Raw genomic sequence first — 60,948 nt, 5'->3', positions numbered from 1 at the left:
GCACCAGGGAAGGTTCTGGGGATTCTTGGGAATCTCCTTGATTGAGAGAGAATTCTAGGACCGGCTTGAAATTTTTAGCTAGCTTCCCCAGATGCCCTTCGACTCAGGGCTCTCCAAGGTGTGCAAGCCGCCACCACTACTCCGGCTTTGCGCAAAAAAAAAAAAAAAAAAAAAAGGGCGAGGAGTGCGCAGCGGTGGAGGGCAACCTTCACCTTGCGCACTCGAACACTCTCCGCATCCCTTCTTCTGGCCAGCAGGGCTGGGCTGGAGGTTGAGGAGTCCTAGGGCATTAGGCAGTGAGGATTTGCGTCCTCTCTTTCCGCTGTCGGGACGTACAGACCCCTCTCCAAAGTGAATTCCTGTGCTTTTGCTGGCTGAGGCGCAGGCTGTGACAGCTCAGCGCGCACTGGCGGTATTTGTCCATCAGCTCTTCTAGCGGGGGAGCAGAGTTTGTTCCTGAAGACCCCTTCCAGCCACCACCTCTAAAGCCTCCAGGACCAACGTGCCCATAGACTCTTTGAGGCCCAGGCTTGTCTGGAGGCTGAGGGGGTCCAGAAGACAGGCTACAGCCTGACGCCTGGAGACCACAGGCGGATTGGAAAAGAAGGAAGGCTGCGGACCAACCTTCTGCTTTCTTGTCTGTGGGGGGGATCTTAGCAGTGTCTGGGGGCTCCTTGAGAAAGGAGCGGGAGGGAGGGGGCCACAGGAGGCTGAATAGCTAATGGCTTGCTAGAGGAGGGGGCGTCTTTCTCTCGCCTACAACTCTGCACTGAAAGAGGGGAAGACAAAAATCTGGCGAGCGAGCTGCCCTAGCCGAGACTGGCCACTTCAAACAGCCCTTCAAACAAAAGGAGACGATGGAAAGAAAGCCCCACCTGTCTCCAGTGTTTGCTAAAATAATAATAAATAGATTTCGTTTAATAAATAATTACAAGAGATTGTGGAGTGGAGTGCTTTGGAAAACATCTCCTGTGGGAGGCCCGCAGCCAGCCATCACCTGCTCCCAAGGCGGGCGACTTTATTGTTAAGCCACCCCCCAACTAATTCGCCTCTGATAAACTCTCACTCGTTTTCACAATGACTGTTTACTCATAGTTAGCACAATATTACCTTTGCCGTGATAAACCCAGAGCCGGGAGACCTGGCCCCTGGCCCCTGGGCACACCTGTCCCAGAAGCTGACACATGGATTTGGCACCAAGCAGGCCTCCCCCCCGGGGACCGTGTACATTGGCCCAATTGCCACCCATTTATAACAGGTTGGCTGCAAGGCCTATCTGGATCCTATTTGTCTTCTTTTATTGAAAACATATGGTCTCCAGGGGCTTACCAGCTCCATATTTCATCTGCCGGGAGCTGGGGCGCTTCCGTAGGTTGGTGCTGCTTGGCGCACTGCTCCCCACTTAACGGCTGCTCCTGTGCCAGCTGAGGGGACAGGCGGGGGTGGGGTGAGGAGAGATAAGGCAGGATCCTCATTCACTTTGAGAAAGACGCCTTTTCCTCAGAGACTCCCCCTTCTGGGACTCGGGGACCTTGTGCGCTCTCGAGTGGGAGGCTGGTTCTTTTTCTTGGGTAGGTGAGAGGGCGCCATATGCTACCCCCAAGGGCGCACAAGGAAGCTATGGCTCAGGGAGTCCTTGAACAAAGAGAGGAGAGGGCCCGGGACCTTAGGAGAGCCTGAGGTCTTTATTTCCAGGTCCCCCTCCCTGCCCAGGACCGCCCCCCCGCATCCGAAGCTGGAGCACAGTCCCTGGAAACAAAGTGTCCACATTGTCCCGGCTGCTGACCGAGACAGTGAATGAGTGAAAAGGTGCATTGCGCACGAAGACACCTGTTGAAGCAGCGCCTCTTCTCAGCGCCTCTCTCTGCTCTGCCCTCTGTCAGGAGGAAGTGGGGGTGGGTGGGAGGGGGGAGAGATACAGTGATTTGTGGTGACATATGTTGAGCAGATCGGTGTGTACTCTTCACAGGGACACAGGCACCCTTGCTCCCATACACGCCCCTCGAGAAAGAGCAGCTGCTCTCCTCACCTTCTCCCCACATAATACCTGGGCCAGGCTCTTTGGTGTTGCCTTTTGAGACTCCGGCTTTCTCTTACCGCCTCTTCTTTCCGCCCCCACCCTCCACCCAATCTTGGCAGCTTTGCTGTAGGACTTTATTGTCAAATTTAACAGATGCACGTTTGTTTTCAGCTCCCGGCCTCAAACACACACATACGCTCACCCACAGAAAATGCGACTGAGGACACAGATGCAGAGCGCAACAGGTCCATGTGCCCCACTCCGCCCCCATTCAGAGCTGGGGAAACAAACAGGGGCTGGGAGGCTACCTCCAGATGCCTCCAACTTGGCGGCTGCCCTCTTGGCGCGAGGCGCGCATCGCGCGTCTGGGAGCCAGGAGAGCGCATGGCTGTGGACGCAGAGCGCGGATCGGAGGGTGATAGGAAAAGGGCCCCTGGGAGCAGCAGAGAGGGACACAAGCTCTGGACCAGCCGAATGGGCACTGCCTGACATCTGGCTCTTGCTTGACCTCTGGGCTCCTAAACGCCCCCGTGACAAAGACGCCTGGATCCTCCTGGGATTCCCGGAAGTGGGCATCCACCTGGGGCGCACTAGGGGTAGGCCCATACCTGGAGGAGTCCATTTAGCACAACATCTCCTGCCCACTTCTCTCCTTGGAGGATCAGGTGCAAGTTCCTGGATCTGGGCTTGGCTAACAGCATGTGATGGGAGGAGAAATGGATGGGGGATAACGGGCCTGGTTCTGCCACTGTCACTGTGCCACCTTGAGCAAATTGTTTCACCTGGACCTCTCTCCCATCTGTTAAAGGAGAAAGCTATGGAGGAAATACTTCGTAATTTTCTTTTCAAGTTCTGCAAAATTTGGAAGTCATGGATACCAATGGGCCTTAGGGTGTGAGTGAGGGAGACAGAGAGTGCAACTCCTCCCCTCCTCTGTCTCCCAGATCTGAGTTTCACCAGCAGCTGAGGGGCAGGGGACAGTGGTAGTGGGGAAAGATAGGCACTGGGGGTTTAAATAGCCATCTCTGTCCCCTCCATCTTTTGACTCTTGGCACACAGGTAACCTCTGGGCTACTGTGACACTCAGTGACAGCTCAGGCATCCCTGCTGACCCTAGGCTTTCAGAGTTTCGTTTCCTCCCGTGCGGGGTTGGAGCTGGGCAGCTGGGTGGTGGGTACATGGCCTGTGGGCCCCTTCTTCTCTCCAGGCCTGTTTCTGGAGAAAAATATATCCCTCCCACCCTCACTGTGAGCTTGGATGAGCTCTGTTCATTCCGAAAGAAAGCCTCCCTCAAGCTGACATAAATTAAGCTGCTTTATTTTCTGTGTATTTTTGACTGGATGTGGTCCTGATATTTCTGAGATCCACTGGCCCAGGCAGGGGGTTTCTCCTTTGGGATGAGTTAGAGCTTTTCTGGCAGGGGAGCCTGGTAGTCGCTGTGTTCTCTAGTCCTGATGCCCTCTTCCCACCCACCCCCAGCCCCTTGGGGATTTTGTCTAGGCAACAGCAGTAAGAACCAAAGGATGTCTGAAACTGCTATGAGTTGGGGGTAAGGGCAGGAGGAATCTAGCCACCTCACTTCATTAAGTCACCACTGATGGTATGTTCATGCCCCCACCCCAGTTATCAGATTGGGAAGTCAGGAAGGGAGCTGGGTAGAAGTTGGGGAGAGTCAAGAATTAATTCTAGATGAACTCTATGGAGAAGCAATGAAATCGAATGCTATGCGCTTTTCCACACAGTGTTTAATAACACTGCTGTCCACATAGAACCTTGAAGGAGGCTGATCACCCCCTCGCACAACCTGTGGGAGAGCCAGTAAGGGATTTTTTTAAAGTAATCTTTTTATTGAGTATGCTATTACAATTTTCCCAATTTCCCCCCTTTATCCCTCCTCTGCTCTGCCCCCCAACCCTCCAGCATTCCCCCCTCTTAGTTCATGTCCATGGGTTGTACATACAAGTTCTTTGAGTCCTCTGTTTCCTATACCATTTTTATCTCTCCCTGTCTATTTTATGCCTACTAATTATGCTTCTTCTTCCCTGTACCTTTTCCTCCCTGTTCTTCCCTTCCCCCTCCCCCTGAAATCAGTCCGTGTGATGTCCATTTCTGTGATTCTGTGCCTCTTCTAGTTGTTTGCTTAGTTTTTGTTTTTTGTTGTTTTTCTTTTCTTTTAGGCTCATTTATTGATAGTTGTGAGTTTGTTGTCATTTTATTGTTCATATTTTTATCTTCTTTTTCTTAGATAAGTCCCTTTAATAGTTCATATAATAATGGCTTGGTAATGATGAACTTGTTTAACTTGACCTTATCAGGGAAGCACTTGATCTGGCCTTCCATTTTAAATGAAAGCTTTGCTGGATAGAGTAATCTTGGAATGTAGGTCCTTGCCTTTCATGACTTTGAATACTTGTTTCCAAACCCTTCTTGCCTGCAAGGTTTCTTTTGAGAAATAAGCTGATAGCTTTATAGGAACTTTTTTGTAGGTAACTGTCTCCTTTTCTCTTGCTGCTTTTAAGATTCTCTCTTTATCTTTAATCTTGAGTAACTTAATGATGATGTTCCTTTGTGTGTTCCTCTTTGAGTCCAGCTTCTTTGGGACTCTCTGAGCTTCCTGAACTTCCTGGAAGTCTATTTCCTTTGCCAGCCTGGGGAAGTTCTCCTTCATTATTTGTTCAAATAAGTTTTCCATTTCTTGCTCTTCCTCTTCTCCTTCTGTCACCCATATAATTTGGATATTGGAATGCTCAGGTTGTCCCAGAGGTTTGTAAGTTTCTCTTCACTTTTTTGAGTTCTTGTTTCTTCATTCTGTTCCAGTTGGATGTTTATTTTTTCCTTTTGTTTCAAATCACTGCTTTGAGTCCTAGTGTCCTTTCTGTCACTGTTGGTTCCCTGAATATTTTGCTTTATTTCATTTTGGGTATCTTTCATTCGTTTTTTCATTTTTCAAACAAGCTCAATCAGTTCTGTGAGCACTTTGACTACCAGGGCTTTAAATTCTCCATCAGATAGGTTGGCTATCTCCTCATTGCTTAGGTCTCTGTCTGAAGTTTTGCTCTATTCTTTCATTTGGGCCACGTTTCTTTGTCTTGGCACACCTGATAAGTTGTAAGGGGGCGGGGCCTTAGGTATTCACCCTGGCAGGGCAACCCTCTTTGATGTGCGGTGGCACTGCCTGTCTTGTTGTAGTTTTTTTCTTTTTCTTTAATTCCTTGGTTGTCGGAGTTCCATGCAGTTTCTGGTGCTTCTGGTTGTTTATTGATTTTAGATTGGTTGTTATCTTCCTTTTGGTTGTGCAAGGAAGTGAAGGGTTTCTACCTATGCTTCCATCTTGGCCAAAACCAGGACTCTGGCAAAGGTGAGGGCAGAGTGGGCTGGAGAAGCCTGAAGAGAGACTGGGGATAGAAGCTTTTGGGAGAGAACTCTGGATTTTTTCTTATTCCCATCTTACACATGAGCAGTCTGAAGCCCAAGTTCACAGAACCAAGACGGGAACTCCACTTCCCTTAGATCCAGCTAGCTGGTAGAAAAATCTTTATTTTGTCCCCTTCCTGCCCTGCTACCCACTGCCCACACTTCAGATCTTCATCCTATTACCCTCTGGGGACCCTTAGAGGTGGGCAGGTCTCAGCCAGGGCTTTGGGGGCCTAGGAGTTGAAGTTTGGGAGCAAAAAGTAATGGAAACTTTCTCTTGTCTTTTTTATCCTATGGCTTCCATGAGCCTCCGCTAGCTCCTTGTCAGTGATGTGGGATTAGGTCCAGGCTCACACAACCTTGAAAGTGAGTGTCTCCTTGAATATTTCCCCACACTTGGTTCCCAAGGCCCCTACACTGGCCTCACTCCAGCCCGAGCCCCAGCCCCACTGTGAGTGCACTAAACTTCATATTTTCTCTTTCTTAGAAGTTAAAATAGGTGGTCCCAATTGTTTAGATTATGTGGCACTATCAAACAACTATTTTAAGCACACCTTCAAAATACATTAGCTATTCATTACTCTTCATGTGTTATGTACAATATAAACAAATGCAAAATGTGATTTATTATAGATGTCTTTCTGTACCAGGCAGCATAAGTAGTGGAAAAGAGAATGGAATTTTGGGTCAGACAGTCTGAGTTCCAATTTGGACTTCTGTACCTAGTAGCTGTGTAACTTCTCAGGCATTTCCACTTTATTACCAATAAAATAGGAATAATAATAAAGTACCCACCTCATGGGTACTTTAAATGATCTAACTTTCGTAAAGTGATCTGCATGTAGTAAGTGCTCAATTCTTTATGAAAACTACTTGATACATACCTTATAGAACATATCTTCAAAGAAATTTGCACCCAGGAAATAATAATAAATAGAAGTTCCAATATGTGGTTCTTCTTGTGCTCCACCCTCCAGGCAACCCACTTTGAAACCTGCTATCTTAAGCAACCACCATAATAGTACCATCAACGTTATGACAGAGGTTCATATTTGACCAGCACTTTCTCACTCATTATTATTTCTCCTCAAACTGATGAGGTAGCATGGTCAGAGATCAGCACCCCATTTTACACATAAAGAAACCAAGGCTTTAGAGAGATGATGTAACTCACCTAAAGGCTCCCAATTTGTGTCATTGAGTGGGAATAAGAATCTAGGTGGTCTGACCCCATCTATGCCTCATCCGTCCTGGCTTGCTGTTATAATCTGGGCCCCACTTGTGAGCTGTTGTAAAAACAACCCAGTTAGACCTTTGCTGAACAACTACAAAGAAGGGGGTGTGGGCTAATCGATGAGGCCAGATGGTGTTGTGTGCCTAGGGCTCATTCACCCCTGTCCACCAGAAACCATAGCAAGCTTGGAAGCTCCCTGGCATGTTACCTTACTTGGTGGGTGGGGTACATTTTACAGATGCAAGTGTAGAAGAGCACTTTTACACAGAAGGCCAAGTCTGCACAGGAAGCTACAAATCAAATTCCTGTCAATGCAATTGCCCAGACACCAAGATGGCCCAAGTCATTTGGGCACACCTTACCTCTGTTCCATAAATGTTTATGAAGGGTCATTATGAGAGGGTGGTGGCCAGCTGTTCCCCACAGTCACAGAGATTAGACCCAGGGGAAGTGGCTTGAATTGGAAAAGCAGGGATTTAGCCTATTGGTGACCCCATCTTTTCTAACAGATAAACATGGTGAGTGGCCTCTTCAGGTAAGATACAGTCGTCTCTGTAGAAGATTCAGAGAATCTGTAAGATTCAGCCTGCTTAGAGGTAGGGGATGAACTGGTTGAATCCAGGAGACCCCTCTCTTCCCATGACTTCATTGCCATGAATAGTTAGGATGTCTATTCTGTTGTATAGAATACACTTGGAAAGTCACTTCAGAAGCCTTTCAAGATTATGAGTGGAATTTGTTACTACAGTTCTTAACCTGAGTGGGTTGGGATTAACACTAGTTCTCTTTTGAGGAATTACAGCCCAATGGCACAAATGCATGATGTGCTAAGTGTGAGAAATAAAATAATCAGAGGGTTAGGGCTGGGGAAGACCTTCACTAGCATGTGGTTCCCAACACTTAATTGACAAATGTTTGGGAACTGAGGCTCGTAAGGAAAATATATCTTGTCCAAGGTCACACGGCAAGTGTGGCCATGTCAGAACACAAGTCACTTTTCACTATCCCATGAACAAGTCCCTGAGCCCTTGCTCTATGTTGCTTTCATTTGTTAGCTGTCATTCTCCACCTGGTACATGGAGGTTCCTTGTTCTGTGTCTCCCTCAAAAGAGGATGAGCTCCTTGATAACAGGTGCTGCGTCATGTTGAGAATTTAGCAAGGACATTGTAAATGGTGAGTCTCCAATAGAGATCAGCTTGATGGGCTCATACAGGTGGAGGTTATATGAGACTTGGGCATTCAGGCAGCCAGCAAGAGTTTGGAAGGACATAGAATAAATGAGAGGCTGATCAGACCCATATGGCTGCTATAAACTCTGTTGCAGGTGATGGAGCCAAGTCTGTGGGGATGATAGAAATGGAGAAGGAGAAGTGCATCCTTCCCTTGAAGGGCACAACCTGGAAGATGTATGTATTATTTTTGCTCATGTTGCCATTGGCTAGCACTTAATCACATGGCTTCATTTAGCTGCAAGGGGGGCTGAGAAATGTAGTCTGAAGTTTAGATGACCATATGCTCAGCTATAAATTGGAAATCTGTTACCAACAGTCTTTGCCACACTGAATCATTGGAAAATAAGAACTTTTCACCCTTGGACTACAGTAACAATCCTCATTGTAGGTTCCACCACCAACCCTCACCCCAGCCTAGGGCTCTCGAGGATTGCGAAACCCAGGAGGTATAGATGCATCTTTCTGAGGAGATTCTGAGTTTTATTAGGTCATTTAAGGGGTCCATTAACCCCCTTTCCCAAATAATAAGAATTAGCTTTATGAAGATTGTTGAACAATTTTGGGCAAGTCATGTAGTCTCTTTGGATTTTTTTTTGAGATTTTTTTCTCTTCTAAAGAAATTGTGACAAAACAAAACGTAGCCCTCTCAGTCATTTAGCACACACTTAGTGAGGTCTGAAGAGGACCAGGCACTGGGATAAATCCAGTCCTTGCCTCAGAAGCACAGAGTGTAGTGGTGATACAGGCATCTAAACCAGGAATTACAAAATCCTCTGGGCTTTCTATCCCAGAATAGGCCCTCTGGTAGCCCAGGAGTCTGTAAATTTAGCAAATGCAATAGCACCTTTGACATGAAGCCAGAGTTGGGGGCAGGCCATAAGATGATACGCTTACATTGATGAGGTCACTGCAGGCAAAGATGGAAGAGCCAAGGCTGGTGGAGAGAGTCCTGGGTCCTGGCTTCTAACTCCTGCTCAGTGGACCTGTAGACTGCTCCCCTATTAGGTGAAATTATTGCCTATGCATCTATGAAGAGGCAGTGTAGAGAGTGATCAAGAGAAGACTCTGGAGTCAGCCAGGTAGGTTTGAATCCAGGCTATATGCATGGATCTTATTTTTTGTGTGATGTTGAAAAAATTACTTAATTTTTCTGGCCTTAGTTATTTTGTCTATAAAATGGAGGCAATAATGGTACTCACTTTTAGGGTTGTTCTTGGATTAAGTGAGTTAATTGGTCTCTAGCATTTAGGATAACACCCAGCTTATAGCAAGGGCAGTGCTTTATTGAGGGTTACTGTGTGCTGGCCACTGGGTTAGTGATAGTTTGTACAGGGAGCAAAACAATATGGTCCCTTAAGGAGCTGACAACCAGTCTACTTGGGGAGACAGATAATAACAAAGTAATCATCTGAATAGATGATGAAGAACCCTGGTGAGAGCTATGAGTGACACACTTTAGGGAGCAATGCAAGATTGGATCAGGGAAGGTGTTCTAGAGAGAGAAAATCTGAAGTGGGAGGGAATATGGCACATTTGATACAGTGAAAAAGCCCTGGGGAGGAAGCCTTGAGAACAAGAGAGAGGTTTGAGATGAAACTAGAGGGCTGGCAGGCTCCATTTGGTAAGAGTGGGCCCCATAGAGCTTTGTGGGTATTTACCCTGAGAGCAATAGGAAGTCACTGAGTGGTTTTGAATTAGGGACTCACCTATTTATAACGCACATTTATGAAAAGATCAGTGTGTATGTGAAAAGCAGATTGGCATAAACAGAGGAGAAACCAAGCCAAGCCTAGTTAAGCCCCATTCAGGAGAGAGAAGACTGGGCTTGACCAGGAACAGGGCATGGCAAGAAATGGGTGGATTTAGCTAATAGACAGAGTGGGCAGGGTCTGGCGATAGATTGAGAATGGGGCGTTAGAGAAGGGGTGACAGAAATAATGGTGATGGTTGTGAGGGTGATCTGGCTGCAACATCTGTCACCCCATTGATCACTAGGGTTGATTTGGCTGATCTGGCTGGCTAGGCAGGTGTCCCCTTCCTCCCTCACTGATCCACGCATATCCCTCCTGAAGCTGCACCCTCTGTTGAAGAGGTTGACCTTCCCAACTAGAGGAGGGGGCTGGCCTTCAGTCAAGGGTATACAAGGAGTTGCGCTCCCCTGACAGAACTGCCAAACAACCTCTCAAGAAATGATGGTGGTGCCTTTCAGTGAGATGGAGTTCACTGGAAGACATGTCATGTTTGATGCCTTGGAGATGTCCAAACAGAGATGTTTAGTGGACCATCAGCCACACAAGTCTTGGTGGAAGTCTGTGCTAGAGACGCTCATTTGTGGGTCATGTGAGTGTAGCCAGTGTTTGGGTATGGAGAATATAGTTTAGGGAAAGAACATGGGATGAGAAGGGCCTAGGAATGAGTCTCAGGAACTCCAACTTTTACACTTGCTCTTAGCCAAAAGGATGAGAAACGATGAAGAACTCCTACTTTTAAAGGGAGGTGAGAGGAGGAGGAGCTAAGGAGATTGAGAGTGAGTGTCTAGTGAGGGAAGAGGACTACCAGGAGGGTGTGCCATCCAGAGGTCAAGGGAAGGATCTCCTAATTCTGCCTAAGACACCATGTATGAACCATGTTGGCGGAGAGTTGAATGTTTAGTATAAGTATAAGAAAGCATTGTGTGTGAATGTGTTCTACCAACAGCAGAGGGCTCTGCAAACCTATGAGACTCAGATTACTACCCACCTGAGGTGGGTGGTGAGAACTCAAGGGTGCAGGGCAGGGACACACTATGGAATTCATCCCTGATCCTGTTTGTTTGTTTTAATTCTCACCTAAGGATATGTTTTTACTGATTTTAGAGAGAGAAACATTGATGTGGGAAAAAAAAAACATCAATCAATTCCCTCTCATGTGGGACATGACTAAGGAGTGAACCTGCAACCCAGGCGTGTGCCCTGACTGGGAATCAAACCCATAACTTTTTTTTGGTGTACAGACAACTCTCCAATCAACTGAGCCACCCAATCAGGGCCCTGATCTTATTTTTTTTAGTTAGTTTTTGTGGGTCCATATTTTATACCCAGTCTATGCTATAAGGACATTAAAGAAAGGCTGGAGAAAAAGGATAGGGTAATCATGGGGAAAGACTAGGAGAAAGCAGAAGGTGATGATCCTGAAGTGTTAAAATATGCACTTTTCCCCAAAGCTGTGTTTTGGGGTCAGGGGGAGAAGCTGTTTCCACTTCTCCAGAGGCCTGTCTGGCACTTCAGCTCCAACATGGATTTCCTGTCTTAGGATGCCCATTATGCATTATGTAAGACTGAGGGGCTCATGTCATAGCAAAGGAGGTGAGGAAGTAGACTAAGGATTACAGGAACCATTGGTCATCTCATAGGTAGCATCTTTGAGAAAGTGCTGGCCTAACAGAGCCTTGGAATGTACTGCTGAAGGCACTGTTGAGTTAGCAAGAGTGGGACAGCACACAGCACACATCCTAAATCAACCCTCTGCATGGTGTCGTGTACTCAGTACATTTGAACACATATTCCACTCAAGAGAGTGGAAGCAGGAGTAGCTCTACTTTCTGTTGTTCTCAATGATCCTCTTCAGGAATTTAGTGTTCTGTCCTCACCACTGTGGGTATATGAACCCTACAAACCCAAAGGAATAATTTTGTCAGGACATGAGTAAGAGCGCAATTGAATGACAAATTAAGGCTATACATGAGTCCCCTGGAAGCAGGAAGATAAGTCACCATCTTGGCAGGAGGAATTGATCTCAATCCCAAGACAGGACATAGGATGGTTGTTACACAGTGGAGCAAGGAGTAATTGGTTTGCTACCCAGGTGATCTACTTGGGTGCACTTGGATCTCTCTTGACAAAATTTGGTTATAAAGGGACTAATATAGCAGCCACAGCCTGCGTAGGGCATGATGATGAGGTTCAGACCTCTCAATGATGAGGGTCAGGCCATGCCATCAAGTAAGTCACTCAGACTAGTAGAGATGCTATCTCTGGATGAAGGCACTCTAGGTAAAAGGAGGGAGATTCTGTGTACAAGTTATGGCCCAAGATCAGTTGTACCAGCAGGTATTGTTTTATTCTAGCTAATGCCTTTATTTTCTGAGTTCTTGCCCAGAAAATTAAAACCACTCAGACTTCTGGGGAAGTTGCTGTCAGAAAGTATACAAAGAAGTGAATGTGATAGAGGATTGGATAAGAAAAAAAGATGTGGTACATATACACAATGGAATACTAGTGAGCCATAAGAAAAGACGAAATACTTCCAGTCAAGATGGAGGCACAGGTAGATCCACTTTGCCTCCTTGCACAACTAAAAGAAGGACAACAACAAATTTAAAAACAAAAACAACCAGAACTGCCAGAAAAATCAAACTGTATGGGAGTCTGACAACCAAGGAGTTAAAGAAGAAATATTTATCCAGACTGGTAGGAGGGGCAGAGATGGGCAGCTGAGGTGGAGAAGATACACAGCAAGGTGGCTGGAGGATCAGGTGGGTGAGGCAGCAGCTGGCAGTTCCACATTTGCGTGCAGATAAATGGGGAGGAACAACTGGGGAGCCAGACAGACTGTGCAACCCAGGGTACCACTGTGGGAAAAGAAAAGCCTCAAAACCTCTGGCTGTAAAAATCTGGAGATTGCAGTGGCAGGAGAAACTCCCAGCCTCACAGGAGAGTTTGTTGGAGAGACCCATATGGTCATAAAATGTACATAAACCCACCCACCCAGGAATCAGCACCAGAAAGGCCCAATTTGCTGGTAGGAGGTGGGGGAAGTGACTGAAAGCTGGCCAAGAGCAGAACAAGCAGCACTGTTCCCTCTCAGACCGCTACTGCCATTTGAGAACATGTATGGACCTTGAGAATATAGTGCTAAGTGAGATAAGTCAGTGAGAAAAAGCTAAGAATCCTATTACGTCACTCGTATGTGAGATATAAAATGGAAACACATGGACAGACAGCAAGTGGTGGTTGTCAGAGGAGAGGGCGTGGCGGGGGGAGTTGAGATGGGTTTAATATGTGATGATAGAAGATGGTTTGACTTTAGGTTCTGGGCACACAATCAAATATACAGGTCTAGTATCATAGAAATTTATACTGGAAACTTATATGATCTTATTAACCAATACCATCCCAATAAATTTAATTAAAAATAAATAAAAACATTAAATATCACTTAAAAAAGGAAGTGAATCTGAGATCTGAGCAGCACAGGAGGGGGACTGCGGTGGATGCTGTGATGCTTCCTTCAGCTCCCTCCTCAGCAATGAAGGACTTACTCCCCTAGATGCAGGAGTACCTTCAGCTGTCAGCCCTTTGCAGAAATTGCCTCAGCTTAATAAAGTTACCTTACCCAAGGGCATGTCTCCTTTTTGGAGCAGACTGCATCTTATGACTGATCATCGTGGGATATAGAAGTCCATTCCCATCACCCCAACTTAGCATGACCTCAGGGGCCATGCCAGTTTCACAGCTCCCTTGGGTAGACTGCGGCCTCTGTCGAGACCAAGCATCAGCCTAACTTCCTCATCTTCCTAGTCATGCTTTCTTCCTTTCCTTTCTCATCCACAGGTGTTGGTTTTAAGAGGATTACCTCATAAATTTCCTGCATAGTAACCTTCATCTCAGAGTCTGCTTCCTTGACTTGAGACATTGAGTTACAGATTTAGTGATTTGGAGATAATAACAGATCCACTGAGCTTTTAGAATTGAAAGGGATCATAAGGATTATCTCATAATAACTCAGCCACCTCATCTTATAAACAAAGACCCACCAAGGTTCAAGACAAGACTGAGACAAGCCCAAAGCTGGAGGTTGGAGCTAACAACACCCAGCCTTCTGCTTGGGCCAGGCTGTCTGAAGGTTGTCTTCCTACTCTGACCTATCATAATAAAGGAGCCAATGACTCCTTTGAAGTCTTGGTTTAACCCAGAGGCCAGCCAAGGACAGTCTGCCACCTGTTTATGTTTTAAAAAAGTTTTATTCAAACACAACTATGCTCATTTATTTAGGTGCTACAGTGTTTATGGCCTACAGTGCCTAAAATATTTACTAATTGGCCCTTTACCAAAAAGTCTGCTGACCACTCTTTTAACAAGTGAATCAGTCAAGGTTCAGTTAGAACACAAAGTACTGTAGGTACTTCAACTGAAGGAATTTATATAAGGAATTGGTCAAGCGGGTGTTGCAAACAAAAAAATATCTGAAGGTGAAAAAGCAAAAAGGTTATACCAAGGGACACAGACCACTAACTACAGGAAGCAGCTATTACCTCTATGACCTGGGGAGCAAAAGGAAGGGCTGCGTTATTAGAATCTAGTCTGAAACAAAGGTTCCGTGAAAACAGAGCTCAGTGCTCTCTGAAAGGGCACTGGCTGGTGCTGATATCACTAAGGGGCAGGGGGGTGATGGGATTGGTGCTAAGATTGCTAAAGAAAGCTAGAAACTTCTTGTCTAGAGTCAGTTCCTACTGTTGTGGCAATTGCTGGGATGACGCTGACAGGAAACATGGGCAAACAGGAGGAACAAGTGCCTTCTCACCTATCCCTGCCTCCCAGTCTTCCCGTGTGTCTCCTGTGATTAAAACCTAACAGGAAGTCAGCAGGCAAGGCAGATGTGGTCCGCACAGTTAGTCCCAGCACAGCACAGCACAGCATAGAAGGGGCTGAGAAATAGAAATGCAGTGACCTGCCCCATAGGCAAGGATGATGTGAGAGTCACCAGTTAGCTGCGGTCTCAAGCTCTCCCCAGGCCTGGTGTCACCGGAGAAGCAGGAGTAGGGTACCCAGAGAAATAAGTCTATGCCACATAGACTTGTCCTTCATGGGCCCCACAGGCCCTTCCTGGCTGTGGGGCAAGTTCTGGGGAAAATGTTTAGACAAATGGGTCTAACCAAGTCATCGATGTGCTTCGAGGTCCTGTTGGGGCAAGACTGTGTCCCAATAAAGAAACATTTTCTTCTGCCCAGGACATGTCTTGCCAGCTATAATATTTGCTGCCCTAACAGCTCAAATTAGCTTTATAAGTGAGTCTTGTTAGCTCTGATTCATCCGACTGAGGTGTGTGGCCATCTCTGAACCAATCATTAGGACAAAGGGAATGAGATGCTCTGGCTGCTTATCCTGGGCCATGTGCTCCATCCTTGGAACAGTGTGTATGAAGGTGGGTAGGGGAAAGGAGGAGTTTATTTCACTTGGACCACATGGGCTCAGAACAGGGAAGGAGGAGTTCCCCCCAGGTCAGGTCAATGTAGAGTTACCACCACCAAAGTGCTTTATCAGAGGCCGCGGGCCCTGCTATAATAGAGGTGTGAACAGAATGTGTGAGAACAGAGTGGGCAGAGATGATTTGTCTCCAGGCTGGGAAGACAGCTTAGATCATAAATTCTACTGGCAACATGTGGATTATTACAGGACTTGGCCAGAAAGTCCAGATGGGCCTGGTGGGACTCAGAGTTCAGGTAAACTCCCATGGTACAGTGGGTGATGGGGTGATCTTAATGTCAGGCAAGAAGGGGATGGGTAGGTTGGGGTGGGGCTAGGTTAGCAAGTGTGTGTGTGTGAGGGGGGAGCTGGCAGAGACTTGTGTTGAGAATGGAGCCTGGGGTAGTAGGGGCAGGACAGGATCCCAGTGTTCAGAATGGCTGTGGAAAGGCAGCACCCCATCATGTACAGCAGAAGGAAGACTGGCCTGGGAACCCAGACGTCAGACTTAGTGACTGAACAGGTGGCTGTGTGAAGAGAGATTATAGGATGAGCAAGAGAATCCAGACTAGCAGCAGGAGGCCCTCCAGAGTTGAGATGGATACCACTGGACTACCATGAATTTGCCCTGGCAGTGCTGGGCCAAGGTCCCTTCTCCTCTGCCAAGAGACATGGCAATTTCCCAGGAGGCTGCAACATCTCTGGAGTAGTCCCTGTTTCCCCTCAGGTCCCTTCCTTGCCTTTCTCTGGCTGAGCTCTGAGTTTCAGGGAGATGACTCCCACGGGCTGTGTTTTCCAGGCTCTCAGGAGAGCTGGCTCCTGCCTGGGATCAGCCAATGGGAGACACCAATGGTTGATTAAAGGATGGGAAGAGGAGAAACCAGGCTATTTCTCGCCTTTCCTATCTATCTAAGGTGCCAACGTGAGCAACCAATTTACCAGTTAATTTTTTTTTTTACTTACCTTCCATGGATCTAGACTTTCACCACTATGCATGATGTTACCAGGTAGTTTTTTTGTCAATGTCCTCTATCAGGTTGAAAAAATTCCCTTCTATTTCTAATTCACTTAGAGTTTTAATCATGAGTTGGTATTGAATTTTGTCAAAGAATTTTAATGCATCTATTTAGATGATTGCATAATTTTCCTCCTTTATTCTTTAACGTGGCAAATATATTTCTAAAAATGTTAAACTTGCCCTGGCTGGGTGGCTCAGTTAGTTGGAGCATTGTCCCATACACCAAAAGGTTTTGGGTTTGATCCCCAGTGGGGGTGTGTACAGGAGGTAAGTGATGGAAGTTTCTCTTTCACATAGATGTTTCTCTCTCTCTCCCTCTCTCCCTTCCTGTCTCTCTAAAATCAAGGAATGTATCCCTGGGTGAGGATTAAAAAAAAATAAAACAAGCCCTGGCTGGTGTAGCTCAGTGGATTGAGCACAGGCTGCGAACCAAAGTGTCGCAGGTTTGATTCCCAGTCAGGGCACATGCCTGGGTTGCAGGCCACGGCCCCCAGCAACCGCACATTGATGTTTCTCTCTCTCTCTCTCTTTCTCCCTCCCTTCCCTCTCTAAAAATAAATAAATAAAATCTTTTAAAAAATAAAACAAAATGTTAAATCTACTTTGTTTTGCTGGGATAAATTCCTCTTGGTCATGATGGACAGTCATATGTCTTATGTTGCATAAGACATTTTGGTCAGTGACATACCACATACGAGGTAGTCCTGTAAGGTTATAAGGAGAATTCCTGTTGCTTAGTGGCACCCCAGCCATCATAAAGTCGTGAAGCAATGCATCGCTTGTGTTTGTGGTGATGCTGGTATATACAACCTGCTATACTGCCAGTTTGTATAAAAGCATAGCACATACAAATATCAAGTATGTAATACTTGGTAATGATAACAAATGGCTATATTACTGGCTCATGTATTTACTGTACTATACTTTTTATCATTATTTTAGCATGCACTCTACTTATAAAAAAGTTTGCTGTAAAACTGTATGTCATGTTATACCTGCAGCAGCTCCATACATCTCGTGTTCACCTCTTCTCATTTTCTCTTGTGCTTGATTGAATCTTGTATTGTTTGGTACAGTATCATGCAGCACAGGCTCGAAGCCTGGAGCAATATGTCAGCCCACACAGTCTAGGTGCAATACAGGCTGTTCCATCAGTGGTTTGTTCAGTGCAGGATATGATGTGCACACGAGAACCGAAGTTCCTGATGCTGCCTCCCTCAGAACCTATCCCCATCGTTACGTGGCACATGGCATCATTATCCTTTTCATACATTGCTGTCACTGATTTGCTAACATTTTGTTAAGGACTTTTATGTCTAAGTTCATGAAGGATACTGGTCTAATATTCTTGTGTAGTCTTTGTCAGGATTTGTTATCAGAGTTTTTCTGGACACCTGAAAATGAATTGGGAGGCTATGCCAGTTACCAGATTTACTGCCGCTCAACTCCAAACCCATCTCCCTTTGCCTGCTCCGTGATAAAGGAGATGGTCATGTAAGTATTTCTCCTTCGCCAGCCAGCACCATGTCAGCTTTGTCAGCAGAGGGTGCTGCAGAGACACTGGAGCAGTGCTGGACTTTCTCTTCCTGTAGAGTGAGCTTTCTCCAGCGCTGAGCTGGTTCAGCATGGTGGCTCCTCCAGCCTCCTCATCCTGCTGCATGGGCAGCCAGCAGCTTTCCAGGGTGCCTTCTTGGTGGCTTTGCCAGGGAATGCTGCTGCTGAGGCACCTTCTCATGAATGGCCACCACAACAACCCATGTAGCAACTTTGTAGCAAGTTCTAAGGCACAGCACCCCACTGTGGGTGACTTCCCTCTGCATCCCAGAGAGCTGGCTTCCATCAGGTCACTCCAGCATGGCACCTCATACACCTCAGGACCTCCAATCATCCAGTGAGTCGTGCCATGTCTGCTTCAGGAAGGTCTGGACCTCAGCCCAAAGAGGGGGTCTTTGTGGTTCCTCTAGTATGGCTCCTAGGGAAGTTACAGAATAGCACTTGGGGTACTGCCGCCCACCACCACCCTCTAGGCAACACTCCAGAGGCAAAGGTTTGGTGATAAAGGAAAGGGGTCTTTATTCAAAAGCTTCACAAGTTTGGAGTAACAGCTTTCCACTTGTATTAGTCATTGAAGCCTATCAAATTAAGGCTAAACTCTTTTAACATCTGAGTTCTAGCATTCCCTCTGTTAGTTTTCTCTTATTTTTGTAGGTTAGTTTACAAACTAAAACAACATAGGATACAAGAGCTACACAGTTTTGGAAGACTAGCAGGCCTCTGCCTCAGAGGTTGCCCCCTCTAGAACACACAAAGAAGAATAAACCTGCCACCCTCTGCCAGGCCAGCCCGATCTTAGGCTGCACTCATTCCTTACCATCCCTTGGGAAACTCAGGCAGCTGCAGCACATTCCTCTAGGCATCCTCAAGAAAGAAGAGCAAGAGCCAGAGAGAGCCCATTCCAGTGGGTTAGAGAGCCCATCTTTTATTTAAAATCTTCTTACCCATAATTCCATGGGCTCTGTAGGCATCCAGCTTTTCAGCCAGTCCTGCCCTAGACTGTTTACCCATTGCCTCGGCAAACTACCCCTAGGGCCCCTCCCCTACTTCTCCCTGAGGATCTGATCAGATCTCTCTGCATCAGGGGTAGTAGCTGTTCCTTACGTTTACTACTCCTATATCCTTTAGGGCTCATTCTAATGCTAACCAGACAATTTTCCTTTTTCCCAATCTCCTGATAAGACTTCTTTATATTAAACTTCATATTACTGTTTAACATACTGTGTAGTTTCTGTCTCCTGATTGGACCCTGAATGATACACAAATTGTCCACCCTCTTCTATTTTCTGACAGTGTTTAAGATTGATATAATTTTATCCTTAAAACTTGTTCCTTGTATTTCTTCATTACTCTTTTAAAGTCTGTAAGATCTCTAGTGATATCATCCACTTCATTCCCGAGGCTGGTAACCTGTACTCCTTCTTTCTTCTCGATAAGCCCAGTGGGGCCTTATCGGTTTTATTAATCTTTTCAAAGAAGAAACGTTTGTCTTTATTCATTTTTGTCTTTCCATTTCATTGAATTTGCTCTTGATTATTATCTTCCTATTTACTTAGGTTGAATTTCTTCTATTTACTTCTGCTTTTAGTTTCTTAAGGTAAAACCCTAAGTAATTGATTATTTTATGATATAGGAATTTAAAGTGGTCCGTTTTCCTCTAAACACTGATTTCTTTAATTGCATACCACAAATTTTGATATGTGGTGTTTTCATTTTCACTTAGTTCAAAATATTTTCTTATTTCTCTTGTGACTTTTTTCTTTGACCCATGGGTTATATAGAAGTATGTTACCAAATTCACTTAATTACCAATTAAGTGATTACTTACTTTCCAGTTATTTGGTTTTCCCCTAGATATCTTATTGTGTATCAGTTTATAATTTAATTCCTATGTGATTGGAGAAGTACTCTATAAATTTTCAACTTTTTAACATATATTGAAACTTATAGTGTAAAATATGCACTTGAAATTAATTTCTATTTTGTGATTGTTGGGTGTAACATTCTGCAAACATCAATTAGGTCAAATTGGTTGGTAATGTTATTCAGATCTTCTATGTCCTTACCTTTTTTAAGTCTACTTTATGAATTACTGAGAGAGGAGTGTTAAAATCTCCAGTTATAATTGTGGATTTGTCTATTTCTTTTGTTGTGTCAGTTTGGCTTCATAAATGCTAAAATTCTGTTATTATGTTCATACATTTCAAGAACTGTTATATTATTTATTACCTGCCCTTTTTAGCTTTATGAAATAGCATTCTATATCTCCTGTAATAAATCTGTCTTGAAATCTATGTCCTCTGACTTTAATATAGTCACATCAGGTTTCATATGTTTGGTGTTTGCATCGTGTATCTTTTTCCACCAATTTACTTTCTACTTATTTGTGTTTTTACAGTTACACTATCTCTCTTGTAGACAACATATAGTTGGGTTTTGTTTTTTAATCCAGTCCCTTCTGACAAATTTTGCCTTTTAATTGGAGTGTGTAATAGATTTGCTGATAATATAACTGTTAATGTGGCTCAATGCAAGTTTACCGTCTTGCTACTTGTTTTTCATTTGTTCCTTCAAGTTTTTGTTCCTCCATTGCTCCTTTTATGCCTTCTCTTGTGTTAATGGATATATTTTACTATTTCATCACATTTTCTTGATTGGATTCTTAATTCCATATCTTTTGACTATTTTTACTTTTCTTCCACCAATATAATGCTGTTCACCTGTCCCCTCCGTCCTTCTTTCTGTGTTTACTTCCACATGTCACAAACCTATCTTTACAGTATTACCATTTCCCCTTTCTTTGTTATTGTTTTTTGTTTTAAACAGTGTATTCTCTTGAGGAAGTCACAAAATTACATAGCTCTTTATATTTACCTAGTTATTTGCCATCTTTGGTGTTTTTTATTTCTTCCTGTAGATCTGAGTTCTCATTGGTTATCATTTTCCATCAGCTTGAAGAACCTCCTTTAGCATTTCTTATAGCTCAGGTCTACAATCATTACCTCAAATTTTATTCATCTGATAAGGTCTTTGCATTCAACTTGAAGGATGTTTTTGGTGGATATAGAATTTTGAGAGGACTTCCGGCAAGATGGAGGAATAGGTGGTCGCACCGTACCTCCTCGTACAACCAAGATTAGAAAACCAATAATTTACAACAATAATTTACAGTCAGAATAACACCCAGATCCGGCAGAGGATTTATCTGAATGGAAGTCGGGCAGCCAAGAAGTTGAAGTAGACGCGTTCGTCTGGACTGGTAGAAGACTAGCCAGTGGGCTCGGGGCTGGCTCGGGTCGGCGGCGCGCGGAGGTCGGGGGAAGGTTTGGCGTGAAATCGGCGCAAAAGCCATCGGGCGCGTAAGAAGGCAGTGGTGATCCCTGAGTACGCAAGCTGCGGCTGGCAGACCCAGAGGGCCAGCGATTGTGGACCAGGGCAGAACTCGCGGCCCGGAAGCCCAGACAAGGGTCTGAGTCCAGGGGAACGGAACTACCGCCATTGTTTGCTCCCACCCCGCTCCCGCTCCCGCCCCGCCCCCACATATAACATCACAATCTAGCGACTGGGGTGCCCAGCCCCAGTGAGCACCTAAGGCTCCGCCCCCTACCGTAACAAGAGCAACCAGACCAGAAAAAAAAAAGGAGAGATGGGGAAAAAAAAAACCCCATGTTTTCAACAGAGCAAATCAGTCCCCCAGGACTCATCCTTTTGAGCGACCAAGAATTAGCCAATCTATCAGATGCGCAGTTCAAAACACTGGTGATCAGAAAGCTCACGGAACTGGTGGATTTTGGACGAAATTTAGATGAAAGAATGCAGAGTACCATAAAACAGATGCAGGAAGACACGCGGAGAAGAGCCAATAGTGAAAGGAAGGAATATGAGTCTCAAAACAATGCAGTGGACCAGAAGGAAGATAGAATCAACCAAGCAGGAAAGCAAGATGAAATAAGAATTCAAAAAATTGAGGAAAAGATTAAGAGCATCCAAGACACCTTTAAACGTTCCAATATCCGAATTATAGGGGTACCAGAAGGGGAAGGGGAAAAGCAACAGATTGAGCACGTATTTGAACAAATAATAAAGGAGAACTTCCCCAATCTGGCAAAGGGAACAGTCTTCCAAGAAATCCAAGAAGCTCAGAGAGCCCCAAAGAAGTTGGACCCAAGAAGAAACACACCAAGGCACATCATAATTACATTAGCCAAGGTAAAAACGAAGGAGAGAATCCTAGAAGCAGCAAGAGGTAAGGGGACAGTAACCTACAAAGGAGTTCCCATCAGACTGTCAGCTGATTTCTCCAAAGAGACCTTACAGGCAAGAAAGGGCTGGAAAGGAATATTCCAAGTCATGAAAGACAAGGACCTACATCCCAGATTGCTCTATCCAGCAAAGCTCTCATTTAGAATGGAAGGGCAGATAAAGTGCTTCTCAGATAAGGTCAAGTTATAGGAGTTCATCATCACCAAGCCCTTATTTTATGAAATGCTAAAGGGACTTATCTAAGAAAAGAAGATAAAGAAAAGACATGTATAGTAAAAGGACAGCAAACTCACAAATATCAACAACCACACCTAAAGCAAAACCAAAAGAAACTAAGTAAACAATTAGAACAGGAACAGAACCACAGAAATGGAGGGCACATGGAGGGTTAGCAGCAGGAGGGTGGGAGGAGGAGAGAGGGGGAAAAGGTATAGAGAATAAGTAGCATAGAATGTAGGTTGAAAATAGATAGGGGGAGGGCAAGAATAGTACGGGAAATGTAGAAACTAAAGAACTCATAAATATGACACATGGACATGAACTAAAGGGGGAAATGTGGGTGGGAGGGGGTACAGGGTGGAGGGGAGAGAAGGGGGGAAATGGGACAACTGTAATAGCATAATCAATAAAATATATTAAAAAAAAGAATTTTGAATCGACAATTTATTTTTATTTTTTAAGCCCTTTAATAATGTCATTCTGTTTTTTGTTTGTATTCATTGTTTTCTGATGAAAATTCACATTGCATTCATATAACTGGTTCTCTGTACATAATGTATCTTCTCTGGTTGCTTTTAGTATTTTTCTCTTTGTTTTTGATTTTCAATAGTTTGATGTGCCTAGGCATATTTTGTTTTATATTTATCCTACTTGAAGTTGGCTAAGATTCTTGGATCTATGAGCCAATGTACATCAAATTTGGAAAAATTTTAGATTGTTATTTCTTTGGGTAATTTTTTCTTCCTCAATTTTACTCTCTTTTCCCCTTGGGGCTCTAATTATATGCATGTAGGTCAACTTGTTATTGTCTTGCAAGTTTTGTTTTATTTCCTTCAACATGTATTTCTCCCTCTGATCTTCAGATTGACTAATTTCTCTGAATTTTTCTGACACCATTTTCAATCTGCTGTTAAGCTCCTCTAGTAAAATTTCCATTCCAGCTATTGTATTTTTAGTCCCAAGATTTCTATTTAATTTTTTAAAATAATCTTTTAAATTTATAATAGTTTTAGAATTAGAGAAAAGTTGCCAAGACAATGCAAAGAGTTCCTATATAGCTCGTACTCAGCTTCCCCTACTGTTAACATTGTGTTTTACTGGTGTATCTGTCCCAGTTAGTACTGATGTATCATTATTAACTAAATTCCATAGTTTATTCTGATTTTATTAGTTTATTTCTAATGTCTGTTTTCTGTTGCAGTATACCATTTAGTATATCATATTCTATTTAACCATTAGGTCCACTTATGCTCCTCTGATCTGGGACAGTTTCTCAAACTTCCTTTGTTTGTGAAGGCTTTGGCAGTTTTGAAGAGAACTGGTCAAGAGTACTGGTTGGAATTACCTGACAAGGATTTTAGAGTAACCATCATAAAAACAATTCAACAAAGAATTATAAATTCTCTTGAAACAAATTAGAAAGCTCTCAGCAAAGAAGAAGAAATAACTAGAAATTATAAAACTTAGAAAATACAATAACAAAACTATTTTAAAAAACACTAGATAGGTTTATTAGCAGACAGGGAGGATAGAAGATAGAACCTGTGAACTTGAGGACAACTCAATAGCATTTACCCAACCTGAAGCTGTGGGATTATAACCAAAGATTGAGCGCTGGTATGACTGCAGTCCCAGAGAAGGAAGGAGAGCGGAGCTGAAACAGGATTCCAAGAAACAATGGCTGAAAACCCCCTAAATTTGGTTAAATATATTAACATATAGGCCCAAGAAGTTGGGCTAACTCCAAATAGGATAACCCTAAACAAATCTATGCCATGATACATCATAACTGAACTTCTGAAAACTAAAGATCAAGAAGAAACCTTGAAAGTTTCCAGAGAGAAATAGCACATTAACCTGTAGAGGAATATCAGTTGCAAGGAGAGCAGATTTGCTGTCTGAAATGGAAATCAAGGAGGCCAGAGGAAGTGGCACATGTAATTCAAGTGCTGAAAGAAAGAACTTAAATACAATTTCTGTGTCTGGTGAAAGAATCCTTCAGGAAGGGAGGGAAGAAACCCCAAACACTCCCTAGAAGTGTTTGATGGAATAGTATATTCTATTTCCCTAGAATAATTTGTCTTTAGCAGGCCTATTCTTAAAGGACGGATAGAAGGCAAATTCTTTAAACAGGAAGAAAGTGATAAAAGAAAGTCTCTTGGGGGGGTTGGAAAGAAGGGAAAAACAAGAGAAAGAACAGGAATATGGATTCTCCTTCTCATGAGTCTTATGAATTCATATTATAACGATAAAGCAAAAATTATAACAGCATCTGATATTTAAGAGAATAATATTTAAAAGTGGGGAAGGTAAAGATACCTAATCGGAAGTCAGGTTTGTGCACTTGAAGTGGGAGAACGTCGATGGGTGCTGGCGACCTGAGTAAGTCACACAATAAAGGGTATAAAGGGTGTGGCAAAAGTAGATTTACAGCTGTGAGTGTGCAAAACAGTTTATTCTTGTGTTACTATTTAATCATTCTTGTATTGTTTTTCATAGGAGCGACTGTAAGCCTGCTTTTGACCCAGTCTGTGTATTATAGTTCCAGAGAAACCAACAAGAAAAACATACAAAATGATACACTCAGAAACACAATAAATAAGTAAAGTTGGAATCCTAAAAATATGCAAGGAAGGCAGGAAAAGAGAAACAGAGCTGCCTTTGTAAAGTTCTGGCTGCCTGCCTGATAGAAGAACTACATCACTCTCAGCAGCCGCTAGAAGTACTAGACAGAAAATCAGCAAGGACCTGAACAGCACAGATCCACAGGAAAACAGCTCTTCCAAGGTGACTGTTTGGTATTGCATCATGCATGCATTTTTTTAAGCCTGAATTACTTAGCATGCAGTTGAGGCTCAAAAATATCTTTAAAATAAATAAAACAAAAATGTATAAAAGGGAGAAGCAAGAGATCAAAGAAACAAACAGAAAAAAATTAAATGGTAGAGTAACCTATCAATAATTACTTTAAATGTATAGGATCTAAATATACTAATTAAAAGGCAGATGGCAGAGCAGACAATAAATACAGTACCCAACAACACACTGCTTATAAAAAATACTATAAAACAACATAAGTAAGTTAAAAGTAAACTAGTAGGAAGAGATATGCCACACGAACATTAGTTGTAAAAAGTATGATTACTTATGTTAGTATCAAATAAAGTAGACTTTACAGTAGTGAAAATTACAACAAAGATACACATCACTTAGTGATAAAAGCATCAATCTACCAGGAAGATGTAATGATCCTAAATGGGCATGCTGCAACCAATGGAACCTCAAAAAACATGAAGAACTGATAGAGCTGAGAGGAGAAATGACAAACCATGTTTAGAGATGGGATTTCAATGCTCGACTCTCAGCAGCAGCTAGAAATACTAGAAAGAAAATCAGCAAGGATCTGAATAACACAGATCCACAGGAAAATCTCTAAACACTTGGAAATTAGCAACACCTTCTAAACAATTCATGGTTTAAAGAAAAATGAAATAAAAATATTTAGAACTGGATGAAAGTGAAAATATATCAAAATGTGTGGGATTCAGCTAAAAAGGTGAAAAGTTCCACCCTCTAATCATATAGTTTGTTTCCCCGGCAACTAGTCCTCATCCTCAGGGACTTTCCAAAAGTCACCCCTGTGGAGGGGCTCCACCCACAGGGCCCCACCACCACCACGGATGAGAATAAGTCTACCAAGACATGATCTGCTTGGGGAGGAAAGGTGGCCGATCTCTCAAAGGAGAAGGGCCAAGAGCCTTTTTCTTGATGGGCTTTTATTGGGTTCAATTTGCACAGGAATACAGGTAAAACTCATTAATCATTGTCAGGCATTAAGGATCAAACAATAGATAACATACAAAGAACTACGAGGGCTTATTCTGAGTTAAGGTCAGTTGGCTGAAGGGCTATAAAACTTTGGGAAACAAACTCATCCTGCTTGGATGCTTATCAGAAAATTGACAGCATTCTTAGCAAAGCAGGTTTCACAGGATTTTATGTACTCTTTTTCAGGACTGATCTCCCAGGGGAACCTGCCTTTTCCAGCACAGGGCTGCACCGCCCTCTGTCATTGTTTCAGGCTTAAATCAGGCAGAGGGAGTAAGACAGCCAAGAGATTAGGAGACTTCTTGCAGACAGAATGAGGACCCAGGCTATGTCAAAGCCAAGGGGTGAGGGTCTATCACCCACTTTTGCTATAGCCCCCAAGTCCTTCCCTGAGAGCCCCTTCATGATCATGCCTGTCTTAGATTGTCCCTCCCTTGAGGAATCTTACTTGTCATTGGCTAATCAATCATGTAGTGGGGGCCAGGCAGGGTGAAGTAAAAAGGGCAGAGGCGGCACCCCTGCCAGGGAGATAAGCTTTGTCTCCTTAGTGGCTTATGGTCCCAAGGTCTTTCACTCAGTCTTAGCCATGGGGGGGTTATAGTTTCTGAAACCAGGCAGGGCAGTTCCCAGCATACTCCTTAACACAAACTTGGATTTGGTTAATGGGGCTTGTTATGGATAACAAAGGACACCTTTAGCTCTCTTATCACTTAGGAAATTCCAAGGGTTTTAGGAGCTCTGTATGAGAAAAGGGTATAAAGACCAAATACCTATTTATTATTTTAAACCACAATATCACAAGTAGCTTTATTTCTCATAGCCCAAAACTGGAAACAACCCAATTGTCCTTTCATGGTAAATGGTTATATAAATGGTGGTATATCCACACCATGAAATACTACTCAGCAATGAAAAGGAATGGACTATTGTTAGATACAATAACCTGGATGAATCTCTAGATAAATATCTGGAGTGAAAAAGCCAATTCCAAAAGATGACAAAATGTGTCGTTACATATGTAACATTCTTGAAATGACAAAGTTATGGAAAAAAATTATGGAAATGGCAAACAGGTTAGTGGTTTCCAAGGAGTAAAGAGGAGGTGTAAGAGGGCCACAGGAGAAGTCCTGGTGGTGAAGGAAATGTTTGGTGTCTCGACTGTGTCAGCACCAGAGTCCTGGTATACACCAGATTGCACTAGAGTTCTGCAAACACTACCATTGGAGGAAACTGAATAAAGAGCATAAGAGATCTCTTTGCATTATTTCTTGCAACAGCATGAGACTCCACAATTATCTTAAAATACAAAGTTGAATTAAAATAAGCCACAGCATCTGCTTGAATTTACTGAGGTCATAGCAGGTAGATTGTGATAGATTTAGGTATGGTAGACTGTGAGATGACCAGACTCCTTCCACACACACCTTCTGCACTGACACAGTACTGCTCCTGCTGGTGAGAGATGGGGGTCTGTTTCTCCATCCTTTGCAACTGGTATGAAGAGTCCATTTCTTGTGTGCATTGATCAATAGGACATTAGCAAACATGATGCAACCAGAAGCTTGAAAAGCATTTATTCATGAAAGCTTGCTCTTTTTGCTGTGTTTCAAACCCCGAGACCATGATGTGAATGGGCCTGAGCTAGCCTGCTGGAGAATTCATGTCCAGGAGAACCAAAGCGACCTGGCCAACTGCCTGCAAACTGCCAGAGATATGAGTGAGTTGGCAACAGAATGTAAAATTTCCCTCATCTTTCTTAAATAAAAGATATCATCTAATATGTTGTTCTGTACCTTGGTTTTTTTCACTTGGCAATCATCATTCTGTAGCTGTGTATCTGCAGCTGGATTTTGGATGAGCTGGACTTGCTAGGAGGCAAACAGAAAACAGCTGTCATTGGTCCCCACTGCCTCTGCAGACTGGCTCTCCCATCTTCTTCACTGTCCCTCGGTGAAATCTCTGGCCTAGCTTCCTCTTAGTGGAAGCACTGAGAGAGCCTTCCCAATCACTGACAGCTAACAAACAAATAGCATCTTTTCCCAAATATTAGAATGTCCATCTAGTATGATATAAAAACTCCAATTTTATTTTGGGCTTCTCCCCTCCCTCAGCTCAGACTACCACTGGGACAGGCATGCTCCTGGTCACCTCTCTAGCTGCTCGTTTGAGCCCAGGAATGGGAAGAATCAGGACAGTTCTTGCCTAATTGATTGCTGCAGTCGGGACCTGGTTCTAGTGCTCCTTGGGAGGGGTTGTTTCTAATTGCTGATCATTTCCCTCTAGAAGTAGCTTCATTGTTTCTTTGGAGACCACCCCCATCACTCAGGCTCTCTCACCTACAGTTCCCTTGGCTCAGGCTGGAGTCCTGCTGTCCCCACAGTGCCTTCAGGCTCCAAACCTTCCGCGGCTCCCTGTGCCCTACAGTGAAGCATGGTCTTAAAAATCCTTGAGTTCAGGGCTCTCTTTGGAAAGCTGAGGAAAGAGATGCCCAGAGTCCTTGGCTGATTTGCATTCATGTTTCATATTCTGACTCAAACAACACTCCGAGCATTCTGTCCCACCACGCCCCAACAGGATCTCCATCTAGCTAGGTCAACCTGCCATCCTTAAACACACTGCTTAGAGCCCCAGCCTCACACCTCTGAGTTGCTATTCCCATGCTCAAAGGCCACCCCACCCTCAACATACTCGGGTTTTGCAAGACCATCAACCGTCCCATCTACAGAGCTCTCTCCTCATCTTGAGCTTCTGCAGCAGGATGGGCTGTGTTGAGGTCCTATTCTTCACTCTACTCTAAGTGTGCTCACGGGCTTGTGTCCCTTTCCTTTCACCACCAGGGCTCCAAGTGGGGAGGGTTCACCAGTAATGACCGTGGATGCTGGTAACAGTGGACACGCATGAGGCACTATGAGCAGAGGCTTCCACACAGATAGTCCTCGTCGATTCCCACTCCGACTTTACAGGTGAGGAGACAGATTCAGAGAGACCGAGTCACTTGCCCAGGGTGACGCAGCTGGTGAACATCAGAGTGATGATTCGAAGTTTGCCTCCCCTCTAGCTCAAGCCTTTATTGTTGGGTTGGCAGCTGCTGGGGTGGACCCTGCTTCCGAGGAAACAGGTATGGGTGGCTGTTGATGACCCCAGCCAGCTTCATCTGAATGGTGCACACTGGGAAACTGGAGCTCATTGAAGGTCACACAGCCTGCTAAGGTGGAGGTATTTCCCACACTGGGGCAGGGCAGGGGGCTCTGCTACTGTCTCTAGTTGTTTTGTTTCCCGTTCCATCAAAGGAGACTCTGTGAGATTCTAAAGATCTCACAGATTGTCGGGCTTCGGAAAAGCCTCCCCACACTGCCTCGCCTGCCCCACCTCCCGTGGCAGGCCATAGGGCCCAGCACCATTGAAATTTCAGTCCCAAACCTCAGCCAGGCCCTGAACATATGTTTCACCCTGAAAGGAACAATGGGGCCCAGGCTTAATTAAGACCCCACAAAAAGCACTTGGCTGGACTGGCCCCATTCTCTGCTTTTGGCTCCTATTTTGTTCACCCCACCCCCACACTTCTGTTTCTACTCCCTCTGTGGAAGGGATAAAAGGCATCGAAGACCCCCCAGCTCCTCCCCTGTCCCTGCTCTTCTTTTCTCACAGCCTGACCTCCCTCCACTCTCTGAACCCTGGAGTGGAAGAGCCTGCCTGGGTTGTGATGCCAGACTGCCCCAAGCCCCCAAGGCCAGGTGAGGAGACAGGCAGCCAGGGGAGGCCTGCCTGGCTTCCTGTCCCTGCAGGAAGCCCCAGCCTGGGGCTCTCAGGCTGGCACCCCTGCCAGTGTGTGGGCTCAGCCTGGCCCAGGTCTGCAGTCTGATCTGGATTTTAGTGGAAAGTAGCAACATTGACTCTAAGGTGAAGCCCCAGTGCTGAGAGCTCTGTATGCACCCTCAGGCCCAAGTCTCCTGGCCTGTGAAGGCTTACTGAAGGGCTCAACCCAGTCCAAGCACTCAAGGAATTTTATGTCGAATGAATGTATGCATGTTACTCATCTAACAAAGCTCCTGTACTGTTTACTGAATGCTTAATTGCTATTAATTTCTAAGTTAGGTAGTATTATCATCCATGATAAGACAATCAAGGCACAGAGAGGTTAAGCAAATTGTAATCAGTCACACAGCAAGTAGTAGGTAGCAGAGCCAGAGAATTCAAATCCAAGTCAACTGGCTCAGACCCTAGCCATATGCTTAGTCTCTACTTAGGCTGCAGCTAATGCAAACAGGCCTATTTGACCCCACCTGGATAAACCGACTCCTTCCTCAGTTCTGCTCCTCCCTCTTCTGCTCTGCAGTTTAACAAATTATTATAAAGTAAACTTCCATGAAACCATCAACCCAGTCAGGAGCTCAAATATTGCCGCACCTCACAGCTCCCCTGCTTACCTTGTACGTGCCCCTCACCATGCACAATTTCTCCTTCTCCCCTAGAACTAATCACCAAGTATTTGGTGATAATTTCTTTGCTTCTTATTATACTTTCACCACTCAAGTATGCACCTCTAAACAAATATAATTCAATTTTACCTTCTGTTGATCTTTATATAAATGAAACCATGCAATAAGATTTTTGCTTCTACTTTCTGTAGTTTAATATAGTGATTAAGGTTTCACTGTGGTATTGCAGGCAGTGAGAATGACAGTTCACAGGCTTTTTTTTTTTTTTTAAACTATGTAGCACTCCATTGTATGGCTCCAGTACAAATTATTTACCCATTTTAGTTTGATGGACATTTGAGTTGTTTTCCAGTTTCTAATATGAAAGACGCTTGTTCACATGACCTGGTGCATATGAGCATTCACTTTGTGTCCTGGGTCTTAAAGAGTGCAAATATTTACCTCTCCTGGCAATTCCCAGTGGAATTTCTAAAGTAGTTGTAAGAGTTTACGCACCCACCAATTGTGTATGGCAATTCCCATTGCTGCACATTGTTGCCAATATTTGTTGTGAGACTTCTAAATTATAGTCTGCTTGATGAGTGTGTGGTAGTCATGCAATGATTTTTAGTTTCTATTTCCCTGATTGCTAATGTGCTGAGCTAACGTGAAAAGTGCCAAACATCTTTTCAAAAGTTTATTGGCCATTTGGTTTTCTTCTTTTGTAATATGCTCAGTCAAATTCTTTGCCTACTTTTTTACTGGTTGTCCATCTTATTCATTTATAGAGGCTCTTTACACATTCTAGATGTGAATCCTTTGTTGGCCGTGTGTATTAGAAAAACCATTTCTTGTATATTGTGCTTGGACTTTAACTTTTTTAAAAAATATATTTTGTTGATTATGCTATTACAGTTGTCCCATTTCCCCACCTTCATTCCCCTCTACCCTCCACACCCTCTCCCACCCACATTCCCCCCTTTAGTTTATGTCCATGTGTCATAAGTTCTTTAGCTTCTACATCTCCTATACTATTCTTACCCTCCCCCTGTCTATTTTCTACCTACCACCTATGCTACTTACTCTCTGTACCTTTTCCCCCTCTCTCCTCCTCCCACTCCCCTGTTGCTAACCCTCCATGTGATCTCCATTTCTGTGGTTCTGTTCCTGATCTAGTTGTTTGCTTAGTTTGTTTTTGTTTTAGGTGTGGTTGCTAATAATTGTGAGTTTGCTGTCATTTTACTATATATGTTTCTTATCTTCTTTTTCTCAGATAAGTCTCTTTAATATTTCATAAAATAAGGGCTTGGTGATGATGAACTCCTTTAACTTCACCTTATCTGAGAAGCACTTTATCTGCCCTTCCATTCTAAAAGAAAGCTTTTCTGGATAGAGCAATCTGGGATGTAGGTTCTTGCTTTTCATGATTTGGAATACTTCTTTCCAGCTCCTTCTTGCCTGCAAGGTCACTTTTGAGAAATCAGCTGACAGTCTGATGGGAACTCCTTTGTAGGTTACTGTATTCCTTATCTCTTGCTGCTTCTAGGATTCTCTCCTTCATTTTTACTTTGGCTAGTGTAATTATGATGTGCCTTGGTGTTTCCTCCTTGGGTTCAACTTCTTTGGGACTCTCTGAGCTTCCTGGACTTCCTGGAAGTCTACTTCCTTTGCCAGATTGAGGAAGTTCTCCTTTATTATTTGTTCAAATAACTTTTCCACTTGTTGCTCTTCCTCTTCCCCTTCTGGTACCCCTACAATTTGGATGTTGGAACATTTTAAGATGTCCTGGAGGTTCCTAAGCCTCTCATTTTTTTGAATTCTTATTTCTTCATTCTTTCATGTTTGGTTGATTCTTTCTTCCTTCTGGTCCACACTGTTGATTTGAGTCCATTTCCTTCCCATCACTATTGGTTCCCTGTGCATTTCCCTTCATTTCACTTAGCATAGCCTTCATTTTTTCATCTAATTTGTAACCAAATTCAACCAATTCTGTGAGCATCCTGATCACCAGTGCTTTGAACTGTGCATCTGATGTATTGGCTATCTCTTAGTTGCTTAGTTGTATTTGCTGTGGAGCTTTGATCTGTTCTTCCATTTGGACCATTTTTTTTTTTTTGTCTTGTCGCGTGTGTTACATAGTGAGGGGTGGAGGCTTAGGTGTTCACCAGGGTGGGGCAACCCAGTCACTGGGTTGTGATGCTGTATGTGGGGGTGGGGTCCGAGAGGGAACAATGGTACCTGCTCTGCTCTCTGTCAGACTCCAGTCCCCTCCACCACTTCCCTCAAGCAAACTGGGCCTTTCTGGTGCTGATTCCCACGTGGGTGGGCTTGTGCATGTTCTAGGACACCCTGTGGGTGTCTCCAATGAACTATCCTGTGAAGCTGAAAGTGTCTCCCTGCACCTCAACCCCCACAGGTGCCCCAAAGCTCTATTTCCCCATGCTGGGACCCTGGATTGAGCAGTCTGTCTTGCTGCCCAGTTTCGCCTGGTTTATCTGTGTGCGAATGTGGGACCACCTGGTCAGCCAGGTGCCTTGCACACAGTGCCTCACTTCACAATCGCCACCTTGCTGGGTCTGCCCGTTGCTACCCTGCATCTGGAGTCTGCCAGCCACCACCTGTGTGCCCAGGGTCTGCCCGCTGCCGTCTTGCACACCTGGGGTGCCTTGCATGCCTGGTGCCACAGTTTTTTGTGCTGAGACCCCTCTCTGCCCCACCTACCAGTCTGGATGAATGCATCTATTTTAACTCCTTGGTTGTCAAACTTCCATACAGTTCAATTTTCTGTCAGTTCTGGTTGTTATTTTGTTTCTAAATTGTTGTTGTCCTTATTTTGGTTGTGCGAGGAGACACAGTGTATTCACCTACGCCTGCATCTTGGCTGGAAGTTCTTGGATTTTAGCTTTTTTTAAAATCAGTGGCTGCCCTGACTGGTGTAGCTCAGTGGGTTGAATGCGAGCCTATGAACCATAAGGTTGTCAGTTCGATTCCCAGTCAGGGCATGTGCCTGGGTTGAGGGCTGGGTCCCCAGTTGGGAGCGTGCAAGAGGCAACCACACATTGATGTTACTTTCCCATTCTTTCTCCCTTCCTTCCCCTCTTTCTAAAAAATAAATAAAATCTTAAAAAATAAAGTGTCCAGTTTTCAACAAATTTATGAGAATTAAAAGAACCCAATGTGGTGATGGTTGCACATACCTGTGACTATACTAAAAAGCATTGAATAGTACACTTTAAATGAGTGAATTTCATGGTATGTAAATTATTTTTTAATAAAGCTCTTAAAAGAACAGTTTCCTGATCAACAGGAATTTTTAATTTTTTAAAAAAGATTTTATTTATTTATGTTTAGAGAGGGGAAGAGAGGGAGAGAGAGAGAGAGAATCAATGTGTGGTTCTCTCACATGACCCCCACTGGGACCTAGCCTGCAACCCAGGCGTGTGCCCTGACTGGGAATCGAACCTGTGATGCTTTGGTTCGCAGCCCGGGCTCAATCCATTGAGCTACACCAGCCAGGGTATAGGAATTTTTAATTTTAATGCAAGTTTAATATAACAAAGTTTACCAATAATTCCATTTATGGTTGTCACTTTTTTAACATGTTAAGAAAATTTTCCCTACTCTGAAGCCTAGAATGACTATATGTATATTCCTGTGTATATACTATACACAGGATCTAGCAGAAGTAACTTGGGTATGGTTGGTGAGGTAATAATAAGGGTGCAATAATTTATAGTTTTAATTTGAACATTTCACCTAAAATATATGGTGTGCTTGAGTGTGATATTATTATATTACAGAATTTCATGCTTATGATTTTGTAATAGAAGTTTTTGTAATAAAAAGGGGTGCTATTTATGCTGGATCCTGTGTGTGTGAGTGTGCATGCGTGTATGTGGCCTGTCCAGAAGGTACCCAGCCAGGTAATATGAAAAAATAGAGACATTTATTGAGGAAGCATTGCACATAGGACAATGACACCTCAGGCCTTATCAAAGCAGGCACCTTGGGAGCTCACAGACTTCTCCCAATCACCATCAGCTGCCCCAATGTGCTTTCCTGAATCTCATCAATGGTTTGAAATCTCTTCCCTTTCAAAGGTGACTTTACTTTTGGGAAAAGCCAGCAGTCACGGGTCACCAAATCTGGGCTGTAGCAGGGCTGAGCCACCTGAGTGACTTGATGTTTTGCCAGAAAATTCTGCATGAGACATGATGCATGAGTGAGCACGTTGTCATGATGAAGCTGCCAATCACCTGTTGCCCATAGCTGCAGCCTTCTGAATTATCCAAGTAATTTCTGCAGAGAATGTTCAAGCTTAATGCAAAATTTGTTGCAGATTCATTGCTCTACTCACTCAGTCATTTTGAATGCAATGGCCACACAGTACACATGCTCACTCAACACGTCTATTGCCCCCACTGACTAGTACAGTGAAGTTGTCATTGTGCATGCATGTACACTCCAGTCCTCTTGCCTTGGCTGCCAGGTTACATAGATGTCACATGAACCGTTCTCATTAGATTGCAATGTTTGGACTTTTTCCCAACAGACCTCATATATTCATAAAGGATATTGGTCTTTTTTTTTTGCTGTCCCTATTTGATTTTGGTATCAGGGCAGTATAACTTCACGAAACAAATTAGTATGTTCCCTCCTCTTTTCTGGAAAAGATTCTATAGAATTAGTATAGATTCTTTAAAAATGTTCAATAAAATTTACCAGTGAAATCATACAGGCCTATGGAAAAAAAAGTTGTCAGACTTAAGTCCTAACGTATCAATAATTACATAGTCTAAGCACACCAAACAAAAGGCTGATTGGCAGCATGGATTAAAAACATGCTGTCTATAAGAAACTCAGTTAAAATATAAGAATATAGACAAGTAGAAAATAAATTTATGGAAAAAGACATACTATGCAAATGTTAATGAAAAGAAAGCAGGATAAAATAGACTTCAGAACAAGGAATGTTACCAGAGGCAGAGGGAATGTTATATTTGATAAAATAGTCAATCTACCAGGAAGATACAACATACCTAAATGTGTATGCACCAAGTAACAGAACTGCAAAGTATCTGAAAAAAAAACTGATAGACTTGAAAGGTGAAATAAGCAAACCCACAATTTTAGTTAGAGATATAAGCGTCCTTCTCTCAACAGTTGATAGAGCAACCAAACAGGAAATCAGCAAGGATAGAGAAGACTTAACAGCATCATCAACCAACAATACATATTTAAATTTATAGAACAATTCACCCAAAAGCAGCAGAATATAATTCTTCTCAACCACATATGGAACATTCACCCAGGTAGACCATATCTTGGACCATAAAACAAACCTCAATGAATTATAAAGAACTGAACTCATACAGAGGTGTTCTCTGACCAGAGTGGAATTAAACTAGAGTCAACAACAGAAAAATAACAGAAAATTTTCCAAATACATGAAGACTAAACAATACCCTTCTGAATAATCCATGAATCAAAGGGGGGATAAAAAATGTTTAAATTCATTTAACTAAATAAAAATGAAAATAAATATATCGAAATTTGTGGGGTATAGATAAAACAGTGCTAAGAGGGAGATTTGTAGCACTAAATGTGTACATCGGAAAAGAGGATATCTCAAACAAATAATCTAAGCTTCTACTTCAAAAACATAGAAAAAGAAGAGCAAAATAAACCCAAAGCAAGCAGAAGGAAAAAATAGTAAAGAGCAGAAATCAATGAAATTGAGAACAGAAAAATAAAAGACAAAATCAAGGAAAGAAAAGTTGGCTTTAAAAAAATAATATAAAATTGGCCAAACTCTAGCAAGAGTGAAAGTAGAAAAGAGAGAAGACACAGATGCCAGTATCAGGAATGAAACATGGAATATTTATCACTGCAGACCCTAAAATATTAAAAGGATCATAAGGGGATACCACAAATAACTCTAAGAACATGGATTTGACAACTTGGACAAAATAGAGCAATTCCTCAAAAAAGCACACCACCACAACACACTCAGTATGAAACAGATCATTTGAACAGCTCTATAACCATTAAGAAATTTGAATTCATAATTTTAAAACTCCCCAAATAAATCTGTAGGCCTATATGATTTTGCTGGTAAATTTTATTGAACATTTTTAAAGAATCTATACTAATTCTATAGAATCTTTTCCAGAAAATAGAAGGGAACATACTAATTTGTTTCATGAAGTTATACTGCCCTGATACCAAAATCAAATAGGGACAGCAAAAAAAAAGACCAATATCCTTTATGAATATATGAGGTCTGTTGGGAAAAAGTCCAAACATTGCAATCTAATGAGAACGGTTCATGTGACATCTATGTAACCTGGCAGCCAAGGCAAGAGGACTGGAGTGTACATGCATGAACAATGACAACTTCACTGTACTAGTCAGTAGGGGCAATAGACGTGTTGAGTGAGCATGTGTACTGTGTGGCCATTGCATTCAAAATGACTGAGTGAGTAGAGCAATGAATCTGCAACAAATTTTGCATTAAGCTTGAACATTCTCTGCAGAAATTACTTGGATAATTCAGAAGGCTGCAGCTATGGGCAACAGGTGATTGGCAGCTTCATCATGACAACGTGCTCACTCATGCATCATGTCTCATGCAGAATTTTCTGGCAAAACTTCAAGTCACCCAGGTGGCTCAGCCCTGCTACAGCCCAGATTTGGTGACCCGTGACTGCTGGCTTTTCCCAAAAGTAAAGTCACCTTTGAAAGGGAAGAGATTTCAAACCATTGATGAGATTCAGGAAAGCATGTTGGGGCAGCTGATGGTGATTGGGAGAAATCTGTGAGCTCCCAAGGTGCCTGCTTTGAAAGAGCCTGAGATGTCATTGTCCTGTGTGCAATGCTTCTTGTATCCTGTATCTTCTTCAATAAATGTCTCTATTTTTTCATATTACTTGGCTGGGTACCTTCTGGACAGGCCTTGTAGATACAAAAAGTCTTCAAATATTAGCAAATAAATACCATTCAGCAATGTATAAAAACTTATGTTATGAACAACTGAGTTTATTTCAGACATGCCAGTCTGGCTTAATATTGAAATATAATTCAATATAATGTACCACATTAACATGGTAAAGAAGAAAAATCACATGATATATTAATCAATGCAAAAAGGAAATCATTTGACCAAATTCAGTGATAAAAATGTTCAGAAGAGCCTTGGTTGGTGTCGCTTAGTGGATTGAGTGTTGGCCTCTGGACTGGGGGGTTGCTGGTTCAATTCCCATTTGGAGAACATGTCAAGTCCCCAGAGTGGGGCGTGTGAGAGGCAACCATACACTGAGGTTTCTTTCCCTCTCTTTTTCCCTCCCTTCCCCTCTCTCTAAAAAATAAATAAATAAAATCTTTTAAAATTTTTTCAGAAGGATAGAAACAAGGAGGATATCCCTCAATTTAATAAAGAGCATCTTTAAAATGAAACTATAGCTAGCATTATATTTAATGGCGAAAGCCATGATTTTTTTCTTAAGATTGGGAATAAGGCAAGGAATGTCTCCTTTCACTACTTCTACTGTAAAAATTCTGAATGGAATTTCTATTCAGTACAGTAAAGCAATAAAAGGAAATAAAAGCCATAAAGATTGGAAAGGAAGAAATAAAACTGTCTCTTTTTGCAGATGACATGATTTTTATACAGGGAATTCCAAGAAATCTACAAAAAACCTTAGTGCTAATAAGTGAGTTCGGCAAGGTCATAGGATACAAAACAAACATGCAACAATTAACTGCATTTTTATGTACGAGCAATGAACACATGGACACTGAGATTAAGAACATAACACCATGTACAATCATTAAGACAATTAAAGAGATAGATTGTTTTGATGGATTCACTCAACATAGTAAAGATGTCAATTCTTCTGAAACTGATACACAAATTTAACACAATTCCTATCAAAATTCCAGGAAGATGTTTTTGTAGATATAATCAAGATTATTCTGACTTTTATATGCAAAGCAAAGAAACTATAAAAACTAAAAAAATTTTGAAAAATCAGATAAAAAGGGAGGAAACATTCTACCCAATCTGAAGAATTACTATGTGGCTACCTTACTCTAGACTGTGTGGCACTGGCCGAGGGGCAAACACACAGATCAAAGGAGCAGAACAGGACCAAGTGTGCCTCTCTGTTAGGTTAATCCTAAGTGCTTGATATTTTTAAAGTTTTGTTTCAAATAGTATTACCTTGGTGATTTAATTTCCTAACTCTTTGCTGCTTGTATTTAGGAATACAATTGATTTATAGACAGCAATTTTTCTAAAATCTCTTATTAATGCTGATCATTTATTTTGGATTTTCTAGCTACCCAATAATATCATGGATATTAGATGATAGTATTGGGTAGCTAGGGACCTGTTGGACCTTAGTGGAGAGGAGGGCTCAGTTATTAAAAGGCAAAAGGGGACTATGGATCTGAAGGACGTTTTACTATCTCTGCTAGCTGTATCAGGGAAGGGGGCTGTCTCACAGTAAGTATTCACTTTTCCGCAGTCCTGCAGAGTGCGGACTTGGCCCGTTTTGGGTTTTCCGGAAGCACAGTGAGGCAGAACTTAGAGTCCAAAGTATGTGTTGCAGGGCAGAGGAAACAGGGTTGAAGAGAGGGGGACTTAGCCACTATGCAAACCTGACAACCTCAGCCGACCACAGGAGGAGCTGGGGAGCTGAAATGGCCCATTGACATCTTCTGTCCCCGCCGCTCATTGATGTGGGCAGCCTCGGGGAGGGCTTGAACTTGGGTGAAGTGTCTCTCCCTGTAGCAAAGCAATCTGTGAAGGGACTGACAGATGAAAGCTGCCACTGTCGCTCTCACAGGAGTCAGAGCAACACATCCCTCCTTGGCGGGGAATCTCGTGGCACATCTTCACCTTTGCCACAGTTCACAACTCAGACCCACTTTCTCGGGATTCTGGGGGGTCTCTCTTCCTGAGCAGTAAGAGTGGGACAAACTATAGTCCCCAGTGCTGAGGGAGCAAATGATCATCTCCATCCCTCACTAGGCATTTTAAGATTTTATTTATTTATTTATTTATTTATTTATTTATTTAGAGAGGGGAAGGGAGGAAAAATGAAAGGGAGAGAAATATTGACATGAGAGAGAGAAATATCCCTCAGTTGCCTCTAGCTTGCCCCCAGCTGGGGATCTAGCCCACAACCAAGGCACATGACCTGACTGGGAATTGAACTGTCAACCTTTTGGTTTGCAGAACGATGCCCAATCCACTGAGCCATACCAGTCTGGATCACTAGGATTTTAGACTCCCCTCCCTCTCAGCTAGCATCTCTGTGGATTCCGGTGACTCACCTGCTGGCGTCATCCAGACCCTTATCCCTGAGGGCTGTGAGCTTCTGGTTATGTGCCCGTCTACAACAGAATTTCCGCACTTGCCCTTTACTATTGCTTTAGGATAAAGGTGAACCAAGAGTTATCCAGCCCCAGGTGATCCTGGCTGCCAAACACAGTCCTCCTGTCTCCATTAGATAAAAGCAGCCTTCCTTCCCCTGGCGGCCAGGACGAGTTACTCCTGCCGAGACTCTTCCTCCTGTCTCTTGGTCTCCAGGAGTAAGAGCCCAAAGTGCTCAGGCTGCAGCCTTAGCTTGCAGTTCTCTGGCAGTTGTGTCCCTGCTTTGGGGAGCAGGGCTTCCAACCCTGCAGAGCCCCGAGCTGTGGGGATGGAAAGCCCAAATTCCCCACATGGGTCATTGGGGATTATGTTAAGTGGGGCTACATTTTTGATTCCCAAATCCATGTGTTTTTTCTAGATGGAGACACAACACCATGTAAAGGTCTTCGATTCAAGATGTAGAACGCATCCTTGAGGATGGCACCCCACTCTTGCAGACTGTGGCCTCGGAGCTGGCACTCAGCTGCACCTTCAGTGGGCTGTTCTCATATTCTCTCAGTCCAGTAGCTTCTGCTGGTGTAGTCTGTGATATGACCAGTGGGTGCCACGGTCGTGTGCACACTCCCGCACCTGCTTTCCTGTGAAACGGGACCCCTGGTGCCACGCAGTGTTATGTGGGACCCATGCCTGTAAATGAAACACTTTCTAAGATGTGTGGAGCTCGCTGAGGCCCTTAGTCAGGACAGGCAAACACACACGCAGGATATGTGTCCGTCCTTGCCAGCAGGAGTCTCTGGCCCTTCCAGGGCGGAAGGGGCCCAGTGAAGACAGCTTGCCACCAACTAGCCAGACGGTCTCCTTGAGGACTGGTACCATACGGAGGGCCCAGGGATGGTCTTTGTTGCTGGCATTGGGAGAGTCAAAGGAAGTGAGTAACTGCAGTTATGAGGATGATGTACCCTTGGCAGTGTTCCATGTTTGGGGCTCAGGGCTCATTATATGAGCGTCTCCTTGTTAGCACACTGCTAGAGCTCGTATTAGCAGAGCTCATTGCTTTGTGTCTTTAGAAGCTTTAAGTGCAGCAGTGGCTGTCTGGCAGAGGATCATACCCTGCAGTTTTTAAAAATTTTCCATCACTGTCCACAACCTGAGTGCATATTAAATCACATGGAATAGACATGCCCAGTCTTCACCGCACAGAAGTTCTGGTTCAATTGGTTTATGCACCAATAGTTTATGAAAGTTTCCTTTAGTGGCTTTAATGTACAACTAGGTTTGAGAAGGACAATATTAGTTGATAGTGGAATCAAATGAAGTCTTAACTGGCATTTTTTCTTACAAAACTATATTACAGATATATTTTCCAAATATCTGTAAATATTGTGTGTGTGTTGTGGCTATTAGGGTGTGATGTGCAATGTATTTCCATCAAAAGATTTTGAAAAACCCGCTGGTCTAAAGCACTGCTTCTCAAACTTCAGCATGTGTAACAGTTACCAGGAGTTTGTTAAAACACGAATTCCCGGGTTGCAGCAGCAGAAACTCTGAGTCAGCAGCTCCGTGGCGGGCCTGAGATTCTGCGTTCTCTCCAGCTCCCGGCTGGTGCTAGTGTGGTTGGTGGTACGCAAGCTCCATCGAAGACTGTTACCCAAGCCTGGAACAAAGAGAAGCTGTTTTCCTCCCACGCCATTCTCAGAGCGCTGCTCCAGGGCGCTTGTCTGTGTACAGCAAGTGCTAGGTTTTACTTAGTTTGTGTGTTTATTTGTAGTAGTTTCGGGTGGTGGGGAGTGGCTGCAGGCTCCCAGCCCCTCTGTTTGCGTTCTGGCATTTGGTTGCGATAGTGAAGCTGCCCAGGTCAGGCCTCAGTGGGGAAAGGGTGCATTCTGTCTGAAAGGGGTTCTCCCCTTATGCTGTCGTAGTTGTGTTAGTCAGCTTGGGCTGCTATAACCAAATACCACAGACCGGATGGCTTAAACAACAGACACTCATTCCTCACAGTTCTGGAGGATGGAAGGCAGTCCAAGATGAAGGCACCAGCCGTTCCGTTCCTGGTGAGAGCTCTCTTCCTGGCTTGCAGACAGCTGTCTTCGGGTTGTGTCCCTAGGTGGTTGAGAGAGGAAGCTCTGGGGTCTCTTCCTCTTCTTGTAAGGGCATTAATCCCATTAAGGAGGCTTCACCCTCAAGACCACATCTAAACCCAATTACCTCCCAAGGGCCCCACATGTTACCACACTGGGGGCTTTTCTTGATCATTACTGTCCTCCATCGAGTGTCCATGGATGGAGGACACTGCCCTCATCTGCCTGGCTCCTTCAGCTCTAGCAACTTTTTCTTGGGGGGGCGGACAACAGGAACACTGTCATCACATCCAAGCCACGATGGGTCCAGGGATCTCTGCAAGGTCATCTAAGGGCCCTCCTGTCTGGACTCACTATCTGGCCATTGCCTCTCCCAGGTTTCATGCCCTCCTTTGAGTTCTGGAACATGGCCCCTAGACTTCCATCATTTCCTTCTCTCCCAGTGTTCCACTGAAGGGCACCCCACCCTCCTTAGCAGGCACAGACCTGCAGCGGCACCAAAGTCCTCCTTTTCTTTCACACCATTCTCTGAGCAGTGAACACAGGGATTATCCGTTTGTATGGGACAAACAAAGGGGAGGAAACACCAGGAGAGAAACATAGAGATGCATTTCAAATTACATTGCCATGACCATTATCATCGGTATAGAGCAATTTCTCTTAATAAAGCAAAACCGTTGTTTTCATCTGCTGGTATGGAACAGGAGCCAGAATACCTGTTGCTGGTTAACAAGTGAGTAACTTTGCAACAACCAGCAAAAGCAAAACCAAAAGCACCTGCTGGAGTCAGTCTAACAGCATTGCATGGGAGGAACACGAAGTGAAGAGGTGGCAGAAATGAGAGAAAGCTGGGGAAGCTGTCTGATGGGTGTGGAGAGCCTAGAATGGAGGGGTTGGGGCAGGGAATCTGTGTTCCTTTGAATCCTGGCTCTGCCACTGACTCCAGGCTGGTCATCGGGAGCCTCTCCAAGCCTCAGTTTCTTCATCTGCAAAAGGAGGACAATAACATCTATCCTTATTTCATAACCCCAAAAAGAATGATATGATTTCTGGAAAAGCACTTTTTATAGTTTCTGGAAAGTGGTAAGGACTCTGCACACAAAGGAGTTATTATTATTACATGGAACGACAAGAACTGAAGTTTGTGCTGTTGGCATAAAAGTTTGGGGATGTGGGAGGTTGCAAATTTAGATCAGTTGAGGAGGTTCTTTGGGAAGATAGACAGGCCCAGGCAAAACAGGGCTTCAGGTGATACACTTTTTTTGTTCTTTAGGGACAGTGAAGAGCCCAGGTGGGCGGAGCTGAGGGAGGGAGTTGGTCAGGGTGCTGGGGCCAGAACTGAAGGCTGTCGAAGCCTGCCAACCAGTTGGGTTGTGTTGGGGTGGACGACAGGGGGCCACTGCAGGCCCTTGAGTAGGGAAGACCTAAAGGAAATGCTGAGGTGGGAAAAGTGATTCATGGCCTCCTAAAGCTGTTCTAATTGTTAATGATAGGCCTTCCCCAAGTCCTGTCAAACAGTACTACCTCCTGAAGCTGTTCTTGACCTTCTTTGGAAAGATTTACTTCAGCCTCTGGGCTCTCATGGTTCTCTCCAGTTGGCTTGTCTCTTTGGCAACCGCTGTACCAGCTCAAGCCTTCCTGGAAACATCCCTTATTCCTCCTTGGTTCCCCCGCCCCGCAGAAGTTGTGAGCCCCATTTACGGGGCTCTGTTCATGGAAGGCAGTGATTCTCAACCCTGGCTGCCCATTAGAATCACCCAAAGATTGTTTTTTTTGAACTGTCTTCATGCCCAGGTTATACTCCCGGCCAATGGCATTGTCACCCCGGGGTGGAACTCTGCCATCAGGATGGGTTTTAATGTCCCAGGGGATTCCAACGTGCAGTCAGGGTGGAGACCCACAGACCGCCTCTGACAATCCGGCACCCGGCCTTGGGGTTAGCGCTTATGCATGGGCACCCTGCACACCTGGGGGGCGTCAGAGGGTGGGAAGGAAGCATTCGGGTTTTGGTTTATATTTGTTTGAAATCCCATTCTTTCTTAATGTGCATACTTTAAAATCTACTTAACATGGTGGGCAGCAGTAAACAGTAATGGCCCATAGCCCTTGAGTGCTTACTGCAGCCAGGCTCTCTTCTGAACACTTTACACAAAGCAGTGCTTAGTGCTTCACGAAAGCCTGATGGATGGATACTGTCATTTCACAGACGAAAACACTGAGGGCAGAAAGGTTAAATAGCTGGCCCAATGCCACACCACTGGAGAGCAGCCTTCCCAAGATTCAAACCCAGGCTAACTCTAGAGCTTCTTTCTTTCTTGCTTGCTTTCTTGCTTTCCTTTCAATGTACTATTATTGGGGTGACATTGGTTGATTGAATTATATGGCTTTCAGGTGTACAATTCCACAATATATCATCTGTGTACGGTATTGTGTGTTTGCCACCCCAAGTCAAGTCTCCTCCCACCACCATTCATCCCCCACACACTCTTCTCCCTCCTTGCACCCTCCTCCCCTCTGGTTCTAGCAGCCACCTTGTATTCACAATGCTGATCGGTTGTCATAGTACACATGTCTAATTTATAAACAAATAAATAGTACACAAATAAGACACAGATATCAGGGAGACCTGATCGACATTTTTTTACTGAAAAAATTTTATAGTCAAATAATTAAACCATGGTGGCATCAAGGCACAGTCTAAGTCTCACTCGTCTTTCCATTCCCCCCCCCCCCTCCCAGAAGCCAGCAGGCGTCTGGGTCCTCACATCCGCTCATTAAATGTCTGCCTGCTCCCAGAAACACCCACTGACTGATGACCTTGGAAGATGCGGTGTACATCTACAATGGAATATTACTTGGCCATAAAAGTGAAATTTTATCATTTGTGACAACATGGAGGGACCTACAGGGTATTATGCTAAGTGAAATAAGTCAGACGGAGAAAGACAAATACCACAGGATTCCACATATGGAATCTAAAAAAATAAGCAAAAGAGAAACAAACTGATCTGGAGGACAAACTGATGGTGGCCAAGTAGGAAGGGGTTGGGAGGCTGGGTGAAAAAGGTGAAGGGATTAAGAACTACAGATTGGTGGTTACAGAATAGTCATAAAGATGTAAACTACAGCATAGGGAATACAGTCAATAATAGTGTAATAAGTATGTAGGTGTCAGGTGGTACTAGATGTAATGAGGGATCACTTCGTAAGTTACATAAATGTCTAACCACTAAGTTGTACATCTGAAACTAATGTAATATTGAATATCAACTGTAATTGAAAAATAAAAAACTAAAAACACTAATGTTTATCAACACTTGCTATATGCTGGGGACTCTCGCACTAACCCTCACACAATCCTGTGAGGCAAGTGCTGTGAATATATCCACTTTGCAGATGACCACGCTGAGCAGCTCAGCAGTTTGCCGGAGTCCAGAACTTCAACCCACATTGTGGGACTGCAGAGCAGGGTGGCCAGGGCCTGGGTGACCAGGCGCAGCCCGTAGGGTGATTGGTCCCTTGAAAGCACTTTTGAAAGGGTGGGGTTGGGGTTGAAAACATCAGGAAGGAGGCAGAGGCTGATTATTCGCTCCTTCACCAGGTGTCTCCCTTTGCCAGGAGTGTCCTTCCCTCTTCACTTTGCAAGCAGACTCCTACCTAGCCCTCTGGCGCCAGGGCAAAAGCCACCTCTTTCGGGAAGCCAGCCTTCCCTCACACTGCAGTTAGTTGCACTGCTCTATGGTTCAAACCTTATCTTCCTCACTGGAGTTGGGAAATCTTGAGGACAGGGCTAGGTTCTACTCAAGGGGCATCCAAGGAGCCGGCTCAGCAAACTTACACAAGACAGCCAGAGCCTGTGCCCACATTTCCTCCCAGGCTAGGGGAGTCCCATCCCCTGGATTTTTCCTCTGTGGGCTCACTTCCTTTTCCGCTTCTTCTCCCTCCTCCTTCCTCTCCTTCTTCCTCCAGACTTGTTTCTCTCCTCTCCATACTCTTTTCTTCCTGCTCCTTCCCTCCCCTCTGGACCTGTCCTTCCCACCCACCCCCAATTTCTCCCTCCTCCCGCCCAGCGAGCGTCTCATCCTCTGGGCCTAGCAGCTGCAGTTCCCCTGGAGGCCTGCAGAGAGCGCTGCTACGCCGCATCGCTGCTCTTGCTCTTCCTGTGAGGTCAGGTGGGAGGAATCGGCCTGGAAGCCACCGCGAGTGGACGCGCCTGCAGGTGGGTGTCGGGGACCCGGGCGCAAGGAAGCGGGGCGCATTCTTCCCCTACCGCAGACCTGGTTTCAGAGCTGGGCTCAGCGGCGTGGGCCGGGTTCCTCCTGCCGCGGCAGCACCCACTTCTCCCATCGGTAGAGTCAGGTGCACCGAGGACCGGCGGCGCCCACAGCCCACGCAGGGGGTCGGGATGACAACGCACAGAGAGACTGCGGAGGACCCACTTGGCCTTCCGCAGGGGACAGCAGGCTTCAAAAAGGGGATCCGCCTGTCTCAGGCTCCAGGCCAAGGGCAAGAGATGGGGGCTCTTAATCTTTTTTTGGCGTGTGTCACAAGGGCTTTTGAAAATTTAAATGAAAACTGTGGCTCGTCTACTGAGGAAAAAAAAAAGGCCTTTACGTAGACTCGGGGAGAGGCATGGAAGGGCCCCACCCCAGCCGCAGTCCACAGGCACCCTTGGGGTCTGCGGAGCCGGCCCTCCCAGAGCCACAGAAGCATTCCCCATTCCGTATTTTAGGAAGGCGGGCCCTGCCCTCCTGTTAGCAAAGGAGGCACTGGTGTTACCCGAGGTGTGGGACAGGTGAGGGGCGTGCCCTCTGCAGGTCTGTTCCTCCCCCAACTCTGGGGCTGCAGGACCACCAGTGCCCTCTGCTGCCAGGCGGTGGATCCGAAGTCGCTCTGAAATGAGCCTGGATCTCCTAGGAGGAGGAGGAAAGCTCAGGCCCTTGGCATTTACTCCCTAGGGAACAGCACAAGGGGCCAGTTTTTTTTTAACAGAAGGAAATTGAGAACCTGGGGTTCCTGGGGCCCTGGACTTGTTAATCAGTACCTAGAGAAGGTCTTCACTTTCTTCCTCTATGCCCATAGATGAATGGTCCTGGGCAAGCTAGGTACACCTCCAGCTGGGCCTGCCTCAGAGGGGCGTTGGGAAGTGTGAGATGAGCCTTCTCGGACTTTCCACAGTGCTGGGGCGCAGCATGGGCTCTCGGCTCCACTGCTGCTGGTGGCGGTCTATAATAAAGTCCCCTTCTCCAAGGATTTTTTTGATAGTCTCCCCAGTGCACTCTATGTCTGAAAGGTTTTTGTTTGGCAAACAACTTGCATTTTTTTCCTCTTCTTTTTATTAATCAGACACAGTGCCTGCTTAGTCTGGATCACCCATGTGAGCACCTAGAATTGCAGTTTTTCCATTGAAAGCAAGCATCTCTTTATCTCTGGTAAAATTTTTTTCCAGCCTTTTTGAGGTCTGAGGAAAGCGGAGGCCTAGCAGGGACCCAGTGCTCCAGGGAGGATGGTGCGGATCTTGGCCAATGGGGAAATTGTGCAGGATGATGACCCCCGCGTGAGGACCAACACCGGGCCACGCAGCAGCACCTCTAGACAGGTAGGCCCCCAGCCCCCCTGGAAGGGGTGCAACTGTCCTTTGCCCTCTGTCCTAGATACTTCTTAGCTGCCAGAAGCTCCCTTGCTGGTCATTAACCTCTAACCTGAAGTTCTCTTTGCAGAGAACTGGGCTGGGGAGGGTGGGGTGCCAACACTCAGGGAAAATTTGTGGTAGATTTGCCCAGTCCCTGCCTCCCCAGCTCTTCCTTCTTCCAGCAGCCTTCCCAGACTTCAAAATCCAAGAGCTCTCTCTCCTTTAACCTGGTTAGCAGACTCCACTGGAGGCAGCGTCTTTCTTTTAAGGCTCATTGGAAGAGAGAGAAGCTGGAGGGTAATTGGAGGAGATGAGCCCTTGGCCACACCATACTGATTTCAAAGGAGGGAGTGAGGAATGTTAAAAATGCCTGCCTGAATGCTGTGCCCAGTAGTCTAACCTGCCTTGACCCCTGGGCACCTTCTTCCTGGCACTACTGGGGGAGTGTAGACTGGCAGTTTCTGTGCCCTGAGAGCTTGTGACCCAGTAGCTGGGATTCCTGTGGTTGGCTTGTAGGGATTGCTGAAAAAGGGTGGCGTGGCCCTGGTGACCGTAGGGGAGGGAGGGCCCAGCTCACAGGGTTCGCCTCCGCTGGGTACCTTACTCCCAGAGAAGCTTTCTTGGGATTCATTCGTTTTTCTCTGTCTTCACCTTCCAGAGCCTTCTCAATAGGGGCCATGGTGCCCCCCTGGGGGGTCCTGGCCTCCGGCAGCAGCAGGGGGGCGCCAGGCTGGGTGCTGCTCAGTCCCCCTTCAACGACCTCAACCGGCAGCTGGTGAACATGGGCTTCCCCCAGTGGCATCTTGGCAACCACGCGGTGGAGCCCGTGACCTCCATCCTGCTCCTCTTCCTGCTCATGATGCTCGGCGTGCGTGGACTCCTGCTGGTGGGCCTCGTCTACCTGGTGTCCCACCTGAGTCAGCGGTGACCTCTGCTGGGGGGCAGGCGCAGGGGAGAGGGAGTTGCTCGGCTTTGGTGTGAGAGCAGGTGCATTGGGAGGGGATCCAGTGGTGCCTTGAAGGTCTGCTTAGAGAATGTTTCCACATTGTGGTATGCATGATGCAGAGGGAACTCCTAGTCCAGCATTCCAAAATATCAGGTGAATCCCTTGAGATGTTTTTAAGTGGTATTGAGCCTGCGTTAAGCACAAACTCACAGCAAGAAAGGGATCCCCTTCCCCTTCTCTTCCAATCCTTTTTTGCCAAGAAGACAGTCGCAGCCCAGTGCCAGTATGCCTCGTGCCACCGGCACACACGCTGACTTCCCCTGTTACTAGGGAACAGGCCTTGGGCGTAGGGCAGGTGGGAAGCTTCCAGACTTTTATAGCCCTGTTTTAATGGTATATTTTTAATGGCTACCTTTTATTTATGACAGGTGGTACTGGCATCCTATTAATTGTGGTGATGTTTTCAATAAATACATTCCAGTAAAAATCAGTCCATGTAGAAACATTAATCAATAATGGGGATGCCGTATGTGGATCTGGAAGACATGGTGAAGTTGGTTGGGAGTGGTCGGGATTGGGGAACAAGGTAGAAGTGGGTATTTGACCTTGAAGTGTAGTTCATAACTTTTTCCCACAGGCCCTGGGACTTGAGAGGGGCCCAGGTGCAGCCTGAGCTGGGCCTCTTGTTTGGTGCTTAGGTAACTTCTAGGCTCACTCTGAAATGCTGGCCAGAATGGCCGATGGGCTGTGGGGTCAGGACCCTGACCAGAGAGGCCCTCATAGCCTCTGACCGTGGCACCTTCTCCACAGAAAGTGGGAGTTTTGGTGCTGACCCCCAGGGCATGTGGGATGAGAGCTCCTGCTTTTTATGAGAAAAGGCTGTGAGTTGTGGCTGGTGAGCCCTGAGCTGCGCAGGGGTCCTGTCAGGATATGGGGATGGCATCGGGTGGTTGAAGGTTAAGGGTCAGAGGGAAGCTGGGTGAACTTGAGGACTTCCCCAGCTCAGGGACTAGATCGCTCACCATCTTCTTAGGGTCCTTTGGGGTTGGGCAGTTTGGGGGAGAAAGGCAGGATCTGGGGGGATTCTCCAAGGCCAGTGCTGGAAGAGCACTGTGTGAGGGGATGTGTGAGGGGAGGTGGGGGAGAGAGGCTGAGGTGGGTGCTGTCCCTCCTGTGACAACCTGCTGTGCTGCCCAGAGGCACTGCCCACCCCAGCCCAGATCCCGCTGCTGCCCTCAGGGAGCTCGCTGGTGGCCTTCATCACAGTCATCCCTGGGGAGACTTGTGTTGGGACAGGACTCCTTTTCCAGTGTTTTTTTGTGTCTTTATTTCCCAGCAGCTGTTGCAACATGTCCCCTTCATGATGGCTTTATAGAGGGGAGGGCACTGGGCCCTTGGCCGGGGCACCACAGACAGGGTCTGACTTCCGGTGGCTCCTCCGGGGCCTGGACAAGGGAGGTGGTGCCCAGTCCCGCCATGGCCAGCTGTTCCCCCTGCATCTCCTGCCCTGGCATATCAGTCCTTGCCCAGCAGCCACTGGGGAAGGGATGTTCCCACCTACAGCTCCCTCCCCTGAAACTCCCTGCTCAACTTGTGTCTCTGGTTGGGTTTTCCTTTTCTTTTTCCTATGGGACTCTCTGATGAAATAGTAAATCTTAAGTGGGCTCCCAATCTATAAATACTTAGAAGGGATATGCATCTCAGTCCACAAGTTCAGGGCTGAGAACTGTGTCTTGTTCTAGAATTCAGTTTCTATTCCCAACGTCCAAGCCCTGGGAGAGGAGGGGGCTGGTGCCTCACTTCCAGGCTGACGGGGGAGCAGGAGGAGCCCAGGGCAAGGTGACTGCACTGGGGTAGAGGCACCTCCCAGAGGCTTGGCAGCCTGAGGGAAAGGGCTGGGGGCTCCCAGTGAGCTGTGTGAGGAAGCAGGAGTGCTGTGTCTTGTCCCGTGTGTTGACTGAGCTCCAACACACAGGACAGGACCCAGCAGAGCTGCTCTGGTGGGATTGGGCTGGGGGCCTAGGGGCCACCTCTTGACCCTTCTTTCCTCCACCCACCCTCCTGGTACCCCTTGGGCCATGGCAGAATGGGCTAACCTCTGCTTTGCCCCGCCCTTCAAAGTCCAGGGTCTGAAAGTGTGCCGGGCCTTCTGGCCCTGCAGGCAGAGGCAGTGTCTTGGAGGGAAGGCGCCCCCTGGGGTTGTGCAGCCTGTGTGAGATGTAAGTCTCTCTGCCTCCAGTTTGGATGCCTTTCAGAGAGGCTCCTGCCCGCATGCACGGAAATTCTGGCGCGCACGTGCTCTGAGCAGGCAGAGAGGCTCTTCACTCCGGCAGCCAAATACAGGTCTTGGTGGGCCACTGAGTGAGGCCGTGGGCCACCTTCCTCTAGCAGGTGTCTTAGTCCTTGAAGAGGGTGGGCTCTCCTCCTCTGCCCGCCCTCTGCCCCATCCCACCCACTGTGTGACAGGACCCCCCAGACTGGGCCGCCTCGAGGGCAGATTTCTGGGGAGGTTTCTGCTAATCTCCAGGGCTAATCCTCAAAGCTCTGTGTCTCAGTGTCAGGTTGGATTTGCAGCCTGGCTGCCTCTGGGGGTGATTCTGCTGCCCCCCGCCCCCCATGTGAGCCACAGCTGGATCCCACCAGGCCTCTGCCACCCTCTGGGGCTGGAGAGGGGAGCCCCTCCCCTCTGAGGAGTTATCTTGACTCCCTGGCTGGGGCTACCTGGTGAGCAGAGCTGCCATTTTGACTGCCTCAGCCCCATCTCCTGGACTGCCAGCCTCCTGGGCCATTTCTTCCATACGTTCTAAGCCCTTTGCTCTGTGAGCTCTACCTCTCCCCACCCTACAGATAGTCTGCAGGTGGGGGTCATTATTTCCATCTTCCCAAAGGGGACATGAAGTCGGAGATCAGGCAAAACAGCACCTCCAGTTTGGCCAGTTCCCCGAGGAGGCCTCCTTGGGCTCCCCACTCTCTGGGCCTGGACTCGGACTCCCTCACTGAGGACTCTGTGAGTTGAGGAAGCAGCCTTGGTGTGGTGGGCAGAGCCTCTGCCCTCAGACTCCTGGCCTGGCGTTTACCAGGGCCTGGCCAGCTGGGCCCCAGAGGAAGCCTGTTTGCAGGCCCTGCTCTGCTTTGTGGGTCCATGACCTTGGCCGCTGAAGCCTGTTCCTCACCTCTGAGAAGGTGTAATGATCTGCATCCCTCCTGCCTCGTGGGGCTTTGTGGATCACGCTCGGCATGGTGGGTGAAAGAGATGGACAGGGGGTGGAAAGGAGGGACTGTTCCAGACCCCGCTGCTCCTCCACAGACCCTGCACCTTGAACTCAGTGCAGCCCCTGTGCTGCCGGCTTCAGCCAGGGTGGCCGCAATGCTCATGGGACTCCAGGCTGTGCTTCTCAGGCCAGGGCTGCCCCTCCTCAGCTGATAGAGAAGAAATGCAGCTGCTTCTCTGCTCCTGGAGGCTGAGGGGCTCATTGCAAGTCTCCAGTGTCAGGACGAGATGGATTTGCTGAGAGTGTCGTGTGCCTGACACTGTGCTAAGCACGTGATGCCATTTAATCGTCACCAGAACTTTATAACAGGTACTGTCACTGTCATCTTCATTTCACAGCTGAGCACGCTGTGGGACATTTATAACTTGCTCCAGGACCCTGAGGGGGCTGGGGTTGGAGCTAGGGTTCAAACGGAGGCCCAGGCCCACATTCTTAATCACTCTTTTGCCTCTGGCTGTTTGTCAGAATCACCCGCAGACTTGTTACAGAGGCAGATGCCCAGGCCCCACGTCCATCCCCAGAAGTGCTGGGATGTGGCCCAGGGCCTGCCTGCCTTGCATGAGGGTGGCTGACAGATGAGAGGGGAGTCCTCCAGGTTCACTCAGAAAAGAGGGAGATGGGGAAGGAGCAGGCCTCACTACCTGCTGGGACCCCCGGTGACCTTCAGACCTTCTCTGGGAGGGCAGAGGGCACAGGGTGGGTGTGAGGAGGCTCGCAGCATCTTTCCAGCTAGGTGGTCTCCATAGCTTCCCAGCTCTGGGCACAGTCACTGAATGGGCTGTAAGCCCTGTTCTCTGCATTCCTGAATATATGATGTTTTCATTGCAAACTGACGGGGGAGAAATCCAGTTACTTCCAACAGGGTCCCTGAAGGGCCATGCAGGGGTGGTGTGGGGTGGGGCGGGGGGTGGCAGAGGGCTTTGCTGCCACAGCTGGACAGAGACAGGCCTGCAGCCTGTCCAGCAGGGCATGCCAGTGGGAGATGCAAAGCTCAGTCCTCCTTGTGCTGCTGCCCAGGGCCCCAAAGAGCAGTGAGAGAAAGCTCTAGGAGACTGAGCACTTCAGTGTGATTGCAGAGGGCTGTGTGTATGTGTGTGTCTGACCCTGCAGTCTGGGGGGGCGGGGGTGTGCTGAAACCATTTGCCTGTAGTGACCCAGAGCTTGGGAGGGAGAGGAGGAAGCTGTCCAGAATGAAGTTGGAGCCGTTAGGTCAAGGGCCCCACGAGCTGGGGAGGCTGAGTGCTGGCGGAGGCAGGAGGGCTGGTTTGCGTTCACTGGGCCACCAGCTTCAGTCCCGCTGGTATGTGGTGGGGAGGAGGGATGGGCCGTTGCAGGAGGCCGAATCCCAAATCCACCTCCAGTTAACCAGGGACCTTGGGCACAGTCCGCACCCTGCTGTGTCCTCATCTGCCCCGCACAGGGGCAGGAGAATGCATATATTCATACGTGGGAAGCACTTAGCAATTTCTGGACCAAGGTCAGTACTTGATAATACCATATTCACAAAGCAATGGCATTAGGGTGTACATCTATATATTACATCTATATATTACACACACATATATGTTAGAGCAACTCACATTTTACTTAAATCTAGTACTTTAGAAAGGAAGCTTCACATTATTATTGTAAATGAAAAGCCAACATTACTTGCCATTATAGTAGACATTAGCGCAAGTAAATTCAGTGTCGAAGAAATAACGTGATTTCACTTTATCTAACCACTGACACTGGCCAAGGCTCTAAGCGGGGTGCCTGCTTTCTTTGTGTACCAGGATTTAGAGAGGTATTGAAGACCCGCTAGCATCCATCTCACGGAGACGTTCTCTTCAATGGGTTCAGAAGACTAAAAAGAAATGAAAAGGGAATGAGTTTCCCACCATATGATTCAGTGCTGTGTTTGAGAATTGTCACAGTCACCTTGCACACTGTCCCAAAGCGTTTCACATCCCACCAGGGGAAAGCATCTCATGGCTGTTGGAAACATGGTATGATCTTGGGCAAGCTGTTTTATAATTCAGACTTTGAAAGGTAAACCTTTTGCACAGTTCAAAGACCAAGCAGTGGGCAAACATGCACAGAGAAAAGTCTCTCTTCCTCCCCTGCCCCCACCATCCATCCCCCTCCACCCTGTGCTGCCATTCCTGGTTTCTCTGAGATCCTTCCAGGGTTTATTCATGCGAATGTGAGCCAACACAAATGTACTAATTTTGTTCTGCTTTTATACACATGATGGAAAATTAGATAATTTGATGCCTTTGCTTTTTTACTTAACAGTACATCCTGGCCACATTTCACATTAATACAGAGAGTGCTTCTCCACTCTGTGCCGTTTCCATATTGGGGTGAGTTGCTGACTCTCTCTTGTCTCAGTGGAGCCGTCTGACCACAGTGGGTGGGCCCCTGAGGACTATGCCCCTCTGACCTGGAAACACTGTTCCTCTGAAACGTGGGAGTGCCAACAGACGTCTTCCCTTCGTCCGGTCGGAGGGAGAAGCCCCCTGGGTGACTCAAACCTAGTCCTGGGCCCTGAGTCAGTTCAGAAAACCTTCAGGGAGTGTCTTCTGTGTGCCCGGAGAGCCTGGGGCGGAAATAGCCTCGGAAGTCACACTCGATTAATTTTCTCGTTCCTGGTACAGCTGCACAAGGGTAGCTCCTGTCTTCACTTGGCTTTGTCTGGCTCAGGGAGGAGGCGTGGCGGCCTCACCTGAAACCTGTCCTCCTGAGTCATGCAGTACCCTGGGGCGAGCAGCCCTTCCATTCTGGGAAACAAAGGGGCAAGACAATTTACTCGACTGCCCCTTTCAGCTCTAAAACGGGATGATAACCTGGCACAGGGCCTTGTCGGTAATAGCTGCTCAGTGAACTTGGCTGCGACTTGGCTTGGCATTACCAGCGTTACTGTCCCTCCACCCTCCTCCCATCATGTTTTTGATAAACATCTGGAGTAAGGAGATTGAGGGAAGCCATGAAGACTGACAGAACCTCAGGTTTCTTTAGCTCTGAATTGGCGGATGAAATCGCTTTTCCTCTGTGCAGGAAGACCCTGGAGACCCCAGCGATCTCAGCGAGCCGGCCTGAAGGGCGTGAATATTGTACCATGGCGCCATCTGGTGGAATGTCTTTGTGGGAGCATGCCTGTCGTCCCCAAACCGGGTTTCTTAAATCATCCTTCTCCTGCCTCAGGGGAGCGCTCTCACCTCAACCAGCCCAGGCTTAGGATGGCCTTATATTTCAGTGATAGAAGAACACAAGTTTCTGGTGGAGAATGCATGCAACTCCATTGAAATTAATTTGCTATGGTCTTGTCTTGGGCTAAGCTCGATGCTAAAGGCCTCTTCTCATTTCATCTTCCCCCAAAGAAAAACAGATGTCTTTCCCTTTTCACAGATGGCCAGCCTGAGACCAGGAGAGTTTAAAGGCAACTCTCCGTGGTTGTACAGTTGGTAGGTGATGGATGTGGGTTGGGAGCCCTGGGGCTAGGGGACTATAGAGAAGAGGCTCAGTGACCACGGTGGTCAGGGCTCCTTTTGAGGCAGATGCCCTAGTACTCGAGCTTCTGGAGTGGGGGAAGAACAAGGAGTCTTGCTCTTGGTTGTTTTCTAGTCCAGGTTTATGGTCATTGTGAGGCGGCCCCGGCGGGAAGGGCTCGCCTGTTTTCTAAAGCTGGGCTCTCGCTAGGTTGGGGTGGCCGCGTCCAGCGCAGCTCTATCCTGTGCAGTGGCCATCAGCACCTTCACACTCGCCTGTCTTCACTCGGCCTGGTTTCCTTTGATGAATGTGATATTGTGACCTGGTATCATTCAGGACACGGTGTCCTTTGTCCTTTTCATAGGGGCAAGGTGTTGGGAGTCAGGCAGGTCTCCACTTGCTAGTTGTGTGCTTTCGGGCAAGCTGCTTACCTTGCCTCAGTTTCCTCATCTGTGAAAGGGGAATAAGGTGCCATTCAGGGCAGTTGTGAGATCCACATAGCAGACATGGTGCACAGTGGCGAGCCCTGGATGATCGTTTGTGTGAGATCACTCCTTGCACACTCGCTGGTGAAAATTGGCCATCCCAAGCTAAGAGTATTCAAAATGTCATCTGCTTTTGAAATATCAGGAGAAAAAAAACCCCAAAATTTCCAGTACGACTACTTACCAGTGCACCGCACTTAAGAAATTGACCTCTGAGGCATTGGCCTGTGCTGGCATCCTCTGTGGCCGGGGAGGGTGTTTCTTCTGCAACTTTCAGCTGAGCTCATCCTGAGAAACTGCCTTCTTCTGATGAAGTGACCGAAATCCAGATGCTATCAGTAAGGGAAGGGGTGAGACAACCTTGGGTGCCGAGGACAAAGTGCTCCTTTCCCTGTGACGATGGTTCTCAACCCCAGCTACATGGCAGAAGGACCTAGACCAGCAGCTCTCACCCCTGAGTGCAGGAGCTGCAGGTGGCTCGCTCCTGGTCTGTGGTGCCTGACCTCTCCTCACACGCCAATTCTGGGTCAGGGACTGTACTTAGTTCTGTTTTGTCCGTCCAGCCCCTGACGAAGGCCTGGGCCACAGTCAGAGCTTAGGGACTGTGGAGGGAATTGCAGGAGAAAGCACAAGACACCAGCCCAACCGAAAGGAGAAGGGTGGCCCCCAGGCCAGAGCCCACCCTCCTCGCCTTGTCTGGGTTGGATCCTGCTACTTCCAGTGGGGTTGGGGGAAAATGTCACCTGTGCCCTCAGGCTTCATTCTCAAGTTGTAAGTGCAAACAGCCCTGCTCCCCACCCGCTCCAGCCGGTGGGGTAGAATAGGAGGAGGGAGGAAACAAGGGAAGGAGGGCAAGAGGAAGGAGGGAAGGAATGAAAGAACCCAGGTCAACAGTGTCAATGCAGCCATCAGTCAGGGCTCCTAGGGCTCACGGTGACATCTGCCTGTGTCCCTCTGTCTCTCCTAAACGAGGCAGCAACCAGCCCACAGAGACCACCGAGTGAGAATTCTCCCCTTCCCCTGGTCCCCTAGTTGCCCCTGCTCTTGGACCTGGAAGGTCCCCTCTAAGGCTGTAGTCTCCATGTGCCCCTGTGCCATCCTGGGATGCAGGGGGTGCAGTGACACATTGTGACGCATGTGGCCTCGCAGCCTGGGAAGCAGGTGCAGCATTGTTTCCTCTGCTTCATCCCCAGGGCAGTTAGGCTCATGCCCTTTGCTCTGAGGAAACAAGGCCTGTTCTACCCGAGCTCTGACTCCCAGTGCCTAGGTTATGTGGGGTGGGGTTGGAGATTCCAGTGCCCTCGGGAGCCCAGCAGGTGGCTGAGAGAACCATGTGAATGGAGCAGCTGGGTGCCAGGCAATAGAGAGGGGTGAGGCTTGCAGAGAACTGGGCAGGGTATACACTCCTAAAGGCCTTTATGTAGCTACATAGCACCATGCAGGCTAAGGCTAATGCCACTACCCACAGGCCAGCCTCAGGGCTCTTCCTCATGCGGGATCTGGAGCCTGTCCCAGCTCCTCCTCCCCCAGTCGAGCCCCTTCCCCAGGCCTCAGTTTCCTCCCAATAAGTGGGGGGAATAATAATCCCTCTTAGGGGTGATGTACAGACAAAAGTCAAGTGACATATTCCTTAAATGCTGAGCAAAATATTCTTGATATAGCACTTGCATTCATTTTCTATGTTTGTGACAAATTACCCAAAATGTATCATTTAAAGCAATGCATGTTTATAGTCTCACAGTTTCTGGACATGGCTTAGCCTGGTCCCTTGCAAGGCTACAAATAGGAGTCCCAGGTCCGGGTTCTCACCCACAGGCTCCACTGCCAAGCTCCCGGGGCTGTTTATGGGCAGGATTCACTCTCTTGCAGTGACAGGACTCATGGCAGCTCTTTCTTCAAAGCCAGCAGTGGAGAGAGACTCGAGACTCCAGTGCAAGTCCACTGACAAGAAAGAGTCTTATGTAATGTGAGGTAATTGCAGGAGGGACAGCTTGTTATCTTTGCCGCATTCTGTTTGTTAGAAGCAAGTCTCTGGTCCCACATGCACTCAGAGTGGGGGAGGTGAGCCTGGATATCAGGAGGCTGGAATCCCGGGGCCACCCAAAGTTCAGTCACCACAGCACATGGTAGATCATTGGCCATTATTTCAATTGGTTGGCTGCCCACCCTGTGCCAGGCAGTGAGTGTATGGAGGATTTCATCTATGTGAATTGTTTTATGGGTAAACGGAAACTCAGAGAGGCCAGATGACTTACCTAAACTCACCTGCTAGTAAGCGGCACAGCAAGGTTTAAATCCGGGTCACTCTGCTGCTTAAGACTCAGATCTTCCCTTGACACTACACATAGGGTCAGGGTCAAGTTGAAGCTACCCCAGAGGAGCCCTCTAACATCCCCAAAGTACTTTGTTTTGGAGGTCATTTCTTTCCCTGGGTCCAAGTTCTGCTAGGTCCTGTCCCTGGTTGCTGAGTCTCTCTGTCCCACCCTCTAGCTCTGTCCTCAGGCATCTTCGATCAGGCTTCTCGCCTGGATGTACACCAGCCCCCCTTTATCAGCTCAATGGTTTGTGTGTTTCTCATCAACTGCTCCCAATTCAACTAAACTAATTCTGCAAACAGCTACTGAGACTCCCTCCTTTGAGAAAAGTGCTGCTGGGCTGGACACTGCACTCCCTCTGCCCCCAGGGTTCTTACAGTTTATTAAGGAGGCAGTGTATTTATTACTAACTCTAGTTCAGTGGTTCAGAGCCTTGGAGGACAAGGATAGAAGAACAACAACAATACTGTTTTTAAAGAAGAAAAAGGTCATATTCTTTCAGGAAATGAAAACGAAGCCAGAAGTGGACAACTCAGTGCAGGTTGGGTACCTTCACAAAGTTATCAGGCATGCAATGCCCCCTTTATCCAGCAGCTCTGCCTCATGGTCCAAGATAGCTGCTAAGCTCCAGCCATCATATCCTCATCCCAGTCAGCATTAAGGAGGAAGAGGCATCATTTCTTTCCATTCAAAGTGCAGAGTAATTCATTCTTTGTGTCATTGTTTGTTTGATGTCCACCCAACACTCTCCTTTGTCCTTTACCAGATTAGAAACTTAGACTAGAAACCAGATTAGAAAGTCTGGCATCATATCTGTCTTTGTTTCTTTAGCCCTGCTGTCCAACACGATGTCTGGCACAGGATAGGTGTTCTGCGAATAGTTTTTGATGGGAGGAACACTTTATATATGTTCTTGACATTATGATGAATCGGAGTTGGCCTGGCCCAAATCCTGAGTCCCTGCACTGAGTCTGTGGTGGCGAGTGCTGCTATGGGCCAGTCCCTGTGCTAAGGGCTTTCCACGCCTGATCTCATCTAATCCTCATCAGAGTCCCTAGAGTGAATTGCTATCATCTCCAAATGGCAAGTGAGAAAACAGCACAAGGCCATGGAACTATTTGGTGGGAAAGCTGTGATTTGAACTTGGCTCCCCCGACTCAAAGCCTCTTCACTTACTTCCTGCCTTTGGGGGCCAGGAGGATGCCCACAGCCCTGGCTCTTAATTGTGAGCAGATAGCTTGGCAGTCATAGAATCATTTACGGGGGCTCAGGAAGGCTTATGCACTTGGCACCATGTCCCAAGGTGGCATCTCCCTGTAGAAAATGAAGAACCCCTGTGTTCAGAGGCAGTGGGCACCATTATCAGTTGAGAGAATGCTGGTTCCCCAGATTTCCTCCTCTGACACATTTCTAGGAGTCCTTGTGGACCCAGGAGCTCTTCCAGACCACAGAGAAGGGCCAGGTGGCGCTGCAGGTGCCTGGAGCATGTCTTGCAGAGGGTGCTGTGTGTGCTGGTGCTTAAGCTTCTGTCTCCCTATCAGTGGGCCCACCTGGTAAAGGAAAGGAGATGGGGAAACTCTGGTACCCTCCGGTCCAGTCTGCCCTTGAACTACGTGCAGCTTACAGAGCCCCCAGCCCAGGAGCTGAGCCGCATTAGGGGAAGGGTCTGGTCTCTCCCTTCACACTCAACACACTCAACAAAGAACTCCAGGTAGGAACTAAATTCTGGCTCGACTGCCCATGCTTCAAAGAGCCCTGAGCACTAATTTAGTCCAAACCTTCACTTGCCCAGGTGGGACACGGAAGACTAGAGGGGGACTTGACTTGCCAAGACGACATGCCGAATACATCCTGTGGCTCATTTGACTGAAGAGTTCATCTGGCTCATAGGCCATTCGAGGGGGGTTTGGAGGTTGCCAGTTGGACACCTGGCTTGAAGAGGCCTGTGAGTCTCAGCTACTCTGGAGGCTACTCTTGGACCAATCTGGTAATAGCTGCCTTGCTTCCAGTGGTCACCAGCAGGTGGCACTAAGCACCCAGTGGCCACTTGGTTCCCAGAAAAGGTGAACTGAAAACCTGTGTCTGGGAGTAATTAGGGCAAGAGGCCAGCTATGAGGCCCACTTCCAATCACCCTGGCTTTGGAAGCCTTGTGCTTGGGCCTCCTGGGGCAAGGAGGGACTGGAGGCTCCAAATTGGGTGCTCCTGGTCCCAAACCCTTGACAGCGTTGTTCTGTGGTCAGTGAACAGGCACCCCAGGGTGTGCTCACCTTGAATAATGATGGAATAAAAGCACCAAGGATAGGTGGGTGCCTCAGTTCCTCCTGGTGTGAGACTCGGCCTGGGCTCCAGCTCAGGCCGCTGCCCCTCACTCAGCTCATCCCGAGTGCTCATACTTAGCTCACAGGGCCCTTCACTCTCTGCGGGGCAAAGTCCCTTATGCACTATGCCAAGTGCATAAGCCAGAGAACTTTGGGTCCCCCTGAGAGGCTGCCTGGTTCCTGGAGCCTTGTTCCTGGAGACTCCCCCTTCCTTCTGGTGCCCCCCTCTTTCTATCTCCCCTCCCCTCTCTCCTTCCCCTCTTCTCCTACTCTCTTCCTCACCCCAGTTCCCCTGAGGGACCCTGCAGGTCTAGCCCTCACCCTCAGCACCTCATCTGTAAAGGCAAACAGGGACCCATACTAGTGGGGCTTTAGGATGTTGTTTCCATGGCAACAGTGTACCGCCTGCCTCTGTGGTTCTCAGCCCTGGGCAGGTTGCCATGGAGACTCTTACCTTATTGAAGAGTGATTTGTGGACTGTTTTTCTTCTTGGCTTTATCTCCACCCTTCTTTCCAGAAATTCTGCCATCCCAAATGGCCTTTCCCCCTCTGACCGCAGGCCTGGAAGCCTCCCAGAGGAATCACCCCTTGCAAGCTCTCCTGGTAACCTTCTCATACTCCCGTAGG

General features: G+C 46.5%; 1 protein-coding gene and 1 long non-coding RNA gene across 3 annotated transcripts; both read left to right on the top strand.

The window, feature by feature from the left end:
* Positions 1-14,666: 14,666 nt before the first annotated feature.
* On the top strand, positions 14,667-33,130 carry LOC118500471. Its single transcript, XR_004903030.1, has 3 exons — positions 14,667-14,677; positions 15,239-15,241; positions 33,028-33,130. It is a non-coding gene; the product is annotated as an uncharacterized LOC118500471 (long non-coding RNA).
* Positions 33,131-46,018: 12,888 nt separating this feature from the next.
* FAM241B (family with sequence similarity 241 member B) lies at positions 46,019-48,947 on the top strand. 2 transcript variants are annotated; one of them, XM_028513539.2, is made up of 3 exons: positions 46,019-46,100; positions 47,331-47,480; positions 48,172-48,947. In XM_028513539.2, exons 2-3 carry the CDS (start codon positions 47,388-47,390, stop codon positions 48,439-48,441), a joined length of 363 nt encoding a protein of 120 aa, XP_028369340.1. In that variant the 5' UTR covers positions 46,019-46,100; positions 47,331-47,387; the 3' UTR covers positions 48,442-48,947. The 2 variants fall into 2 exon arrangements, with proteins under 2 accessions (XP_028369340.1, XP_035882754.1); XM_036026861.1 differs by having other exon boundaries at positions 46,035-46,100; positions 47,341-47,480.
* Positions 48,948-60,948: the final 12,001 nt, after the last annotated feature.

This window comes from Phyllostomus discolor, chromosome 5 (genome assembly GCF_004126475.2).
Source record: "Phyllostomus discolor isolate MPI-MPIP mPhyDis1 chromosome 5, mPhyDis1.pri.v3, whole genome shotgun sequence".
Classification (NCBI taxonomy): domain Eukaryota; kingdom Metazoa; phylum Chordata; class Mammalia; order Chiroptera; family Phyllostomidae; genus Phyllostomus; species Phyllostomus discolor.
This window is presented reverse-complemented; position numbering and strand designations above follow the sequence as displayed.

Bases quoted from the DNA above. Each gene is read 5' to 3' on its own strand.
- FAM241B (XM_028513539.2), top strand. From the start codon at position 47,388: ATGGTGCGGATCTTGGCCAATGGGGAAATTGTGCAGGATGATGACCCC. The intron at 47,481-48,171 runs GTAGGCCCCCAG...TTCACCTTCCAG, and splicing joins GCAGCAGCACCTCTAGACAG to AGCCTTCTCAATAGGGGCCA.